This window comes from Sorex fumeus, unplaced genomic scaffold (genome assembly GCF_029834395.1).
Source record: "Sorex fumeus unplaced genomic scaffold, SorFum_2.1 ptg000047l, whole genome shotgun sequence".
NCBI lineage: Eukaryota > Metazoa > Chordata > Mammalia > Eulipotyphla > Soricidae > Sorex > Sorex fumeus.
Genome location: NW_026606104.1, coordinates 11,747,389 through 11,819,477, shown reverse-complemented (window position 1 = coordinate 11,819,477; position 72,089 = coordinate 11,747,389). Strand labels below are relative to the sequence as shown.

The 72,089-nt window shown below is 39.4% G+C and overlaps 1 protein-coding gene and 1 pseudogene across 1 annotated transcript; both read right to left on the bottom strand.

Moving 5' to 3' along the window:
• Window positions 1-17,262: 17,262 nt before the first annotated feature.
• Window positions 17,263-45,235, bottom strand: LOC130031645 (guanylate-binding protein 6-like). The gene is made up of 11 exons (XM_056123056.1): window positions 45,133-45,235; window positions 41,863-42,057; window positions 41,001-41,128; window positions 34,964-35,073; window positions 34,571-34,767; window positions 32,700-32,945; window positions 27,794-28,074; window positions 26,714-26,926; window positions 26,114-26,216; window positions 25,592-25,785; window positions 17,263-18,879 (listed from the first exon to the last, which is right to left on the bottom strand). The coding sequence occupies exons 2-11, from the start codon at window positions 42,050-42,052 to the stop codon at window positions 18,652-18,654; spliced, it is 1,890 nt and encodes a 629-aa protein (XP_055979031.1). The 5' UTR covers window positions 42,053-42,057; window positions 45,133-45,235; the 3' UTR covers window positions 17,263-18,651.
• On the bottom strand, window positions 44,440-71,487 carry LOC130031494 (guanylate-binding protein 6-like; annotated as a pseudogene).
• Between the last annotated feature and the right edge of the window lie 602 nt (window positions 71,488-72,089).

Below are 72,089 nucleotides of genomic sequence, written 5' to 3'. Positions count from 1 at the left end.
GTTGCTTTGTTTGCCAAGGTGTCGAAAATCAGATGGGCCGGACACATAATTTGGAGATGACCGCTGGACTAGAGCTGTTACTGACTGGATACCACGGGACGTCAAAAAACGCCTGGCCGCCCACCTACAAGATGGTCAGACTTCTTCATTAAGACCCTGAATGAACAGTTTCATGCTCTTCATGTTCCTGGAGCGAGCAGGCACCATTTGGCTACACTAGCATGAGACAGGGATGAATGGAGATGTTACTGGCTCCCACTCAAGCAAATCAATGAGCAGCGGGATGACAAGTGATACAAGCGATACAAGATTGAATCACCAAGAGATACAGTTTACAAAGCTTTCTTGTTTGAGTTTCAGTTATGCAGTGATCGAACATCCATTCCTCCACCACTGCAGATTTTTCACCACCAATGTCCACAGCATCCCCCCTCCCCGTCCCAAACCTCCCCCTCCATCTGTGGTAGACAATTTCTTCCATTCTTTTTCTCTACTTTTGGACATTAAGTTTGCAATGCAGATACTGAGAGGCTATCACTTTTGGTCCTTTATCTACTTTCAGCACACATCTCCCATCCTGAACAATCCTTCCAAACACCAGTGACTTAGTGATCCCTTCTATATTCCAGCTGCCTTCTCCCTCAGCTCATGAAGCAGGCTTCAAACTATGGAGCAATACTCTAGACTCTTGTCTCTACTGTCCTTGGGTGTCATTCTCATATTGTGTTATTTTATATTCCACAAATCATTGCAGTCATTCTATGTCTGTCCCTTTCTTTCTGACTCATTTCACTTAGCATGATACTCTTCATGATCATCCACTTATGAGCAAGCTATATACTTTATCTTTTCTAATAGCTGCAAAGTTTCTTTAACCAGTCATCAGTTCTCGGGCACTTGGGTTATTTCCAGATTCTGGCTATTGTGAACAATGCTGTAAAAACATACAGGTACAGATGTCATTTCTATTCTGCTTTTTTGAATCTTTGGGATATATTCCCAGAAGTGGTATTGTTGGGTCATATGGAAGCTCAATGTCTAGTTTTTTAAGGAATCCCCGTGTTATTTTCCAAAATGACTGGAGCTGTCAGCATTCCCAAAACAATAAAAGACAGTCCGTTTCTCCCCACTTCCACACCAGCACTGGTTGTTCTTGTTCTTTTCAATGTGTGCCAGTCTCTGTGGTGTGAGATAATATCTCATTGTTTTGATTTGCATGTCCTTGATGTTTTGTAGTGTAGAGCATTTTTTCATAGAAAAGCACAGTTTTTAAATATAGCTTACAAAATAGAATAAAATTCCGTGGAGTAAGTAATTGTGGTGTGCACACCACTCCCCATTCTCTTCATCTAAAGGAGGATAAAATCCAGTTTCCAATTCCCTTCCTGTATCCAGAGAAAACAGAACAAACTTTACAATAATAATTTGACTTATTTGGGGGTTAGCTCACTAACTCTTTGTAACACTGTACATAGATCCTAAAGAAGAACATAAGAGAGGGACTCAATGAAATGCACTGAATCTCAAATGAAAGTCTCAGAAACAAAAAGTTATTCTTAGTTTGATGTTCTGAAACATATCCCAAGGGATTATTAAACTCAATTTTCTACGTTTAATAATTTGTTTCAGCTGACTCCAGCCCACACTCGAACAAAAGGGAAAATAAGAGAGTGAATGATGGGGTTAAGGGATGGAAAAGAGCAGAAAGTTTTTCAACTTGGGTTTGTTGTTGTTGTTTTTGTTATTTGGCCTTTCTCTGTACTCAGGGATTGCCGCTGGCTCTGCACCCAATGGTCATTCCTGGTGGAGCTCCAAATAGTTAATTTTAACACATAGAAATCAGCAGCACAGGGATTAAACTTGTTTCTACAGATTTATGGCATAATCACTCTAAATCTTTGTTACACAACTAATAGAATGCTTTCTTTTTCCAACCACATACCCCTTGAGATCAGAAGCCCTTTTATGCTCTGGATGGACCCTGTCTTGTTCTATGTGCATTGTAATGAATTCAGCAGAATTGATAGAGCAAAACAGTGATAAAGTTCTCAGTGAGGATGTTCCCATTCCTCTTGGTGCTCATGTACTGCCATGAGGGATCAGTTAAGCAGTGAGTGCCTGTCTGTCATTTTGTAGCTCTTCTTGGTACACAGAAAGAAGCTGAGGTTACCCAGAACTAAGGGCAACCACAGCCTCTACAAGCCAATCAATCAGCTTCCTGTTCTTGCTTCCCTTCCTAGATGTAATGCTGAATCTTAAATTAAACATTGAGATCAGGACAAAGTCTAAGATAAGACAAAGTCCAACCTGCTCCACTGCACTTTCAGTCAACCATCAATTTTCTGTGACCTCTTGTCCTGTGCTTGCTCCTTCCTCCTCTCTCTTTGTCCTTCATGGACTTCAAAAGACTCCACTTAAAAAAGATCAACACTTAAAAAGAAATCATTTGATCACTTGACTTCTCGTTAATCATCGATTTGCTTGAGCAGGCCCCAGTAACATCTCCATTCATCCCTGTCGTGTGCTAATGTAGCCCAATGGCGTCTGTTCATTCTAGGAACACGAAGAGCCTCAAACCAATCGTTGATGATCTTGAAGAAGAAGTCTGACCATCCTGTAAGTGGGCGGCCATGCAGTCTTTTGACGTCCCTTGGAATCTAGTTGGTAACGACTCTAGTCCAGTGGTCGTCTCCAAATCTCATTACGTGTCCAGTCCATCTGATTTTCCACACCTTGGCAAATGAGATAGCTAATTCTTGACCGTTGACGGACGTCAAAACAAAGGATTCTTTCTCTTACTTGAGTGAAATGTGATACTCCAAGCATAGCTCTTTTGATTCCTCTCTTGGAGACCCAAATAGTTCTCATCCTGTTTTCATAGGGCCCAGGTCTCTGAGGCAAAATGTAAAAAAGAAAAGATGGGATAAAACTGAAAGTAATCTGTGGGGCTTTGTTTAGCTACAGCTGCATGCCTTGTATGAGCTCTTATTTCAAATGTTAAGCCCCATGTTTACAAACATTTTGTCTGGTAAACATCACAGTGAAGCCACCACGCTCCAGGATGCTTTAGGAACCCGCACGCCCACTTTGCGGCAGTGCAACACATTATGACACTAAATACCCATCTTGTGGAATTGCCGTACCATATTTGATAGGGTTCAAATATGGTAACACCTACTAGGGTGATTAGAGGTAGCCCCAAAAGCCTCTATCCCTCTCGGAAAGCCTGGCAAGCTATCGAGAGGATTCCACCATCACGGCAGAGCCTCGCAAGCTATTCGTTGTGTATTCAATATGCCAAAACCAGTAATTACAATGGGTCTCATTCCCCTGACCCTGAAGGCTTCACCAATATGGCAGCATTGAGAAGGATGAGAAAGAAGAGGCCAATAAAATCTCAAGGCCGAACTAGGCTGCCACAATGAAGGAATACAAAAATGATCATCTGTACTTTCAATGCACGTACGCTAGCATAAGATGCATCCATCGAGGACCTGATGGTACAAGTGCAAAAGATCAAGTACGACATCATTGGTCTGACCGAGAAAAGAAGGCACCAATCTCATCATGCCATTTTCGACACTGGAGAAGAATTGTTCCTTGGAACATGCGAAAAAAGAGGTGTCAGAGGCGTCGGTATCCTTGTCAACATGAACTTGGCCATGAGCATTTATTCATTCGAATGCCTAACAACCCAAATCGGACGTTTACATTTGAATAGATGTGGCTCACTGCTGGCAGTTTCTATTTTCGTTGTCTATGCACCAACATCTAATTATGATGAAGGAGAAATTGAGAAGTCCAAACGGGATCGGACCACCGTCTCCTTCATGCAAAATTCTACTTCACAGAGTGGATAGAAAGGGCTGCAAAGTTTAAAAGGAGAACTCCCAGAAAGGCCACCAACTGGAAGCTCTTTGGCACTATTGCAGCATCATGGCAAGATGCCATTGTTGACAACATTGACGAGGAATACGATCGACTTGTTCAGCACCTCCATGATTGTGCGAGGAACGCCAAGAGAGAGATAGCCACAAAAAAAGGCCTGTCTTCAAAAACTCTTGAGCTTATTCACCAACCTGGTTTGGCGCATGCCTCAGGCAACCGCAAGTGAACGTCCAAGCTCACAAAGCAGTGCAGAGATGCGATCAAGGAAGACCTCAAAGAGAGAAGAGCAGAAGTGCTGGTAGATGAGGCAGAAGCTGGGAAAAGTATTCGTAACGCCTGCCTGTCCTTTGCCAACTACAAGACCAAGATGACTGCCCTCCAACGTCCTGATGGATCCATCACATCCTCCAGAACGGCAATGGAGAAGATTATCCATGACTTCTACTCAAACGTCTTCAATAGCCATGTCCACTTGCCGACATACCAAATTCCAAAGGATGGATATGTTGTTCCCAATGTGCTCCCTTCCGAAATTTGACATGCCATTTTGTCAGTAAAGAAAAGAACAGTACCTAGCCTAGACAAGGTCAGACCTGAACACCTGAAGGATCTGCCATCAGTACTCATCAATACGCTGGCCTGGCTCTTCATACACTACCTGTCTGAATGCAAAGTTTCATCCCAATTGTAAACCTGCAGGACTGTACTGCTGTACAAGAAGGGAGACATCCACGACATTGGCAACTATCGCCCGATCTGCCTATTGTTTGTCATCTACAAGTTGTTCACTTGAGTCATCCTAAATAGGATTGGCAGAACACTAGATGTAGGACAACCATGCGAGCAAGCTGGGTTCCGCAAAGGATTCAGCACCATCGACCATATCCTCATGATAACCAAGCTCATTGAGGTTTCTAGGGAGTTCAAGAGGCCTCTCTGTCTAATGTTCATTGATTTAAAGAAGGCCTTTGATTCTATTGAGACAGAAACAGTCATTGAAGCCCTAGCCAATCAGGGAATTCAAGCCCAATACATCAAGATCCTCCGTGAGCTGTATTGCGGATTCACTACCAGGATCTCACCATTCTACAAAGAAGTAATCATTGATGTCAAGAGAGGGGTTTGGCAGGGTGATACCATTTCACCGAAACTCTTCAGTGCCACCCTCAAGAACATCATACGATGACTGGAATGGGAAGGAATGGGAGGGAAGATAGATGGTAGGCAACTACACCACCTCTGCTTTGCTGATGACATTATTCTAATAACAGCATACATTAGCCAAGCGGCACAAATGCTGGCTCACTTTGACCATGAGTGTGGAAAGGTCAGACTACAGCTGAATATTCCAAAGACAATGTTTATGAGAAACAGTCTCGTTCCTGACATTCCATTTGCTCTCAACGGAACGACCATCTCCAAATGCAAGAGTTATGTGTATCTAGGTCGAGAAGTCAACATGACAAATGACCTGGCGCCCGAGCTGCGCAGGAGGAAGAGAGCAGCTTGGAACACCTTCAAGAGCGTCAAAGAAATAGTTAAGAGGACAAAGAACCTCCGGCTCCAGGCACATCTCTTTGATTCAACTGTTCTTCCTGCATTAACGTACGTGCCTCAGAGACCTGGGCCCTATGCAAACAGAATGAGAACGCTATTTCGGTCTCCCAAAGAGGAATTGAAAGAGCTATGCTTGGAATGTCACATTTCACTCAAATGAGAGAAAGAATCCGGAGTTCCGACATCCGTCTACGATCAAGAATCAGGGAGGCTGTTTCGTTTGTCAAGGTGTCAAAAATCAGATGGGCTGGTCACGTAATGAGATTTAAAGATGACTGTTGGACTAGAGCTGTTACCAACTGGATTCCATGGGATGTCAAAAGACCGCATGGCCTCCCACCTACCAGATGGTCAGACTTCTTCATCAAGATCATGAACGATCGGTTTGAGGCTCTTCGTGTTCCTAGAGCAAACATACACCATTGGGCTACCCTAGCACGCGACAGGGACAAATGGAGATGTTACTGGCGCCCACTCGAGTAACTCAACAATTAACGGGAAGTCAGGTGATCAAGTGATCAAACAACAAAATTTAATAGAAAAAGTAGTTTTTATTTCTTTTTTAAAACCAGTTTTGGTTCCTCTGTCTTACCTGCTTTCTCTCTCTTTTTTAGTATTTGTTTGTGAATGTTTTAGCAAGATGGAAATTATTAGTGAATGATCTTTTTTTTTTCTTTTTGAGGGAGATCTGGTCGGGGAGAGAAGGCTGGGTGGCCCACACCCAGCGGTGCTCAGGGCTTACTCCTGGCTCTGTGCTCAGAGATCACTTCTGGTAGTCTGTGGGGGGAAAGGGGAGGCACATGGGGTGCCAGGGACCCCATTAGTGAGTTATCTTGACAAGGTTTAGGTGGAGTTATGAGTCAACTCATTATATGGGGGAAAAAAATCAAAACTTATCAAGATGTGGGGGTGGGTCAGGTAGTCAGAGGTGGATTTTGGATTTTGGAGGGGGGGTATTTTGTGGCCACCCCGGTGATACTCTCAAGAATTACTCCTGGGGCCTGAATGATATAGTACAGAAGGTAGGGAATTTGCCCAAAGATCCGAATTTTATTTATTTATTTATTTATTTATTTATTGCTTTTTGGGTCACACCTGACAATGCACGGGGGTTACTCCTGGCTCGTGCACTCCGCAATTACTCCTGGCGGTGCTCAGGGGACCATATTGGATGCTGGGATTTGAACCTGGGTTGGCTGCGTTCAAGGCAAATGCCCTACCCGCTGAGCTTTTGCTCCAGCCCCCAAGACCCAAATTTTGAAAGAAAATCAGTCTCTACATAATTAAAATCTGCACACGTGCCTGAGGAGGTGGTACTGCAGTTAAGGTATTCACTTTTTTTTCTCTTTTTTTGTTATTTTTAATTGAATCACCATGAGATACAGTTATAAGCTTTCATGTCTGAGTTTCAATCATGCAATCATTGAACACCCATTTCTCCTCCAGTGCACATTCCCCACCACTGATGTCCCTAGTATATCCCCATTTCCATCCCTCCTCCTGCCTCCAAGGCAGACAATTTCCCCCATACTCTCTTTCTTCTTTGGGGCATTACAGTTTGCAATGTAGATACTGAGAGGCTATCATATTTGGTCCTTTATCTACTTTCAGCACACATCGCCCATGCCCAACAATTTCTCTAATCACTATTGTCTTTTGATCCATTGTCATTGATCCCTTGTCTATCCCAGCTGCCTTCTCCCCCAGTTCATGAGACAGGCTTCCAACCATGGAACAAAATTCCTGGCCCCTGTATCTACTGTCTTTGCGTATCGGTCTCAAAATATATTATTTTATATTCCACAAATGAGACAGTTTTTTTTTTTTTGCATTTTTGGGTCACACCCGGCAATGCACAGGAGTTACTCCTGGCTCATACACTCAGGCATCACTCCTGGCGGTGCTCAGGGGACCATATGGGATGCTGAGAATTGAACCTGGGTCGGCCCTGTGCAAGGCAAATGCCCTACCTGCTGTGCTATTGCTCCAGCCCCAGATGAGACAGTTTTAAGGCACTTTCATCATTTATTTTTGGTTTGGTTTGGTTTGGTTTGATTTTGGAGCCATATCCATCTGTGCTCAGGGATCACTCCTGGTGTTGCTCAGGGAACCACAAGGGATGCAGGGAGTCGAACCAGGGTGTCGGCTGCATGCTGCATATGATCTCTCTGAGGGACCCCAAGATGCTATCTTTGTATAAGGTCAACCCGTGCATCCCAGGCATCACAAATGATCCCTCTGAGATGCCAAGGCCTGGGAGGTAACTAAGTGCCTCAGTACATGCCTCTGAATCCTGGCTTGCAAGAGCACCCCAATCACCAACAGTTGCGGTGCTGAAGACTGGGAGTACTGCCAGCACTGAGTACAGCCTGGAGTGTACCCATCCTCTGCACTCCCAAGCCCATAACACTGATGGGTGGGTCCCTGGTAAAAAAAATAAAGTGACATTAAGATACAAATTCAATCAATAGCAAAGATTTTTTTTGGGGGGGGTGTTTTTTTCTTTTTGGTCATATCCAGTGATGCTCAGGGTTTCCTCCTGGCTCTGCACTCAGGAATTACTCCTGGCAGTGCTCAGGGGACCCTATTTGACCCAGAGATTGAACCCAGGTTCTGCTATGTGCAAGGCAAATGCCCAACCAACTGTCTTATTGCCCCGGCCCCTGCAGCCAAGATGCTTAATGTTTAACTCCTCGTGCAAACATTATAATATCTTCATAGTCTATATTATACTCTTGTTCAATAATGTTCATCTTTCGTTTTCAAATACACAGCTGACCTTTCTCTAATACATGCTTTCAGAACTCCTTTCACATGTGTTATCATGGTGTCTTTCCAGTAACATTTCGCCACTCTGCTCATTGATAAGTGCACCCCCCACCCCCGGCCCATAGTGATTGCTAAGCATCCAATGTCTGGCCTTCCAGCCTAAAGTCCTTTCTCTCCTAGTAAAGCTTTGGAATGGGTTTGTTTTGTTGGTTTTGATACCGGAACTGGCACTCCTGACTCTGTACTCAGGAATCACTCCTGGTGGTAATTGGAGAACCACAGGGATGAATGCAAGGCAAGCATCTTACTTGCTATACAATATCTCTGACCCCTTCAGTGGTTTTCCCCCACTTTGTTTTACTGAGTATTTCACCCTGCACGGCAATGCCTGGCAAGCTACCCATGACGTATTTGATATGCCAAACTGCCAAACACAGTAACAAGTCTCACAATGGAGACGTTACTGGGCCTGCTTGAGCAAATTGATGAACAGCGGGAGGACAGTGACAGTGACAGTTTGTGAATGTTATATCTTTGATCTGCGGATATTTGTAGGTTTTGTTTTAACACCATAATTTATGATGTTGTTAATGATGAGGGTTCATTCTTACACTATTCCAATTTTATGTCCTCCACCAGAGTTTCTGGTTCCCTACGCTATTGTCTCAGTGTCCCCTCCTGTCAGCCTGCACCCCTAACTCCTGCTTTGTAACTCAATTCTGTAGACCTGTTCTGAGTTTCTGTTGCCTATGGCCATCTGTTATTCCCTTGCTATGTTTCCTAGTATCTCACATATAGAGAAATCTTCCTGCATCTATCCCTTTCCTTCTGGGTAACCATCATGCAACTTGACAATAAATGGTTGAAATTAAAAGATATCATGCTGAGTGGGGTTCATCAAACAGAAAAGAACAGACTCCCTTGTCTTTTTATGCAGTGTAGTATGAGCCAAAAATTTCTATTTTTAAGAAATTTCATTCAACACTATATTATGTTTATTAACATGGAAACATTATTTCCAAATATACATAAACTCTGCTTATTTTCATATTATAAGTCTGGAACAGCTAATTCTGTCAGATGTTAAAGTTAACCATCTCTAACTCACACAAATAATTCAGATAAATACTAATCCTGAAAAGTTTTTATCCTAGAAAACATTCTAAGTGTCAGATGAGTTAAAGCACATTCAGGAAAAAAGATCTATTTCAGGTGAACTGAAATTCCCTGGGATTCAGTCCTTTAACTTCTAAGAAGTTTACACCCAGCAGAAATGTGATATCATTTGCATAGAAAACATAAGGAAGATGACCCTAAGCTCACTGTGCATAATACCTCCAAGCTGAATTGAACACAAATTGAACACAATAATTAGCCAAATAACTGTGGGCACATTTGAATCATGGGATTCCATATAGTAAATAAAGTAAGCAAATGACAGTTAGACCCAATCCATGCACTTAAGGAGCTTGTTTGCAAGCTACTTACTTGGATTCCAATCACCAGCACCACAAAGTCCCCCTATTTCCACCAGACAGAGAGCAAGGAGTAAGTTCTGAGTTCCACCCAGTTTGGTCCAGAAAAACAACAGGACAAAAATAGCTTGAAAAAAATTCTTTACCAATTGCATAAGTGGTTTTGAAAGTGAAACTAGATTGGAGCTTCAAGAATCTTAAACTAGTTCTGGGAAATCAGCTGAATCGTCTTCTGAACTTTTTATTTTGTTGGTCAGGCACCAAAACTGTTCCAGTGACAGCTAAGTGTTTTGCTATTGTGAAATAAATTTCAAAACTCTTCCCTTCACGTCTCCTAACCTACTTCCAGATAAACTATTTTATTGCAGCAGATAAATTTAGAAATTTAAAATTTAATTTGTCATTTTTACAGTTTGATTCTTTAAAAATAAACTATTGTGTGATAAAATGCTGTAAAAATAAGTACTCTAAAATTAACAGTTTTCCTAGGACACTAAAAGTGTCAAAGGGTTTTGTTTTTTAGTTCTTGTGACTTTTATGAATTTTCAATGAATTTATGCACACATGTGTATGTGTAATATATCTATTTTACAAAAGAAAAACTTCTTGAATTAATATTTTCTGTGTAACTTTTATGTAACAAGTATAACAAGCAATCAAACATTTGTTATACACGTACTTGCTGAGCACTGATTGCATCCAAAGCTTTTTTACATATTTGGACTCCACAGTGCAGTTAAGCTATTTACGTTCAATTTTCCAGAAAGGGAAAAACTTGTTCAGAATAAGTGATTAAGAAATGTTCCTGGCCTAAGTATCATGCTAAGCGAAATGAGTCAGAAAGAGAGGGATAGACATAGAAAGATTGCATTCATCTGGGGGATATAAAGTAACAAAGTATGAGATTAATACCCAAGAATAGCTGAGATCAGCACCAGGAGGATTACTCCATAACTTAGAGGCTAGCCGGGTATCCTAGAGGAAAGGGCAGTTCAGATAGAGAAGGGAGCACCAAATAAAGGATGTTTGGAGGATCCTCCCAGGAGGGGAGATGCATGTCGAAAGTAGACTATGGACTGAACATGTTTGCCACTCAATGCCTCTTTTGCAGACCACAACACCCAAACGGAGAGAGAGAACACAGGGGATTGCCCTGCCACAGAGGCAGGGGGGGATGGGGGGATGGGGGTGGGAGGGATATTATCCATGGTGGTGAAAAACGGGCACTGGTGGAGGGATGGGTATCTGATCATTGTATAATTGAAACCCAAGCACAAAAAATTGTAAATCTACAACTGTAAAAAAAATAAAATAAAAAAAAATGAAAAAAAAAAGAAAGAAATGTTCCTGGCCTATGAGGCTACCATAGCATCTGAGCATTTTACAGTTGCAGCAATATACAGTGAGGTTTTATTTGTAAATTTTTATATAGACTATACAGTGGGTAGGGCGTTTGCCTTGCATGAGGCCAACTGGGCTGACCTGAGTTCAATTCCTCTGCCTTCGATTCCTCTGTCCCTCTCGAAGAGCCCTGCAAGCTACCAAGAGGATCTCGCCCACACGGCAAAGCCTGACAAGCTACCAGTGATGAATTGATATGCCAAACACAGTAACAAGTCTCACAATGTTACCGGGCCCGCTCAAGCAAATCGATGAACGATGGGAGGACAGTGACAGTGACAGTGTGCAACACATTTTTATATAAATGTTTGTATATTTTATTTATTTATATATTTTTGTATATTTATTTATTTGCATATTTTATTTTTATAGTATCTTTGGTCAGATGGCTACAAGAGTATTAATATTTATGTTTCTGATCTACAAAGTTACTTCTCAAGACCACCCAACTTTTACACCCAATTGACCAGAATCCTTCTACTACTTTCTGTAACTCCTTTTATTTTATCTACATGGCAATGTACATATACAATTTCTTCATATTTATTTATGAGATTTTTAATATGTAGCTTGTGTTCTTTTATTAACAATTAAGGCTTTCCTCCCATTCTCTCTGGAAATCAATAGTTTTCTCAAGTTGCATAAAGTAGATTTACCATTTGATCTTATATTCTACCCAAATAATATAAAAGCACTAATTCAAAAGGACATATTTTCATTGCACTGTTATATGCAATAGCCCAGATCTGTGCACAACTCAAGAGTCCAGCAACAGATAAATGGATAAAGCAGATATGGTCTCTACACACCATGGTATATTACTCAGTCACAAGAACTTAAACATTCAAAGCAGCATAGAACTAACATAGACGGCAAAAGAGCTCAGAAAAAGTGAAAGTGAGAAATCCTGGATGATGTTTCTCATATATAAGAAACAAAGAAACAATGTAATTCCTAGGAAGTAATAAACCAATAGAATGAGGGTGCAAACACAGGAAGCTAGGCCTGATAAGATCCTCACCTGGCACCACAGACCCAGAGAACCCTGGACACCCCTCTGGAAGAAGCTCCAGCGGAAACAAAAGGCCGGGAAAAAAATTTCCAAGAAGGCCATCTAACACTCCCAACACAACCTCCTTGGTAACCACCCTAGCAATGGACTCTTACCTAGCTAGAAGCCTCACATGGGGCAGCTTGGGAAAAACCCAATAAAAGCCACCTTGAACAAAGGAAGCACATGCACATGCTGCCCATGCCCATCTGCTACTTGTGCCCACTTGGCCAAGCACATGTGACGCCCTGGAGCATGTGGCACCAACACCTCCCTTCTTGAGATGTATACTTTCAAGCTTTCTTATCTACTGCTGAGGTTTGTGGTGAGCGTCTCTCTGCCTTTGGGGAAGCCCAGGTTCTCTCTTAAGTGCATTACTCTCTCCCTTTGTTCTCCCTCTTACCCTCCTTAAAGCCCTTCAAATAAAAATTGTACTTCGTTGCATGTCTACTCCTTAAATTCTTTTCTTAGAGACAGGACAAGAACATGGTGACCCTGATAAGGCCTAGGACTGACTCTGTGCAGTGGCTTATCGCGGACTTTATCAGTTCCAGACTTTCCAGCTGGTTTCAGGTGGCAGAGGTGGATCAGGAAAAAGTGACTATCTCTCTCCTTCCTACCTTACATAAGCCACCCATAGGGACCCAACAATTTCTCTTCCTTTTTATCTACGTCTTCCAAAATTTATTACTTTGAATTTTTTTTCTATAGGTTGCTTACAATTGCATGGTTATATCTCACTACCTTTTGGTTTGAATTTCACTTCAGCAAGTGAAGTGAAATGGTTGTGGTCCACCTATATGCCTTCTTGGAGAAGGGTCTACACTATTTCTCCATCCCCTAGACAACAACTTCTTTTGTAAATTTTTATCAAATCTGAACTATATTATGAATTTATTATAAATTATGTCCACAGTGTCTTTATGTCTACAAATGCCACACACTGCATTTTGTTTGTTGGTTTATTGAGTTCAGAGTTTTTTTTGCACACAAAAAGATGACTTTCAAAAGGTAAATGTAAAAAGTGAAAAATGAACATAACTAATAGCTTGATGAGAGAAACTTTGTATACTTCATATTTTTCCTCTTATCACCTTCATATTCTTCATTCATTTTTGGCATTTTACAGTTCTAGTATCGTTTGTCTTGCTTTAGGTCTCTTTCCAGTTAGATTATCAGGTACTCTGGTTAGCCTCACAAATATACTCTTATCCAGTCTCTCTACTTTGCACATCTTCTCTGCTATGGTTTCTTCCAATAAGCTCTCTGCATATCTTTAAATAAGCTCCAGCCTCATTCTCCTACTTTGCACCTTTTAGGGTGTCTATTATCCTTTTATTGCCTGTTCAGTGACACTGAATAGCTCTCCTAATGTTCCTTCTTTGTTTTGCATCTTATTTCTCATCCTCTTTCTTGTCTTGTCTAGATTTCTCTTAGAGCTCACTGATTAATTTATCTATCAAGTCTCTTCTATTTTCTACAAAACTAGTATGTTCTATACTATGCTTTATGCATTTATTGTCCTCCTTACTTCCTAAATCCCTATTAGATTTCTAATTGTAACTTCAATCTTATCCTTTTGCTGGTTAATTACATTGCTGAAATAATTTAATTGGTTTTCTAAGTTTACTGGAACATGAGTTCTTTTTATAATAGCTCCTTTTTTATGCATTCAGTATAATGCTCTGGAGTTTTCAGTTTCTTTCTGTTATGTCATATTACTTTGAAGTCTCAAGTAATATGAACTCTCATCCCTCCCCTTGTGAGCCTGATCTAAAACTCAGCTGGATATTTCCTTTTCCTACACTTAAATGCTCCCAAAACAGCAACAGCCACAAAGTAATAACAATGCACAGAACTTGGTTTATCTTCCTCAAATAATGTCTACAAATGACCAATAGTAACAGGAAGATAAGATTAAAGAACCAAACATTTGAAAGATATAAACCCAAATCATAGTAAGATCACATTTATGCCTATTAAATGACTACTATTTAATCAAGAATCAATCAGAACTTTCTTGGAAACGTGAATTACCAGAGCATAATGGAGAGAGAAAAAGCTGTTCTAATGCAAACTTGCTTCATTAGGAAATGAAAGCCTCCTCAAAATATCCTAAATCAAACATCTAAGGTTTCTTGAAAAAGGTATATTTTTTAAAACATTTTTTTAACTAAAGGAGCCCAAGTATTTTTTTCCATCAAATACTTACTACTCTCTTGCTATGTTTCATAACATACCAAAAATGACAGGAATTATCCATTCTTTGTCCTTCTCCCTCCTTAGGGATTTTCTTTAATACGTTACCCTAGAGTGCCATTCACATAGCAAGAGACAAGATTTCATCCTTCCTTTATAGTATTACACACTTTTTTATATACCAAAACTGATTTTGTTATTTTATTGATAATTTTAATGTGTGTTTTTCCTTTGCTTAAGATTGGTAGCAGTCCCAATTACACATAAGTTGGAGCCCACTCAAAAGTGGGTGGAAAGCAGGGAAAATAGCTAATTAGAGCTCTTTTCCTTCAGATAGCTCCCAACTTCCAAAAAAACTAAGTTTTCTTCTTTTCTCAGATAGTAATCAATTTTTTTTCTAAATTAGTTTGTTTCCTGCTTTGTTTTTTTTTTTCATGGTTCTCTCTCTCTCTCTCTCTCTCTCTCTCTTTCTTTTAATAGTTTATTTCTTTATTGAATCACTGTGGGAAAAGTTACAGAGCTTTCGGGTTTAGGTCTCAGTCATGTAAGTATCAAACACATTTCCCTTTACCACTACTTATTTTTAACCGTGAACCCCAATAGAACCCCACCTCCCACCCCTCCCAATTCCTGTGAGGCAGATGAGTTCTAGTTAATACTCTATCTACTTTGACTAGATACATTGTTTCGATAGAAGATACACAATTATTGTTTAGAGTTTACGACCCCCCCCAATCAGATATGCTGAAAGAGTGTTGTGAAATGATTTGCTTTCTACAGCTTGGTTTAAGAATAAAATGATGTCGCGGCCGCGTGGTTTTGGATTTCTGCTGTTTCACTTATTAACTCTGGAAGTATTTCTATTAAAAGTTAGATAGTTAAGAGATTGGTTTCTGTGCTCTGGAGTCGTGGCCGTGCCAGAGAGCCGCTCGTGGGGGGCAGCTGGTGACCTCGGTCGGGCGTGAAGGATGGCCCAGAACGCCCCCTTCCCACGAGGCCCCCGCTGCCCCCCCCCCCCGCCCCCGGCTCAAACCTGCTGTCCACAAGGCTCCCGTGCGGCCGCCATCTTTCTTTCCAGAGAGGATCAGGGAGCGGGACAACACCCTTTCCCCTCCGGGCAGGCTTGGTGGCGCGGTTTAACACATAGTCCATTTGCTTTTCTGCTCCAAGCGGCTGGTTCTCTGTGCTAAGTCCTTGTGCCCCCGGGGCCGTGGCCGTGCCGGAGAGCCGCTCGTGGGGGGCAGCTGGTGACCTCGGTCGGGCGTGAAAGATGGCCCAGAACGCCCCCCTTCCCATGAGGCCCCTGCTGCCCCCCACCCCCGGCTCAAACCTGCTGTCCACAAGGCTCCCGTGCGGCCGCCATCTTTCTTCTCTCTCTCTCTCTTTCATTCTTTCTTTCTTTCTTTCTTGAATCACTGTGAGATAAAGTTACAAAACTTTCATGTTTGGGTTTCAGTCATACAATGATTGAACACCCATCCCTCTACCAGTGCACATTCTCCACCACCAATATCCCCAGTATTACCTTCACCCCCTTTCTAAACTTCCCACTACCTCTATGGCAGACAGTTTCCCTCATACTCTCTCTCTCTTTTGGGGCATTATGGTTTGCAATATAGATACTGAGAGGCTATCACGTTTGGTCCTTTATCTACATTCAGCACACATCTCATTCCGAATGATTCCTCCAACCATCACTGACTTAGTGATCCCCTCTCTATTCCAGCTGCCATTTAAAAAAAATTTAATGAAACATAATGAGATAGAATTACAGACTTACACACTTTCGTGATTACATTTCAGTCATACAATGGTTGAGTACCCATCCCTCCACCAGTGCCCATTCTCCACCACTAATGTTCCCACTAATGTATCCCTCTCGCCACCCCCACCCCATCCCCCACTGCCTCTGTGGCAGGCACATTTCCTTTTATTCTCTCTCTCTCTCTCTCTCTCTCTCTCTCTCTCTCTCTCTCTCTCTGTCCTTTTGGGTGTTATGGTTTGCAATTCAGGTAATATGTGATAATCATGTTCGGTCTATAGTCTACTTTCAGCACACATCTCTCCTCCTTTGCTTGGTGGTTCATTCTCTATCTCAGCTACCTTGTCCTCCAGCATGTGAGGCCAGCTTCCAAGCAGTGGATGAACGCTCCTGGCTGGCCCTTATCCCTACTATCCTTGGGTGTTAGTCTCCCATTATGTTACTTTATATTCCACAAATGAGTGCAGTCCTTCTATGTCTGTCCCTCTCCTTATGACTCATTTCACTTAACATGATACTCTTCATGTCTATCCACTTATATAAAATTTCATAACTTCATCTTTTCTAACAGCTGCATAGTATTCCACTCTATAGATAACCAGTCATCTGTTCTTGAGAACTCAGTCCAACTGCCTTCTCCTGCAGCTCATGAGATAGATTTACAACTATGGGGCTATATTCCTGGCCCTTTTGTCTACTGTCCTTGGATGTCAGTCTCAAATTGTGTTATTTTATATTCCAACAATGAGTGCAGTCATTCTATGTCTGTACCTCTCTTTCTGCCTGAGTGCAGTAGTCATATTTTTAAATCATAAGTCTCACCAGAACATCAGTGGACTAATTTCCTCTTCTTGCTTCATAATAATAGCTTTCGTACTCATCTGTTATTAGGTGTTTGTATTGTTTCAATATCTTTGATATTATATTCAGTGCTGCAATGAATGTAGTTGTATATCGAGTGACCTTTAATATTTAAAAATTAAACCAGAATAGACAGAATTGTCTTTTTATCTTTATTTTTGCTCCAAATTTTAATATTCTCTTGCTTATATTTGTTTTTTGAAAAAGGAAATTAAAATGAATCCATAGCCTGTTAACACCATTTGGATATGGTTTTACTGCCAAAGAAGTTTAAAGCAAAACAGGGTTTACTTTAGAAAAATCACAAATAAAAGACTTTATTTTATTCCTAAAGGAACTAGAAAAAGAAGGTAAAAACTAAACCAAAAATCAGATTCCAGAGATTAATCACATTTCCATTTGCATCTCACTCTTATCATTTAATTAAAAAATTATCTGTGTTTCATGTCACTCTTAAATGTGTCTTCTCTATTACAAATACTGTTATACTCTTTTGTACTAAAAAGTCTATCATTAAACATTTAATGTTTCATATTGTTACTGTGTCTGGCATATCGAATACTCTCGGTAGCTTGCCGGGCTATAAGTCATATGACATTTATTTTGCTTATATATTTAAGGGAGTTTTAATATTTGTTTGGGGACCACACTTAGGTGATGCTTGGGAACTTTTACCTATTCTGAGCTTAGAGGTTGCTCTCAGGAGTGCTCAAAATACCATTTATCAAACTTTGACTACCAAGCATGCAAAATATATCATCAGCCCTTAGAGCTTTCTTTCTAGTTTCTGTATTATTATTTTCACACTCTGTTTAATTGTTAACCTCACTCTGAAGAGCCCGATGTTATTTTCCTTCTCCTAGCACAAGTTATAGTACTATACTTCTCACACATGTACTTCAGTACTTTCTTTTTTGTATTTGTTTGTTTTGGGACACACTCCATAATGCCCAGGGATTACTCCTGGCTATGTGCTCAGGGGTCACTCCTGGCAAGCTCAGGGCACCATATGTGGTGCCAGGAATGAAAACCCATTGGCTGCAGGAAAGATATGCACCCTACCCACTGTACCCACTTTGTCCCTACTTTGCTTTTTATGAAATTTTAGCCTCGTTACAATTATACACTTCTTAAATTTTTGATATAAAATGAAAAAGATGAAATATATAATGAATTTTTCACACTATCTCTGTTCTCTCCAGCACAAACCATGATACTAGTTTCTAATGAATTTTTCTAGAAACATTCTAGAACATTTATATAGAATATAAACATAGATATGAATGTAGAATAATAAAAATGCTTATATTTTAACACTGAATACATTACACAAAAACATTTATGCCTCATATTTTGTTATGTTTATTTTGTATTGTTACGTATTCAAATAGACTTGCTTATTTGCTTTTATGTCAGTATATATACGTGCCCAATTTAACAGTTCACACTTCCACTATTTTGTCACTAACAATGATTGTGCATGAACTTCTTGTTTGCATATGTATATGATATATTGATATACATATTATTTTGCATGTATTTCCTAAAGTAAACATTTATAGCAAAGTAAGCACTGATTTATTTGATATCAATATAATCTAGTATACACTAATTATGTTTAAAACTTTACTGAATGAAAGTAGCATCCACATCAAGGAGAGGTCAGAATATTGGGCATTTAAAAAGAACTACTTTCGTTTAAATAGTGAGCTCACACCTTTTACTAAACTATCCGCAATTTTTAACTTAGGAAGAAACACTATTGACACAATCTCCACAGCAACATCCTTTAAGATTTGTAAAATCCAGGAACTATCATCTTCAGTGGCTTTAATCCTATTTTTCAGTTGATTAATTTCTTCATTCATACCTTCAGCTCTTTTCCTAAAACCTTCTTGAAGGATCTCTTCCTGTACCTAAAATTAAAAAAAAAAACAGAAGAAGGAAATTCAAAATTCCTTGTTGGCTCAGAAATATATTTCATATTTAGGAATTTTCTCCAACTACCTATCTTACTCCTATATTTCTTTTCTCTTGCTCAATAACCAAAGAAGACATTTGAAACAAAGGAGATGCCCAGTTTGATCTGAATACTGAGATTCTGCATACTCTTCATCATCTTTACTAATTTCCAATCCTCCATAGTGGGTGATACCACGTCAACCCCTGCGCTCATTGAAAAACTACAGAAATGGTGTGTTAGTAACTTCAGGATACAGTGGAAAGGAGAACACTTTCTGTTTGTCAGTTTCATAAAGGTTGATTAAAAGGGGGCAATTGGTCAAATCAGTTTAGGAACCTCTGCAATTACTCATAATGAGATAAGGTTTCACAAGGATGCTACTTGAATATGTTCAGTACAAAAAGTTTAGGTGAGAGGTAGTCTTGGTATAATAGCACTAATTTTCAGCCCTACATGTGATGGTGCAAATACCCAAATGCAGAAATAATGGAAATTTGTTCACTGTTGTAACATCTGTGATGAATATGTCTGGATATCAATTAAAAAATTCTCCCTATACAGTATGATTATTGGAGTAAAAAATCTAAACTACAGGAAATTAAACAATATAACAATCTGCCATGGTCCTGTGATTTAAGTCTAAACATTTCTGATAGTTTTTATAAGCACAGCTTTACCTCAGGTCTGTAGCTGGGAGCAGACTTTTTAGTAATTGTCAGAGATCTTAGTACAGCAAACCACTGTTGCTTATATTAAACACATATGGTTGTAATCTGTTGTTTAGTAAGGTATTCCTAAATCATTTGAAATCCTCAAAACAACAACAAAAATTATATTTACATTGTTCCCAAGGCTTGAGACAATCATGTGCATTTTGAAGTCTACAGAGTAGAACAAATAGCTTCTTTCTAAATAATAACTTTCTTTCTAAATTTCTAAATTTCTTTCTAAATAATAACTTTCTAATTAATAATTGGAGTTATTAACAGAATTCAGTATTGTAATAAATCTTAAGCAGTAAAAGGGAAAATTATAGCATTAATAACCTGAAGAACCACATTTTGATAGTACTTAGCATTTTTCCCTATTTTAAACAAAAGCCTCTGAAGGTGAGCAGCCAAGCACCCACCCAAACAGAGCCCTGGCAGCCTCTCACTCCCACACTGCATAATCACCATTATGCCTCCAGCCAGATCCATTGTCTTGGGACCAAGGCAAACCCAGAAATTAATCTGCTGAAACTTCTGGTATTCAGATATTTGTGACTGAAATCTCCAGGCTTTCTAGCAGTCAGACTGCGGTACTATCACCCACCTCCTTATATTCTCAGAAGCCCCAACAGTAAAGACTCACCCCAAATGCACAGCCCACTTAAACATTTAACTCTAGCCCTACCACCCAGTAAAAAATTCTGAACTTCCTGGAGCTACATCTTCAAACTCTACAAAACTGATAATCCCTTAGAAGCACTCTAGATTGGATGGGATGTAACATAGAAGACAACTAATCTCCACTAACAAAACAGTAGCAAAGAGTACTTTACCCGAAACAATATCTTAGTGTCCCTCATGCAAGGACTTAATGTCTCCATGGTGAGATATAACAATTTACAGTAATTTTCTTCTAAGGAAATATTTTTTGAACATTCTCTTAGCAATATATTGATAACAAATAATATAAAATAAATAATTGTGGGATTGCTATTGGGGCAGATTTGAGAGGTCTTTGGGAAAATTGGAGACAATGGTTGAGAGAATGTGATAATGATGGTAAGATTGGTGTTAGAATACCGAATGCCTATGACAAATCATCATGAACAACTTTGCAAACCACATGTTTATATAAAGTGTAGTGGATATTTTATGTGAGTAGGCTTTACCTATTTTGTGTAAACTCCAAAAGTATAGTAGCATAAGTAAAGTAAGTAAAGGCCCTCCCGTTGTTCATCGATTTGCTCGAGCGGGCCCAGTAACGTCTCCATTGGAGATTTTGTTATTACTGTGTTTGGCATATCGAATACATCACAGGTGGCTTGCCAGGCTCTGCCGTGTGGGCGAGATACTCTCAGTAGCTTGCTGGGCTCTCCGAGAGGGGCGGAGGAATTGAACTCGGGTGGGCCATGATGGCTGCGTGCAAGGCAAACACCCTACCGCTGTGCTATCGCTCCTTTTAAAGTTTTACTAAAGACAGGTAAGGCATGATTATTACTATAATAATATCGAAATATAAAATAAATTTTAATGTAATGTACTTTGGATTCCAGAGTTGAGAAATTGTATATTATATAATGTATGCATATTATGTAAATGAGAATAAGCATTTTATTATATTGTATTAAGGGGATTATTTTCATTATTTGCATAGGCTAAAATAATATAGTAATTACAAATTGTCTTCTAGTAATTTATTTTCTGATCATTCTATTTGCAATTTCTTAAAGTTTTGTTGGAACGAGTAATATAAAGTAAATTTGTTATGTATCTAAATGGAAGGTTGAATATGGGAGAGAAAATGGGGACATTGGTGGAGAGAAGGTCACACTGATAGTGTTGGAACACTAAGTGTGTGAAACAAATGTGTAATGAACAACTTTGTAAATCACAGTGCCTTTAATAAAAATAGTATTTATTTTTAAAAAGTCTCAGGACATAAGTCTTTCATCAAGCATGATTTTGACCTAGGGGAAATATATAGGATGTTCTGTTCTCTTTAACCTGTCCTCCCCTCATCTGCCAAAGCAAAATAGCACAATGTAGTATAAAAAATAACGTTATGGACAAAAGAGAAAGAAAATAGATAATCATGAGACTCACTAATCATAAGCCTCCACTATATTTATGGAACCTGCCTAGGAACCTCAATATAACATGTCTCAGAAGGTCAGAACACAGTAAGTCATATTAACCAATGATGTACACCAGATCTACACATAAAGTGTCTGTAAAACAAATTTTCCTAGAAACTTCTTGTGACAGTGAAGACAAAATACACACACACACACACACACACACACACACACACACACACACACACACTGAAAAGAAACAAAGAACCATTGTTGGGAGAGCCATGGTGAAGAAGAAACCTTGTTTAGCATTGGTGGGATTGTCATCTGGTTCAGCCTCTAAGGAAAATAGTATGAAAGCTACTTTAAAAAATAAAAATAAAACTTCTACATAACTTTGTGACTACTTTTTAGCATCTAGCCATAAAACACAAAAATATAAATTTGAAAAGATGTGTGCATATCCATGTCCATTGCAGAAGTTAGCACAATAGCTAAGATGTGGAAGCAACTCAAATGCTCAGTGATAGATTAATGAGTAAGGAACTTGTGGTATTTACACACATCGACTACCACTGAGATAAAAGAAAATATAAAGTTTTACAGTTTTTTGCAATTTAGATTTGGGAGAGTATTATATAAATGGAAACAAGTTATTTGGAGAAGAACAAATACCAAATAATCCCACTCACGGTGGTATTAAATATTAAAAATTGTAGGGTGACATTGCTTTGTCCTTCTTCCACAAGAAGCTTAGGTTTATCTGGTTTTCACTCGCCCATGTGCCAGGGCCTGCTAATATCATCTCAGACTCAGTTTATGTTGTTGGTCTCTTCCCTGGTATTGTGACTGAGTTTCTAAATACATCAAATGCTTATATAGCTCAACAATTGCTTCAGCAGCAACAGTCTCTTTTACAAAAGTGCTCTGAACTTGTTTTTATCACTGATCAGATCTCGTTCTGGTCTGTCTGGACCTATGAACCTGGCATAGTTTAAAAAAAAAAAAAGGAGGTATGGTCCATTTGACTCCTTGTCCTTGACACTGTTCTCTTTACAATTTTTGAATTTACCTCGAGGGGAGCCATATACAGCAGCTGAAAAGTATTTTCAGGAAGATGCACAGACTCAGAAAACTACTAATTCTTCTATTTTGATTAAAATTGACAAAGACTGGGCAGCAGGGAGACACCTCATTCGAGGAAAAGGCTATATTTCTCTTTCAACAGATAACCCCACCAATAAACTTTGGGTCCCATTGCATTTCATCAGGAGCCAAATTCATCTGCCTGCTTTAACTTTCAGACCTTCTCAGTCTTACAACTCTCTAAATTCCAGCTCCAAGTCATCACCAAGCTGATTTCACCTAAAATTCACAGGTAAATCAGAGAAGCCAGCATCAGAAGGCCTGCAACAAAGGCTTCTAGTTCCTTTAACATATCATGAGATCAAATTAAGAGCATTCCTTATTCCCTTCTCTTACAGGTTGTGGATTGGGCAACTCCAGAACCCCATATTTTGGATTAACAATTCTTTACTTTAACCCTCTCCTTGGAATTCACAGGTGTCTCAGCTCTCAAAGGAGAAAAGAATGACTTTTAATAGAAACACCTTTTAATTTTTCTCTAGGATAACTGTCGGAGTTCCCCCCTGTCTCTTTCATTACCCACAGGCATGGAGATGTACCAAACCCCGATGGTTGAAGCATCTGATAACTTTAAAAAAGTGTTTTTTCCAAACATAAGCTAGGTTGCACATCTATGACTGCCAGTGAACCTGACCAGAGGATGACTGCATTCCCCTGCTGAAGCACTCCTGACAGAAGTCGTGATGCTCCTTTTCCAGTGCTCCCTGCCTGATCCAATGCTCCCTGAAGTTCATCAGACTACTATAGCTGCTACTCTGGGACTCATTGCTGTGACCACTACTGTTGCTGATGCAGAAACAACTCTTCAAATTGTGATCCACACACTTCATTTCTTCAACATGTGACTAAATGACTCTGATCACTCCTGGACAGTGCAGGAATATCAGACACTTTGCAACAAGCACTGCTCTGGGTTCAGGGGTGGACTGAAGTCCAACAAATGAGACTTTTTTGTTTGTAATTGTTACTCTTTCTATTTCAAATTTTTGTGTTTTTGTAAACAGAAAAGGGGGAGATGTAGGGTGACATTGCTTTGTCCTTCTTCCACAAGAAGCTTAGGTTTATCTGGTTACACCCATCAATCTGGTTACACCCATCACAGTGCTCCTGAGGCACTTCCACTCCATTGTGTTTATCTGTAAACAGTCTTCCCTATGCTCTCCTCCCCACCCAGTTAATCAGCTTTCCCCCTAATCAGACTCTGTTAATTTATAAGGTCAGATTCCCAGAAATCTATGATTTTATATGTATGAGTGAAATATTGCCTTTCTCCTCTCCTTATGCCTTATGAACTGTTTACTTTAAAGCAATATCCTTTTGTATAGATACAGGAAAACCGTTAACATTATGCTTTGTAACTTAGGATTTGATTGGCTTTGAATATTATTCACTCCCGGGCATCTGCTTTCTCGACTTAAGCCTCAGTTGCCCTTAGTTCCTAACACCCCAAAAGCAGGGTCCCGACGAGGGACTGAATGGACCCAGGGCAAGCGGTGAGCTACCCTGGCATCGAAAAGGGCCAGGCCAAAATGCCACGATTCTTAACTATAAGTTAAGAGTTTGATCATAGACAAATGCTGTCATGATCCAAAGTAACGACAAGACTAGGATCCTGCTAGGGGTGGGAAAGACTATCTGGCCTGAGCACTGTAGTCTGAGATCGAGATAGCCCTAGGAGAGCAATTCTATAAGTTTAAGGTATTTCTTACTGTATCCATACAAAATGATTTATATTATATATGCTTATACGCTTGTCAGACAAGGAGAGGAGAGACACACCCTTGGGATTCTGCTCTAGGGTGGGTTCTCCTGCTGAGAAAGGATGTATCTTAGGAGCGGCTTTCCCTGAGGCTAAGATTTCTACCCCTATTGATTGTGACCACGCCTATGTGTAATTATTACCCCAACCCCTCATGTTTTGGAATTTAACTGTACTGTAGGAGTGGGCTAGGGGTTCAGAAAAATGAAGCAGAGGAAGAGAAGCAGGATGAAGGGGAATGGAGAAGGAGAATGAAGGAGTATGGGGGAGGAAGAAGTAGGGAGCAGAGACAGAGTTGGAGAGAGGATCAGAATAAACTGCTACTAAGACCTACCAGCCTGGCCCTTGTTCCTTCCTTCGCCTGACCATCGCCATCGACCTCCCCAGGGTGGGAGAAGAGTGAAACTACCGAACGCGGGCGGCGGGAGAGATAGAGCCACCGCTGCTGGGTGCTGTGCCCCTTTTGTGTGAGTTTACACAAAAAATAAGCAAGAAACCAGATCATATTAAATGACAATATGATGATGACAAACACTTGGTCCTGAATTACAAAATTAAGATTTTCAAACCAGGGGAAAAAGTGAGGAAAAGGAGAGGTGAAGTGTCATACTGGAGGTAATATAAGGACACTGGTGGAAGATCTTGACACTTTTGTAGTGCCCACAATTATAATCACGGTATAAGTCAATAACATAATTGAGGGACAGAAAGATACTATGCAGGAGGTAAGGCACTTGTGTTGCATGGGGCTGATCTAGAATTGGATCCATGACAATATGGTGAGAGGTGTGGACCTACCATCGCCCACAGAAAGAAAAGTAGAAGAAAATGGAATTGCTAAAACTATGTAAACAGATTAATTAAACTATGAAAATAATTAAACAATGGAAGAGAGAAAACTCTTTATCTTGTCTCTGATCCTATCAAGTGTATGTAGAATAGAACAGGCCCAGTTCCAAGGCGAGACAGATTTACCTTCAGTTTATGTTCCAACATTTTGGTATGCTCTTGCAGACTTATTTCTCTTTCTTGAATCAGCTTTTTTTCCAGTTGAGCTATATTTTCCTGTAGACTTTTATTTTCTGCCTCCATCAGTTGCTGCTGCTCCTGTTGTTTCTGTTTTAACAGCTCCTGCTCCTTCTCAATTCTCTCCCTCCTAGTCCGCTCCTCTGCCCCAGGAAGAGAGAAGGAAGAAAATTCAGTGAGGAATCATCCCTAATTCCTGAGTTCAGAAGTCAAACCATAGAGGAGTGAATGCTGGATAATATCTGAATTTCTGCCCCGTCCTGCTATCCCAACCATCAGAGCACATTTGAGAATGTGATGAGAAAGGCCCCCTCTGACAGAGGTACAATCATGAATCTCCTGTGTTCAATTTGGTAGAGTATGTTCCGCACTAGAACAGAAAGTCTCTGCAGAAAGTCTTCTCTAACCAGTATGTCAAAGGGCAATGCAGAAATCTACCCTCCCAATGATGAGCAGAGCCCTGCCCGGTACCTTCTAAGGCTTTTTCTCTTTCAGTGAGGGCTGTGTCTAACTGCAGGATAGATCTCTCCACTGTTTCCTGTGACTTCAAGAAGTTCTGAAAGACCTCATTTGACTGAAAGAAAAAGAAGGTTCAAAGGATTCAAATTGCCACTTATATATTATGTCCATGCACATTTTTTCATGCTTAAAAATTATGCACAACCATCAGAGTGATAGTACAGCAGGTAGGGCATTTACCTTGCACCTGGTTGAACCAGGATCTATCCCCAGCATCCCATATAGTACACTAAGCACCACAAGGAGTAATTCCTGAGTGTAGAGTCAGCACCTCAAGATATAACACCCCCACTCACCACCTCCACCACCATCAACTTATGTAGAGGCTTCTTACAGAGTCCAACCTCATTGATCAAAGTCTTCTACTTTCTGTCTTCCTACCAGTGCTACTTCTTCCTACCTTCTCCCCAGAAAAATGGTGGAACTGAAAAGGTCATGTAATGATATGCCCCCCTCTGCTCTCATATTTGAATTTTATACTATGTTCCTCTTCACTCTATTGGAGAATATAGAGTATTTTCTATTATGTAAAATCTTTAGGTTATTCCTCACCTTCACACCTTTCCTGGACTTCTGCTTATAGTCCTGCTTTATTTTTTCCATTACTTCCATGTAACATTTGTGCCCTCCAGGAACAGAGTAAGCTCCCATTGAAATACTTTCCATCAGGGCCTTTGAAAGCTGCTCAATAATAGCCTGGCAACATTTAACAGATGCCTCTTCATTCTGCAGCAAAAATTCTTCTTTTTTATCTTTTATTATTTTCTGCAAAGGAAATATAAATGATATCATGGGAAGGGACAGTGGCAATAAAAACAAATAACCTGCTAAGAAGATGACTGTAACTGCAGTCTGCTGGTGTAAAGCATTCTGATAGGGAAGGAACTCTAATTAAAAGGGAACCAAATGTTTTCATTGACTCACAATCTTATAAACTATATGAAGGACATTTTTTCTCTTTTTGCATCACACCTGGCAATGCACAGGGGTTACTCTTGGCTCTGCACTCAGGAATTACTCCTGGCGGTGCTCAGGGGACCATATGGGATGCTGGGAATTGAACGCGGGTAGGCCACGTGCAAGGCAAATGCCCTACCCACAGTGCTATCGTTCCAGCCCCTCTATGCAGACTTTGAGAAAGTTTTCCACCTCTCTAGGTCTCTGTTGTTTCAACTGAACTATTGTACTTGCATAATCAAACTTCTATGATCCTTTGCAATTGTAGCATTCAATCTGTTCTTTCAGTAATGATACAACAAACATCACACTAAGAGAAAAATGGTATGGAAGACAGTTTTATAGGATAATTTTTTTTGTTTCCAGAAATGAGTATGTATCCATAGAAAAGTTTATCAGCTCAGGAGTGATTTGTCTTGTTCTGTGCATATCGGGACATTGTCTTATAATTTGCTTCAGAAGGATGTCTAACATGATTTTGCCTCAAAGATCAGAGAAATTTTTAAACAAAGAGCCATATTTTTAGGATAAAAAGAATAAGGAAATTCAGTGTCCTGAAGCTCTGTATTTCAAGAGATCCAAACTGCTTAGCCTGTGACAGAGCTGAAGTCAATAAAGGCACATACATGATTCATCAGTCAAGGGGATGGATGACAAAGGGCAATGCTAAATTACCACCAGCTTCTTCTGAAACTCTTGGTTTTCATCCTTGAAGGAATGCTTCATGAAAATTGCAATGGCCTCCTTCTCACACATTGCATGCATGTCCAGCAGTTCCTGGACCGTTTCTGTTGGAAATTCTACTTTCTGGGTCATTTGCTCACTGTAGTGATCAGATGCCATCTGTACTGCAGCTGAGTTCTCACACTGAGCCAGTGTTATCACTGCGTTCTCCAAACAAGGAACTGCTCCACCGTTGATGGTATCCACGTAGGTCACCACCAGAGTAGACAGACCTAAATAACAAATGAGGCAGGAAATTGAAGAGTTGAGTATCAATCACTCAATGGAATATAATATTCAGAATTGGAATTCAGTGTCTTCAGTTTTAAAAGTAAATGAATAAGTCAGAGAATTTTATAAATATCATATTATTGGTGAATAGGATCCAAGATTTGGAGACTACATCTCTAATCACTTAACACACAAACAGGTATTCTTCATTTATCTTCACTTTGTTTTCATAAGCTGGAAAGATAGCACAGTGGATAGGGCGTTTGCTTTGCACACAGCCAACCTGGGTTAAATTCCTACACCCCTCTCGGAAAGCCCGGCAAGCTACAGAGAGTATCCTACCCTCATGGCAGAGCCTGGCAAGCTACCCGTGGTGTATTTGTATGCCAAAAACAGTAGAAAGTCTCACAATGGAGACGTTACTGGTGCCCACTGGAGCAAATCAATGAACAACAGGACAGTGCTACAGTGCTACAGTGCTTTATTTTCATATTGATATTTCTTGTTGTGGGAAGGGCATTGTGAAGTCCATATTGCTTAAAAAACTACCTTCATCCAAAATACTAAGGTATGTCTAGTAAATCTTTCCCATTAAGAAATTAAAAGCAGGGGGTATGGTGCTGCCAGCAGGTCAATCTTTACCTGTGAGGCGAGTGCATCAGCAGCCTATGGCACCGTCAGACTTTCAAATACCCCAAATTGCTGCTGTGCCTTTTGCCAGACCCCAAAAACTTGGGGCAAAGTTTACTAAGAAAATAAATGGCCAAAAGCTAGGTATGTGGGAGACACACCCACAAACCACCTCTGGTTCACCTATATATATAATTGGAGGCATGGCCTCTCTGGTTCCTGATTGAACTACTTAACGTCTATGATCCCAGAGACTCAGAAACAAATCTCGAACCTAAAGGATTTTGACAGAGATGCATCCTGTTCCTGCAGTAGCTTACGGGTGCTGGGCCACTACAGGTGGGATTAGGTTTCGTGCCTTGGCCTGTTCCCCTTGGTGGCCAGTGACCACCATCCTCCAGAGGCCACTGGACAGTCAGGTTTGGGCCTGCAGTGATGAGACACATGGGGCCTCATCAGATGGGGGTGGAACCAGTCCTTTCCTCACCCATCCCAACAAGACCCCCAAGTTGCTGCCTACAAATGGCCTCTCTGGATACCGATTAAGCTAATTAATGGCCATGATCCCAGAGACTCAGAAACAAATCTCGGAACCCAAAGGATTTTGGCAGAAATGCATCTGGACTGCATACAAGGTGGCCACCACCTCAGAGCCTATTGTAAATCCAGATATGAGCTGGCGGTGACGGGGGGCAACTGCAGAGGCAAAAGGACTTAATCCAGAGTTTAGCAGCTTGCAGCAGAAAAGTGAATGGACCATGCATTAAACTCCAGAGCCATGCCTCCCCGGGAGGGAAGGGTGTTGCTCCCTTCCGCCTTTTTCCTGCCCGGCAGCAAGGTGGCCGACACCTCAGAGCTTATTGGAAAGCCTTTTATGAGCTGGCGGTGATGGGGCAACTGCAGTCTCATGGGGATGGGGTGGTACCGGCTCGCCCTTCACACCCTACCGAGGTCACATGTTGCCCCCCACAAGTGACTCTCCGACATGGCCAAGGCTCCAGAGGCAAAAGGACTTAGTCCAGAGCCCAGTAGCTTGCAGCAAAAAAGTGAATGGACCATGCATTAAACTACGACTCCGACTCCATGCCTCCTCGGGAGGGAAGGGGTGTTGCTCCCTTCTGCCTTTTTCGCTCCCCAGCAGCAAGGTGGCCTGCCTCAGAGCTTATAGGAAAGCCAGGTATGAGCCAGTGGTGATGGGGCAACTGCAGTCTCATGGGAAGGGGGACGGTACCGACTCATCCTTCACACCCTACCGAGGTCACGAGTTGCCCCCTATGAGCGGCTCTCCAGCACAGCCATAACACCAGACACACAGAAACCAATCTCATAATTATCTGGATTTTTGCAGAAATCCAAAATTGCGAGGCCACTATTGTGGCCACATGAGATTATACAATTCTCATAACCAGCTGTAGAAAACAAAGTATTTCACAATGCCTTTTCAGCAATTCTGATTGTTGGGGGGGAAATTCTAAACAATAATGATGCATCTTTTGTCAAAATAATGAATGTAATCAATATAGAGAAGAGTTAAGTGGAAATCATCTGCCTCACAGCCATTGGGAGGGGTGTAAGGGGGTTATATTGGGGGTTTGGTGGTGAAAAATGAGTACTGGTGAAGGGAGAGATGTTTTATCATTGTATGACCGAGACTTAAACCTGAAAGCTTAATAATTTTTCCCACAGTGATTCAATAAATAAATATAAGAAGAATAAATAAAAAGAAATTTAAAAGCAATACATACAAACATAAACAAGATTCATGATAAATTACTTTTATAAAATTCTGAAATTTTATATACATTTCTGAAGAATTGTAGTCTGATAGTTATTTTTGGATTCCTCTATTCTCTCAAAACATCTGCTCTATTCTTGCAAAGAAAACTTTAATGCAGGATCTCCCTTAAGAAACTAGTATATTTTTTTCATATCTGGTTACCAAGTTTATCATTGGTGCAGTTATTTTTGAATAAGTGAAAAATTATAGCTATGTAACAAAGTTTGCCATTTAAAGAGATGTTACTAGCCCCAAAGATGAGATAAATATAAACTATGCATAGCACAGTGGTAGGGCATTTGCCTTGCATGCAGCCGGCCCAGCTGAGCCAGGTTCGATACCTCTGCCCTCTCGGAGAGCCCGGCAAGCTACCGAGAGTATCTCGCCTGCATGGCAAAGCCTGGCAAGCTACCTGTGGTGTATTTGAAATGCCAAACACAGTAACAACAAGTCTCACGATGGAGACGTAACTGGGCCCGCTCGAGCAAATCAATGAACAATGGGAGGACAGTGCTACAGTGCAGTAGGAATCTACATTGATCTATGTAGAATAACATGGGTTTGTCCTTTCTGCCTTGCCACAGGAAGCTTAGGTTTATTGGATAAGTCCCATCACAGTGTTCCCATTCCTTTGTGTTTATTTGTAACTTCTTTCCTTGTGCTTTGTTGACTTGTAAATAATGTTTTTCTCTTCTCCTTAAGTCCTTTGCATAGTTAAGAGAGCAATATCCTTTTTGTATGGACACAAGAAGACAGTTAATGCTATGCTTTTGTAACTTGGGAGTTAATTGACTCCAGATAATATTTACCTTCTGGACATCTGCTCTCTCGATTTAAGCCTCAGTTTCCCTAACTTCCTAGCACCCCCAAAAGCAGGGTCTTGACGAGGGACTGGATGGGCCCAGGGAAAGCCATGAGCTATGTGCTACCCTGTCATCTAGATGGGCCTGGCCAAAGTGCCATAATGCTTAACTATAAGTTAAGAGCCTGGTCATCGACAAATTCTGTCATGATCCAAAATGTAATAACTAGATTCGGATGCTGCTAGGGCTACGAATGATTGATCTGGCCTGAGCACTGTAGTCTGAGTCTGTGGCAAGATGTTCCCAAGAGAGCTGCCCCACAAGTCTCAGTGTATTTCTTAGTGTGTCCATACAAAAATAACTAATATTAAGATGTTAATTAAGTTATTGGGCTAAGGAGAAGAGGAACACTCCTAGGTGGTTTTTCGACCCTAAGTCTGATGGGCAGTCAAGAAGGGTTTTCTTATGTTAATGTTGCAACCAGACTGGGTGTAGCATCTGCCCAGAGAGCTAGGAGTTGGAGAGAAATGAGAGTTGGAGGAGTTGGGAGAGAGAGCAGAGAGCAAGATGGAGTGCAGAGAGATGAGCGGGAGAGACAGGTGGAGACAGGAATGAGGTGCAGCGTGAGACTAGAATGGGAGGCTCAGAGAGACTGGGGCAGGCACGTGGGGAGAATGGAATAAAGGGCAACTCATCAACCAACCAAGTTGGCCCTCATTTCCTCCTCCGTCTGCCCCATGGCCACGGTCTGCCCTGGCTGAGGGTGACCACCCAACCCAGGAGGCCAGGGAGTGAGCCATCAGGGCCTCCCCTGGCCACCTGGAGATTTACAGATTCGTATTTCCATATGAATATTTGGATATTTCTATAGAATAAAAATGCTCTAACTACATTACGAAGCATGTTCTCCACATCTTGTATCCTACACATAGGAAAAAATGAGACTCACGTCTGTTCTTGGGCACTCAGGTTTTTTTTCCAGATTCTGGCTATTGTAAAGAGTGCTGCAATGAACAAACAAGTGCAGATGTCACTTCAACTATACTTTTTTGCCTCTCTGGAATATATTCCCAGGAGTGGTATTGCTGGATCAAATGGGAGCTCAATTTCTAATTTTTTGAGGATAGTCCATACTGTGAGAGTAGACTATAGACCGAACATGATTGCTACTCAATGTCTCTTTTGCAAACCACAGCACTCAAAAGGAGAGAGATAACAAAAGGTAGGGTGGGATGGGGGGGTGGGGGGCAGGAGGGATACTGGGATCAGTGGTGGTGTAGAATGGGCACTGGTGGAGGGTTGGGTATTCGATCATTGTATAACTGAAACCCAAGCACAAAAATTTGTAAGTCTACAACTGTACCTCATGGTGTTTCACTAATAAAAATTTAAATTAAAAAAAAAAAAGGAGACTCACGTTTCCCGGTGACAATGACTCCCTCTTTGAGCGTCTTAACTCTTGCATTGGTGAATATATAGAAACAAAATTTTTTTGTTTGTTCCAGAAACTGGGGATCTAGTTGGTTTTCAGGCACATTCTCAATATTGGCTAGAAGATTTTTGTCATGTATTGGTCGATCAAAGACAAAACACTTTCGTTCTGGAAAGAAATTTCTAATAGACTCTCTGGAATTATTGGATGCTTCAATTTGGGAATTTTTGCCTAAAGAAGAAGGATTAAAAATATTTCAGTAAGAATAGTGTAGGGGCATGTGGGCTGAAAATAGTGCAGTGATTTTTTTTTTGTATCTTGCCATCTCTATGTTTATAACTCCTTGAACATAGACATCCAACATTTCTTTATACACATAATACTTACCAGCAAAAAACTACAAAAAGAAATTGGGGAGATATCTGATTCCAGTAAAATAAAACTAAGATTGGCATTCCAAACCTCAACATGGTAGGTTAGTTTGTCAAGTACATGCTGAAAATTTGATTTGACCAATGGCTTAAAGAAATAAAAAGTCAAAAGTAACTTTTAGTCTAATTGATTCTATGAGAATTAATTTGGTCCCAAAAATAAGAACACAAGTGATGGATACTGTAGCAATATTCTGAATATTAGTAAAAACATACTAGTTATTTCAGAAAAATTAGTTTGATGCGAAAACAAATAAATAGAATGTAATTTTTCAGAAAATCTCCATAAGGATAAATGTCTCCAAAATGTCACTTTACCTCTATGAGGTAAAGAAATAGAGGTCACTTGACAGTGTTGCTCTTCTGTTAATTGATTTTAATAAATGTCTTGAGAAAAAGGATAAATAAAACTGTTAAAACAATATACAGAAATCAGAATTGAAATAAAGGCTTGATGAAATATAACCCATTAAATAAAGGAATTTATTAATTTAATAATTGGGCTACTTATTTTATTCTAGTTTTATGTGGCTTTAAATGTATTAATAAATTCATTGCATTAAATATTTCAATAGAACCTAAGTATATTTCTTATCTGTTAAGAACAGCATTGCTCAATATTTGTGAAAAGAAGCACATGACACTGCAAATATAAGGATGGGCAATGGTACAGGAGGTAGGGTGCAAGCCTTGCATGCATTCTGCTTGGGTTTGATACCTGCCATCCCACATGGATTCTTGAACCCAATAGGAATGATCTATCAGTGCAGAGCTAGGAGTAAGCTGAGAGCACCACTGGGTGTGGCCCAAAAACCAAAAAGAAAAAGTATAAGGAATACTATATTATCAGAAATATTAAAAATATATATCTTGCATATATTTTTACAGTATAAACTTATTTTGAAAATGATTCCATGTCAACATTAAAATTTTATTTTTATCATTGAGAAAAATATGTGTACAAACTTTTTTGACTTGGAGGTTTATTTTAATGCCTGACAATATTTTGGTCAGTGTTCTTCCTCAAGAAAGGCAGGTAAAAAAGTGTTAGGTCTTTAGAAACATTAGTACTCATTGTTAGCAAAATATCAAATTTTAAAGTGTATAAAACACTAGTTTTTAGTTGTCTTAAACTTTATAATTTTATCTGTTTTGCCTTTGGGGGAAGGCCTGGGGGTTGGTTTGAACCACACTTGGCAGTGCTCAGAAATCACTCCTGATAGGGTTTGGAGGACCATATGAAATGCATGAAATTAAACCCAAGATGATCTATTTTGTTCTCTTCCATGAACTTAGTCCATGTCCCTAGAGTTTCTTCATAAAATTCAATCTAGTCTCAAATATAAACGCTAATCCAGAAAAGACAGAGTTAAGTAGCTCCCACACTCTATTGAGCCATCCAATTCCCAAGCCATGAACTCTTACTTTTACTCAGTTTCAAGGCATTTTCCAGGTACTCATCTTCTGTGACAAGGTGACCATCTATTTTCAGCTCCAGTGTGAAATCACGGACAGTCCAGATAAAGTCTGGAAAGAAACCCACAAATTCTGCAGAATCTTTTACTCCATCAGGGCAAGGAGAAGACCTTGTCTTAATGAATTCTGTGAGCTCTGTCACATAACTAGGACTTAGTTCAGGAAAAGAAAATTGCATCTACAACCCACACGTTTTTCTAATAAAAAAAGATTATCAATGTTCCTTTGGCCAGAGTCCCCTCTTACCACCTTTCTTGTCCCAGGGACAAGGAAGGACAAACTGATTCTGTCTCCATTCAAACAACACAAGGACACTTGGGGGTTTGGTTTTTGGAAGGATACTGCAGCTGCTCCAGGGCCTGGTGATTGATTGTGCCAATGCTATTGTAGACAAAGCTGCTGCACAGAAGTATAGCCAAGGAAAAGATCCACGAGTCGTTCTTAGGGTCACTCTGGGATAGAAGTTTGAAAAAAAGGGTAGCAACTTACTTTTTTGGAAACTGAATCACATTATCAACCATTCATTCATTTATTTATACTTGAATTAACCCACTCTTCATGCAAATAAATAGGTGTGAAGAGAAACATAAATGAAGGTATCAAACGCAATAAGTATAAGAAATGTCCTGTCATTTTAATACTTTCATAAATAAACTACTTTAAACATCATAAATTTTTCTTTTTTCAATTGGATAGAAATGTAATAGGGCCGGAGAAACAGTATAGTAGGTAGGGAAATTTTCTTATATATGGTTGACCCAGGTTTGATCCTTTGCATTCCATATGGTCTCCTAAGCCTGCTAGGTGTGATCCCTGTGCACAGAGGCAGGGAGTATGCTATACACATTGCCTAAAACCAAAATAACAAACAAGCACAAATCATAATATACATATAGAAAAGAATATATATGGTGTATAATTAGTTATTTAAGAATGAGTCTCAGAACATCCTCATTGTACACATATTTAGTTACCATCATGTATGTAAAATATACCAAAGAAGGCAAAACTAGATATTCAATTTATATTAAACATATATATGTGTGTGTGTGTATATATATACATATATTTTTTTTCCAGGAGAGTACGTGATGTTTCCCAGGGATTTTAGACTCCAGATAGTGAAGATAAAATAACATTTTCAAGAAATCGATGTCAAAGCAATTACTAGAATCCATAAGATATTGATAAGACAAATATCCACAAAAAAATGACAATTTCAATAATGATTTTCCCATAGGAATGGATACAAGCTGCAGGACCTCTAACTTTAAAATAAATTAAAATGGAGTCTGGAGAGAGAGCACAATGGATGAGACACTTGCCTTCCATGCAGCCAACCTGGGTTTAATCCCCATCATGGCATAGGGTCTCCCCCAAGACCCTCCGTGAGTGATTCCTGAGTGCAGAACCATGAACAAGCCTTGAGCACAACTGGTATAATCTAAGAGTTTTATAAAAATTAATTTAAATGTCATCAATAAGAACAATTCTTGACCTGAGATTACAGGGATAAACTACATGGCTTTCCTTATATGACCTTGGCTTAATCTCTGGAACTGTGCGTCTGGCTCTACCCCTGGTATTACCTGGTATGAGGTTCTCAGGGAAGATTAGGTGAACAACTGGGGTCCAAGGATAAGTCCCTGAGACTTGATTCAAGGGAAGAGCTGTAGGTGGCCCCTTCCCTGACAGGGCCCTCTTCATTTCCCATCAATGACTCCTCCCTCCCTCCTCAGACAGCCAGCTGCAACACCCAGCTGCTTTGTCTAACTTCTGGGACCATTGAGCAAGCTAATTTCCAGGCAGCCAGGGAGAGTGAAGATCCAGAATACTGGTTTTGGGATTGTGTGGGAGTCTCCCCCAAAAGGTGTTCATCTATTGTTATTCCTTTACTCTTAAGGTATATAAACCTAAGCCTGATTGCAATAAAGTGAGTCTTCTCTCTGTAGAGGCTCCCAAAGCTGTTGGTTATCTTTGTTTTGTCTTTGTATTATTATTTCATACAGCTCAGCATAATCATCCTCCTGTCCTTCTTCCCTGTCCTGTGAGTAATAGGTAGGCTGGGTGGACTGCCATGTCCGGCTCTCTTACTGGATCCCCGGACCCAACTAGTCAGAACAACAACGCAGTGTAGTTCTAAAGATTCCTGGAACTGCCAAGTGCTGAACTGAAGGCACTCAAGCACATTCGGGGTGGTCCTCAACATCACAGAGTTTGAACAGCACCATCTCATTAGTCCCTCAATCCTTTGCATAGGAGGTAAAGGACCTGTACAAAGAAAACTACAAAACGCTACTTCAGGAAATAAAAGAGGACATGAGAAAAAGGAAAGATATCCCCTGCTCATGGGTCGGGAGAGTTAACATTGTCAAAATGGCAATACTTCCCAAAGCATTGTACAAATTCAATATAATCCCTATAAGGATACCCATGACAGTCTTCAAAGAAATGGAGCAAACACTCCTGAGATTCATAGAACAATAAGCCCCCACGAATAGCTAAAGCAATTCTTGGGAAAAAGAAAATGGGAGGAATCAACCTCCCGAACTTCAAACTCTACTACAAAGCAGTAATAATTAAAACAGCATGGTACTGGAACAAAGGCAGAGCTGCAGACCAATGGAACAGGGTTGAATACACTGACATCTCCCCTCAATCATATGATCATCTAATCGTTGATAAAGGTGCAAGAAATGTGAAGTGGATTAAGGAAAGCCTCTTTAACAAATGGTGCTGGCAAAACTGTATGGCTACATGCAAAAAAATGGGCTCAGAACTCTACCTAACACCATGTACAAAAGTAAGACCAAAATGGATTAAAGACCTCAACATCAGACCAGAAACCATAACATACACTGAAGACAAAGTTGGCAAAACCCTCCATGACATTGAAGCTAATGGTATCCTCAAAAATGTCACACCACTGGCCGAGCAAGTGAAAACAGAGATAGATAAATGGGACTATCTTAAACTAAGAAGCTTCTGCACCTCCAAAGAAACAGTGACCAAAATACAAAGACAGTCTACAGAATGGGAAAGGATATTCGCGAATACACATCTGACAAGGAGTTGATATCAAGGATATATAAAATACTGGTTGAACTTCACAAGAAGAAAACATCCAACCCCATAAAAAATGGGGCAATGAAATGAACAGAAACTTTCTCAAAGAAGAAATCTGAATGGCAAAAAAGCACATGAGAAAATTCTCTACATCATTAATAATCAGGGAGATGCAGATCAAAACCACAATGAGATACCATCTCACACCTCAGAGACTGGCCCACATCCAAAAGAACAAAAGCAACCATTGCTGGCACGGATGTAGAGAGAAAGGGACACTCCTTCACTGTTAATGGGAATGCCAACTGGTTCAGCCCTTTTGGAAAACAGTATGGGCCATTCTCAAGAAATTAGAAATTGAGCTCCCATTTGACCCAGCAATACCACTCCTGGGAATATATCCCAGAGAGGCAAAAATGTATAGTCGAAGTGACATCTACACTTGTTTGTTCATTGCAGCACTCTTTACAATAGCCAGAATGTGGAAAAAACCTGAATGCCCAAGAACAGATGACTGGTTAAAGAAACTTTGGTACATCTACACAATGGAGTACTATGTAGCTGTTAGAAAAGATGAAGTCATGAATTTTACATACAAGTGGTACAACATGGAAAGTATCATGCTAAGCGAAATGAGTCAGAAAGAGAGGGATAGACAGAAAAATATTGCATTCATCTGGGGGACATAAAGTAACAAAATAGGAGATTAATACCCAAGAATAGCCGAGATCAGTACCATGAGGATTACTCCATGGCTTAGAGGCCAGCCGGACACTCTAGGGGAAAGGGCAGCTCAGATAGAGAAGGAAGCACCAAATAAAGGGTGTTTGGAGGATCCTCCCAGGAGGGGAGATACATGTTGAAAGTAGACTATGGACTGACCATGATTGCCACTCAATTCCTCTTTTGCATACCACAACACCCAAAAGGAGAGAGAAACAAAAGGGAATACCCTGCCACAGAGGCAGGGTGGGATGGTGGGGATGAAAAAAATAAAGGACACCAATTAGTTGATAATCACTCAAAGGGTCCCCTGCTTTTCCTGAGCATTGCTTCGGAGAACCAAATAGACAGACAAATAAAATAAAGCAGATCTCTAAGAGTTTGAAAAAGAATATCTGAGGTTAAATTTTTTTTAATTTTTATTTTTTGCTTTTTGGGCTGGAGTGATAACACAGCAGGTAGGATATTTGCCTTGCATGGCACCGACCCAGGTTCTATTCCTCTGTCCCTCTCAGAGAGCCCGGCAAGCTACCAAGAGTATCATGTCCTCATAGCAAAGCCTGGAAAGCTACCCATGATGTATTCGATATGCCAAAAAAAGTAACAACAAATCTCACAACGGAGATGTTACTGGTGCCTGCTCGAGCAAATTGATGAACCATGGGATGACAGAGCTACAGTGCTACAGTGCTTTCTGGGTCACACTGGCAATGCTCAGGGGTTACTCCTGTCTCTGTACTCAGGAATTACTCATGGCACTACTCAGTGGACCATATGGCATGGCAGAGACTGGCCGCATGCAAAGCAAACATTCTACCCATTGTGCTATCACTCCATCCCTAGTTATTTAAAGTCTTGAGCAGAGTGTTCAAGAATGAGTAGGTGGTAGATGGAAAGAAATGAAGGTGATGCAGCAGATACAAAGATCAACAGAAACAAAATTAAAAATGTTAACACATGGGGAAATTTACAATAAAAGTTATTAAATTTGATTTGAGCAGAGGAAAGGTACTGAAGTGAAAGTTGGATATTGAAAACTAGCCTAAATTGTTCAAATCAAATTTGTTTGTATAAATAATAACTTAATCCAGAAATCTATTATATGTATAATGTGAACAGTGCCTTAGACAAATAAACAAGTAAAATTTATGTCTATAAGATTCTATGTGAGAAGCTGTGAGGGGTTAAAAATGGGGACAGTCTATTCATTAGTTATCTGTTCTACTAGTTATCACTTGATATAGGAAATAGAATTATAAGAAACTAAATTATTCAGTCAAAATCGCTGTTAGTGTTTGATATATGACTTTAATATATATAATTTCTAAATTTTGTACAGAAATGTAAAAAAAATGAAGTTTCAAATACTATTTTTATGTCTCAAAGTTAAAAAGAATACAAATGAATCATTTCATCTTGAATAAAAAGCTAAATTGACAACTGTCCATTATAACAATTGTAATACAAACTATGATTTTATAAAACCAACACTTCCAAATAGGACTCAAAAATCTTTGAGAATTCCCCATGAGTTCATAAGAAACATAAGCACAACCCATAACACCCACCCTAAAATTCACATTTTATCTCATAAATAGTAGGTGAATAAGAAATCTTTCTCCACCTGTAGTCTGACCTACTCTTTCCTTCCTTCCAAGCACTCTTATGCTCTCTGTCCATGGTGGAAACTCTGTCTGTATGACCACCTTTTAGACATAAAGTGCTTCTTCTTCCAGGTGTTAGAGTGCTACTGGGAGTCAGCCCACAGAAGTTGTTATTCTTAACTATGAAGGCATCCATCAGTGAGTTATCAGAACTTTTCTCATCTCAGGATAACTCAAATAGTACATTTCGGTCAGAAAGTTACCACAACATTGACAAAAGTAGGGTTGAATAGCCAGTAGAACTTCCTCTTACCAATTGCCCCCTTTTTCATTAACATTTCATTAATTCTGATTACATGCATCTAAGATAGAGAAACTGTGCTTCAGGAAAGGAATTTGATTTGGGTTATTCTGTACGTATGTATCTATCTATCGTACTATCTATCTATCTATAGATAGATTCAAAGCCCAGAATTCCAATGTTCATCACTGTCACTGTCACTGTCACTTTCCTCCCGTTGTTCATCGATTTGCTCAAGCAGGCCCAGTAACGTCTCCACTGTAACAATTGTTACTGTGTTTGGCATATCGAATACATCACAGGTAGCTTGCCAGGCTTTGCCCTGCAGGCGAGATACTCTTGGTAGCTTTCCGGGCCCTACGAGAGGGGCAGAGGAATCAAACTCGGGTCGGCCATGTTGGCCACTTGCAAGGCAAACCCTACCTGCTGTGCTGTCGCTCCAGCCCAATTATTATCACTGACCAAATTTAATAAATATTTCATTCATTTTCAATGAAAAATAATTTTGAACTTACTATAACAACTTATCTTGTCTTCCCTAGAAGAGAGATTCAACTTAACCAAAATTTATTTTTTATAATAGCTGAGTTTCAGAAGTCTAAAGATAGATCACAGCATTAAATTAAGAATCCTGAAGTGATAATAATAAAAATGAAAAGAAAATATCTGTGACTTTCTGCCATACCTTTTCCACATCTCCCAAGCCTTCAGTGTCCAGTAGGATGAGAACTTGATTGGGTTTTAAGGGGTGGGGAAGGCACCACATCCAGATACCCTTGGTTTTAGATTGCACTGTTGAGCCTAGAGGAAAACCTACAAGGTGAGAGGTAAAAGTAAAACATGGTAACAGCAAATCATCTATGTAACCAGAGAACACCAAAACATTAGCTTAGAATTCTATATAAATACCTCAGCATGCTGGATGGTGTTTTCTTGATTTACTCAAAAACGAACATCATTATGCAAGTTATTTTCCCAAGAGAAAAGTTTAACTTTGAGGATGATGCTAGACAAGAACTCACACTAAAGCCAAAATGTATCAATGATCAGACAAAATGTAAGATGGTGATAACCATTACAAGAGTATACTAAATGAATGGTGTGTATTAAAGCCAATGAAAGACAGACTAAAGAGAGCATCTGGAATGAAAAAAGAGAAAAGGAAGTTTACATCACATATGTATTGGTGGGAGTATTTCACAAAAAGGGAGAATACGTTTTAAGAGAAGGCATATGTATGTATATTGCTATGCTTATATATACATATGCATACAATTGGAAGAGCTTGGAGCCTGAGCAGGTGGAGGTTGAAATTTCAGTAATTGAGGAGACATTTTCCTTGTTGAGAGTAAAGCTAAAGTGGGTAAGAAATTATGTTCAATTAAACATTGAAAATTGTAGTTGAAATGTTCTTATTGGGAGGAACAAGTTTCTTCTTTTATGTGACAAAGGATGAAAATGTAAAAGTATACATATATATGTTTGTATGTATATATACATATATATGAAAAAGAAGCAATTATTTCATAACTCAGTATACTACTCACCATGGTTTTTTCCTGCAAGACAGTTCATCAGATAGGATTTGCCTGTACGATATGGCCCTACAATGGCCACCACCACCACTGGCTGAGAAATCTTCTGTAGAATCTCTAGAGCTTCCCGGTTCACTGACAATTTTTCATTCTTGTTTTCCACCAGACAAATGGGGGTCATCATGTTGGGTCCAGATGCCATGAAAACTGTAAAACAAGAAAAGCCTCCAGTAGATCAAAGAGTAAAATGGAATTCTCTGTATTTTGTTATCGAATGACACATCGTTACGACTAGGTCAGAATTTCTTTCAGATAAAATATAAACTTAACTTTACAGATTGTAAGAGGAATTTTAAATCATTCCTCCCCAATTTGATGGTGTTTGTAATGCTGTAGTTATGTTTACACCCCAAAGCCACCATCCAGTTATACATTTTACTCCAGATATAAAAACCCCTTAAAAATTCTGGGCTTTCTGGAGTGAATGTGGTTGCACAACATCTCAATCTCTACAACATTAATAAAGCAGTAGTAGCACACCAGACTGAGTGGGATGTACCATAGAAGACAATCAATCTCGATTAACAAAACATAAATATAAAAAGCTTCACCTGTAATTTCTTAATATTCTCTCATAGAAGAATTTAATGGATCCATGGTGAGATATAACAATTTACACTAATTTTCTTCCAAGGAAAATTTTTGAATCATTCTGTTAGCAAAATTATTGATAACAAGTAATATAAAATAAAGTATTGAAGGCCTGCTATGAGGGCAAGTTTAAGGGGCAGTTGGAAAAATTGGAGACAATGATGGAGGGCAGGCATAATTGTAATGGAATTGATGCTGGAATATTGAATTCTTGTAACAAACTGTCACGAACTACTTTGTTTATATAACCACAGTGTTCATGTAAAGTTCTGGGGAAATTTTTGCATATATAGTTTTGACTCTTTCATGTAAATTATAAAATATATTAATATAGAATTTCTTTAAAAGTTTTATTATCACAGGTGAGGCATGATTATTACCACAATGAGATCCAAGTATAAGATAAACTTTAATGTAATGTATTTTAGATTCTAGAATTGAAAATTTATATATATAAATAAGAATAGGCATTTTATTATATTGCATTAAATGGTGTTAATTTTCTTATTTACATAGGTCTAAATCATATAGTTATCACAAACTGTCTTTTACTCATTTATTTTCTGATCATTATGTTCACTATTTCTTAAAATTTTGTTGGGATAAGCAGTAAACGATATAAAGTAAATTTGTTATGTGCCTAAGGGGGAATTTTGGAATTAGCATGGAAACTGGGGATATTGGTGGAGGGAAGGTCACACCAATGGTGTTGGAACACAAAATGTCTAAAATGACTGTATGATGAACTACTTTGTAAATCACGGTGACTTTAATAAAAATTAATTTTAAAAAATTAATTTTAATCAATGAATTTTCTCCAATATTATTGGTAAAATTCAATTAATAGTTATTATACATTGAAGTCTTATAACTTACTGCATCCTTTGATAGATATACAAATTACTAGACTCACTGATACTTATAAGGGCCTGCAGGATGTGAATGATTATGAACATTCTTCTTAAAATGACTTGAGAAGGACAGTAGATACAAAGGCCAGGAGGATTGCCCCATAGCTGGAAGCCTGCCTCATGAGCAGAGGGGAGAAGGCAGATGGAATAGAGAAGGGATCACTAAGAAAATGATGACTGGAGGAATCAGTCAGGATGGGAGATTTATGCCAAAAGTAGATAATGGACCAAACACGATGACCTCTCAGTGTCTGTATTGCAAACCATTATGCCCAAAAGTAGAGAGAGTATGGGGAACATTGTCTGCAATGGAGGCAGGAGGAGGGTGGGGAAGGGGGGTATACTGGGAGATTGGTGGTGGGGACTGTGCACTGGTGGAGGGATGGGTATGCAATCATTGTGTGATTGTAACCCAAACATGAAAGCTTGTAACTTTCTCATGGTGATTCAATAAAATTTTAAAAATTAAAATAAAAAATAAATAAAAAAATAAAATGACTCGTGAATAAGTCATTGAGTCTAGATTTAATACTAGACAATGGGGGATATGTCAGAATACGAATTTCTAAACTCCTTTTTCCCTAAGCCAATACAAAAAACAAATAAAATATGTCTAGGACAAACTTTGAATGGCACTCCAAAGACATTCAAATATCAGAAGCAAACAAGAAAAGTACAATTTTAATATCACATACAAAAAAGAATAAAATTCGGTGGAGCAAGTGATTGTGGTGCTCACACCACTCCCCATTGTTTTCATGTAAAGAAGGATGAAACCCAGTTTCTAATTCCTTTCTCGTATTCAGAGAAAACAGAAAAGTCTTTACAACAATATTGTGACTTATTTGGGAGCTACCTCAGTAACTCTTTGTACTACTGTACATAAATCCTAAAGAACAGCATATGAGAGGGATACAATAAAATACACTGAATTTCAAATGAAAGTCTCACACAAAAAAGAACTAGCTTTTTAGTTTGATGTTCTGAGACTCATCCCAAAGAATTATTCAACTCAAATTTTCTATGTTTAATAATTTGTTTCAACTGACTCCAGTCCACACTAAAGCAAAACAGAAAATAAGAGAGTGAGTCATGGGGGTGAGGGATGGAGACGGGCAGTGAGCTTTCTGACTAGGGTTTTTTGTTTTTGTTGTTGCTTTGGGGCTATACTAGTTGTACTCAGGATTTACTCCAATTTCTGCACTCATGGGCCATATCTGGTGAGCTCCAACTAATTATTTTTAACAAGTAGAAATCAGCAACACAGGGGCTAAACTTGTTTCTACAGATTTATCCATTCTCACTTAAATCTTTCTTAAACAACTAATAGAATGTTTTCTTTATCCATGTAGATATCTCATGAGCCCTTCAATGCTCTGGATGAACCTTGTCTTGTTCTATGCGCATCCCAATGAGTTCAGAAGAACTGATAAAGCAAAGCAGCTAAGGGTCTTCCCACTCCTCTAAGTGCTCAGAGGAGCCATGAGAGAGCAGTGGACCCCATTTGAGCACTAAGTGCCTGTCTGTCACTTTGTAGCTGTTCCTTGTACATAGGTAGAAGCTGAGATTACCCAGAACTAAGCACAGCCACAGCCTCCACTAGCTGAACAATCAGCTTCCTGCCTTGCTTCCTTTCCTAGGTCTAATGCTGAATCTGAAATTAAACCTTGAGTTTAATTTTAAGCCCAATTAAGGTCCAAGGTAAGAGAAAATGTCTTACCTGCTCCACTGCACAAGAACTTTCTGTGGTCTCGTGTCCAGTGCTTTGCTTCTTCTCCCTTTTCTCTTTTCCTCCTTCAGGGTTTAAAGCAAACTGGGGTTGATCATTACACTGAAAAAAAGAGTAGAACAAAACTGAAAGTAAAAGTAATTTGTGGGTGTACTTTTTTCTTTTTTTTATTTTTAAGCTGCAGCAGTATATCTTGTACCAGATTTTATTTCTAATGTGAAGCTCCATGTTCGCTAAGATTTAGTTTGGTAAACAGCAAAGTTTAACAGAAGCAGCAGTTTCTGTTCCTTTTTTGAAACCAGTTTTGGTCCTCTGTCTTGTCTGCTTTCTCTTTTTTTATGTTTGTGAATTTTATTATATGTTTATATTTATTATATGATCTATGGATGTTTTTAGGGTTTGTTTCAGCAACATAATTTATGATACTGTTAATGACAGGGGTTTCATTCATATATTACTCTAACACCACATCCTCCACCGGAGTGTCTGGATCCTTCCACCATTTTCTCAGGGTGCCCTACTTGGTAAACTCAGTTCTGTAGACCAGTTCTGAGTTCCTGTTGCCTTGTGGCCATCTGTTATTCCCTTACTATGTTTCTAATTTCCCACATATAGAGAAATCTTCCTCCATCTATCCCTTTCCTTCTGGGTAACTATCATGAAATGTGCCAGTGAATGGATGGAACTAGAAGATATCATGCTAAGTGAGGTCCATCAAAGAGAGAACGACAGAATCTCTTATCTTTTTATGCAGTGCATATGAGCCAAAATTTTTTACATTTAAGAAACTTCATTCAACACTATATTCTGCTCATTAACATGGAAACATTATTTTCAAACAAACATAAACTTGTTATCATGTTCTAAGTCTGGCACTATTAATGCCACCAGATGTTAAAGTTAACCATCTCTAACTCACACAAATAATTCAGATAAATACCAATCCTGAAAAGTTTTTATCCCAGAAAACATTCTAAGTGTGAGATGCGTTAATGCACATTCAAGAGAACTAGTTGATCCATTTAAGGTGAACTGTAACTCCTAAATTTACACCCAAAGGAAATGTGAAATCATGTGCATAGAAAGCATAAGGAAAATGACCCTAAGATCACTGTCTATAGATCCAAGCTGAATTGAACACCAAGTCTTTACCGAATAATTAGCAAAATAGCTGTGGCACAGTTGAATCATGGGGTGCTGATAGTAAATAAAGTAAGCAAATGACAGCTAGACCCAATCCATGAAACTTAAGGAGCTTGTTTACAATCTACTGACTCAGATCCAATCACCTACACCACAAATGGTCCCCCTAGTTCCACCAGGAGTCATCCCTGAGCAGAGAGCAAGGAGTAAGCGCTGAGCTCCACCCAGGTTGGCACAGAAAAACAACAGGACAAACATAGCTTGAAAAAAATTCTTTACTAATTGCATAAGTGGTTTTGAAAGTGAAAGTAGATTGGGGTTTCAAAAAATTTAAACTCATTCTGGGAAAACAGCTGACTGTTCTTCTAAATTTTTTTTGATTTGGTCAGGCACCAAAAATACTCCAGGGACAAGAGAATGTTAAAGGGACCATGAAATGAATTTAAAAGCTCTTTCCTTCAAGCCTCCACACATACTTCCAGATAAACTATTTTATTGCATGCAAATAAATTTAGAAATTTAATTTATCACTTATAGAGTTTGAATGGCTAAAAATACTTTTGATTGTTGTGTGATAAAATGCTGTAAGTATAAATACTCTAAAATCACCAGTTTTTCTAGGACACTAAAAGTATCAAAGGGTTCTTTGTTTAGTTCTTGTATCTTTTATGAATTTTCAACAAAAATATGCATGCACATTTGTATATATATCCCGCAGAAGAAAAAATTCCTTGAATTAATATTTTCTATGTAACTTTTGTGTATCAAGCTTTGCAAGCAATCAAACATTTGTTAGACAAGTTCTTGCTTAGCACTAATTCCATCCAAAGCTTTTTAACATATTTGGACTCCACAGTGCAGTTAAGCTATTCACGTTGAGTTATCCAGAGAGGGAAACTTGTTTAGAATAAATGATTCAGTAATTTTATTGGCCTCCGAGGCTAGCATGATATCTGAGCATTTTATATACTTGCAGAAATATGAAATGATGTCTTATTTCTGTATTTTCATAGTAGCTTTGGCAACAAGGCTACAACAGCGTTAGTATTTATGTTTCTGATGTACAAAGTTACACCTCCTCAACACCACCCAGCTGTCCTCAACCCTTCTACCACTTTGTGTCTCCTTTTATTTTATCCACATAGCAATGTAAATATATAATTTCTTTATCTATATTTATGAAAATTTTTAAATATATAGCTTATATTCTTTAATTAACAACCAAGGCATTCTTTTCATTCTCTTTGGACATCAATGCAGAGTTTTCTCAAACTGCAAAAGCAAAAAGTAGATTTACTATTTAATCTTACATTTCTTGCCAAATCATATAAAAGCACTAATTGAAAAGGACATATTTTCATTGCACTGTTACATGCAATAGCCAATAGCTGTGCAAAACTCAATATTCCAGCAACAGATAAGTGGATAAAACAGATGTGGTCTCTCTACACCATGGTATATTACTCAGTCACGAGAAATCAATAAACATCACAGCAACATGGAGGGAACTTACACAGACTATGCATAATACTTCAGAAAGAGGGAAAGAAATTCTGGATGATATTTCTCATATATGAGAAACAAAGACAATGGAATTCCTAGGAAGTAATAAACCAATAGGACCAAAGCTGCAAACATAGGAACCAAGGCTGTATAAGACCCTCACCTGGCACCAGCAACAGACACAGAGAAAATTGGAACCGCCTCTGGAAGAAGCTCAATCAGGAACAAAAGGCCACGAAAAATATTCCCAAGAAGGCCGTCTTCCACTCCCAACACAACCCCCTTGGCAACCACTCTAGCAAAGGACCCTCACCTAGCTCGAAGCCTCACACGGGGAAGCTTGAGAAACCCTATAAAAGCCACCTTGAACAAAGGAAGCACATGCACATGCTGCCCAAGCCTATATGCTACTTGTGCCCACTTGGCCAAGCATATGTGGCACCATCATCTCCCCTCTTGAGATCTGTACTTCCATACTTTCCTATCCAATGCCGGGGTGTATGTAGATTCTTCCTGCCTGAGGGAAAGCCCATATTCTCTCTTTTTGTTCTCTCTTCCCTTTCTGAAAGTTCTTCCCATTCTTAAAGCTCTCCAAATAACAATTGTTGTACTTCACTGCTCATCTACTCCTGAGGTTCTTTTCTGTAAGGAGGGACAAGAACCTAGTAACCCTGGTAAGGCCTAGGACTGATTCTGTGCAGGGGCTCATCACAGACTTTACAAGTTCTAGCGTTCCAGTTGGTCGTTGGTGGCAGAAGTGGACTGGGATAAAAATGACCATCTCTCTACTAGAACAAAGGCAGAACTGCAGACCAATGGAACAGGGTTGAATACACTGACATCTCTCCTCAATCATATGCTCATCTAATCTTTGATAAAGGTGCAAGTAATGTGAAGTGGAGTAAGGAAAGCCTCTTTAATAAATTGTGTTGGCATCACTGGACGGCTACATGCAAAAAAATAGGCTCAGAACTCTGCCTAACACCATGTACAAAAGTAAGATCAAAATGGATTAAAGACCTCAACATCAGACCAGAAACCATAAGGTACATTGAAGATAAAGTTGGCAAAACCCTCCATGACATTGAAGCTAATGGTATCTTCAAAGATGCCACGCCACTGGCCGAGCAAGTGAAAACAGAGATAGATAAATGGGACTATCTTAAACTAAGAAGCTTCTGCACCTCCAAAGAAACAGTGACCAAAATACAAAGACAGTCTACAGAATGGGAAAGGATATTCACCGAATACACATCTGACAAGGGGTTGATATCCAGGATATACAAAATACTGGTTAAACGCCACAAGAAGAAAACATCCAACCCCATCCAAAAATGGGGCAATGAAATGAACAGAAACTTTCTCAAAGAAGAAATCCGAATGGCAAAAAAGCACATGAGAAAATGCTCTACATCATTAATCATCAGGGAGATGCAGATCAAAACCACAATGAGATACCATCTCACACCTCAGAGACTGGCCCAAATTCAAAAGAACAAAAGCAACCGATGCTGGCGTGGATGTGGCGAGAAAGGGACACTCCTTCACTGTTGGTGGGAATGTCCACTGGTTCAGCCCTTCTGGAAAACAGTATGGACGATTCTCAAAAAATTAGAAATTGAGCTCCCATTTGACCCAGCAATACCACTCCTGGGAATATATCCCAGAGAGGCAAAAATGTATAGTCGAAGTGACATCTGCACTTGTTTGTTCATTGCAGCCCTCTTTACAATAGCCAGAAACTGGAAGAAACCTGAATGCCCAAGAACAGATGACTGGTTAAAGAAACTTTGGTACATCTACACAATGGAGTACTATGTAGCTCTTAGAAAAGATGAAGTCATGAAATTTACATACAAGTGGTACAATATGGAAAGTATCATGCTAAGCGAAATGAGTCAGAAAGAGAGGGATAGACATAGAAAGATTGCATTCATCTGGGGGATATAAAGTAACAAAGTATGAGATTAATACCCAAGAATAGCTGAGATCAGCACCAGGAGGATTACTCCATAACTTAGAGGCCAGCCGGGTATCCTAGAGGAAAGGGCTATTCAGATAGAGAAGGGAGCACCAAATAAAGGATGTTTGGAGGATCCTCCCAGGAGGGGAGATGCATGTCGAAAGTAGACTATGGACTGAACATGTTTGCCACTCAATGCCTCTTTTGCAGACCACAACACCCAAAAGGAGAGAGAGAACACAGGGGATTGCCCTGCCACAGAGACGGGGGGATGGGGGGATGGGGGTGGGAGGGATATTATCCATGGTGGTGGAAAATGGGCACTGGTGGAGGGATGGGTATCTGATCATTGTATAATTGAAACCAAAGCACAAAAAATTGTAAATCTACAACTTTAAAAAAAATAAAATAAAATAAAGGGGGAAAAAAAATCAAAGTAACTAGAATATGAGAAATAAATTTTTGTAAAAAAAAAAAAAAAAAAAAAAATGACCATCTCTCTCCTCTCTGCCTTACATAAGAGACCATGGACCCACCGAATTCAGTTTCTTGTTATCTACATCTGCCAAAACTTATGCTTTCCACTTTTTTTGGCTATAGGTCACTCACAATTGTGAGGTAATATCTCACTGTACTTTGGTTTGAATTTCACTAACAGTAAGTGGTACTGAAGACTTTTTCATTTGGTTATGGGCCACCTACATGCCTTCGTGGAAAAGGGTCTACACTATTTCTCCAGGCCCTAAACAATGATTTCTTTAGTAAACTTAATCAAATCTGAACTATATTATGGATCTGCTATGAAATACATTCAGAGTGTGTATTTTGTTTGTTGGTGTGAAGTTTAATAAGTTCATCAGGTTGTTCTGAATGCAAATAGATGACTTTCAAAAGGTAAATGTAAAAAAGTGAAAAATGAATACAATTGGTAGTCTGATGAGACAATCTTTCTATACTTCATATTCTTCTCCCTTCACTGTATCACTGTCATCCCATTCATCATCGATTTGCTCAAGGGGGCTTGGTAACATCTCCATTCATCCTAGCCCTGAGATTTTAGCAGCCTCTCTTTACTTGTCTTTTCCAACAGTGCCACATTGGAGGCTCTTTCAGGGTCAGGGGAATCATTGTTACTGTTTTTGGCATATCTAATACTCCACAGGAGCTTTCCAGGCTCTGCCATGCGGTCAGGATACTCTTGGTAGCTTGCCAGGTTCTCCAAGTGGGAGAATTAGACAATCAGCTGTCGAGAGGCCTTGAATGCAGCCACACACTTCCAGGAGCTCTATTTTATAGTCTCTGGATCTTGACCCTTGAGGGATTACACGGCCCGGAGGCAGTTTGTGGGTGTGACTGCCTACCTACTGGAAGATGGGTGATGTGGGTGGAGGAGGCCCAGTCCTAACTGAGCAGGTTTTGGCTGTAGCTGGTTCCAGAGAGGTCTTCAGCTGCCAGGGTTCTGCTCAGGGCAGGGAGAGAAACTCAACCCGCCCACCTCCAAGGGGCCCTGGTGAAGACAGCCTGATTCGCGGGCTTTATCACCTTTATATTCTTCATCGTTCTTTGGCATTTGACAGTTCTACTATAATGTGTCTTCTGTTGGTCTCTTTCCATTTAGATTATCTGGTACTCTGGTTAGCCTCACAAAGGTACTCTTCTTCAGCCTCTCTACTTTGGACATCTTCTCTGCTATTGTTTCTCCCAATAAGATCTCTGCTTATCTTTGAATAAACTTCAGTCTGATCCTCCACTTTGCACATTTTAGGGCATCTATTTTACTTTTATTGCCTGTTCAATGTAGTTTAATAGCTCTCTTAATGTCTCTTCTCTGTTTTACATATGATTTCTCATCCTCTTCCTTGTAAATCTTTTCTAGAGTCCACTTTAAGCTCACTGATTAATTTATCTACCAAGTCTTTTATATTTTGTATACAACTAGTATGTTCTAGACTATGCTTGATGCATCTTTTGTGCTTCTCCCTTCCTAATTCCATATTAGGTTTCTAATTGTAGCTTGAACTTTGTCCTTCTGCCTGTTAATTATATTGCTGAAATAATTTAGTTGCTTTTCTAGTTTACTGGAATGAATCTTTTCTTTAAAATAACTACTTTTATTGTATACCCATTCATTCAGTCATAATGTCTTAGAGTTGTCAGTTTCTTTCTCTTATGCCATATTCCTTTGAAGTTTCAAGTAATATGAAGTCTTATCCCTACTCTTGTGAGCTTGGATCTAATACTCAGCTAGATATTGCCTTTTTGCACACTTAAATGCTCCCAAAGCATTAACAATATCAAAGTAACAACCTTGGACAAGACTGTCTTATCTTCCTCAAATAATACCTAGAAATGACCAATAGTAACAGGGAGACATGACTAAACAAGTGATCATTTCAACGATATAAATCCAAATTATAGTAAGATCACTTTTATGCCTATTAAATGACAATTTAGTCAAGAAGCAATTTAAAAAATCTTGGAAATGTGAATTACCAGAGCATAATGGACAGAAAAAAAGCTGTTCTAATGCAAATATACTTCCTTAGTAAATGAGAGCCTCCTCAAAATAACCTAACCACATATCTTAGGTTACTTGAAAAAGTATATTTTAAAAAAACATTTTGGGGAAGTAAAAGAATCCCAAGTATTGTTTCCATCGAATGCTTTTCATTCTCTTTTTTTTTGTAGTTTTTTTAAAAAAATTTATTTATTTTATTGTATCACCGTAAGAACAGTTACAAAGCTTTCAGGTTTATGTCTCGGTCATACAATGATGAAACACCAATCCCTTCCCCAGTGCACATTTTCCACCACCAAGAACCCCAGTATACCCTCCATCCTACCCCTCCCCCTTCCAGTGTGGCAGATGATTTCCACTTCACTCCCCCTCTTAATTTAATTTAATTTAATTTAATTAATTTAATTACATTAAATAATTTCAACAGAATACCTACCATTATTATTTGGAATTTTTCCCCAAGATTCAGAACTGTCAAGAAGTCATCACTAGATAATTTGTTTTCTATTGCTGATAATGAAGAGCATATGATGGATTTTGGATATATGATATTTTAGTAATTAAGTCCAGAGGAATTTCTGCCAGAAGCCTCTGGGTTCCAGGATTGGTTTGTGTGCCTCTGGGATTATGGCAATTCAGAAGCTGGAGGAGCCGTTTGCAGGTGGCAACTCAGGTTCTTGTTGGAGCAGGGAGAAGGATGGTTCCAGCCCTCATCCTGTGAGGCTCTGTGTGTCTCATCACTGCAGACTGGTATCTCCCAGTCCAATAGGCTCTGAGAGATGGCAGTCACCATGCCACTGAGGAAAAGAAAGAGGAAGGGACAACGTCCTTTTCCCCCTTGAGCGGCATGGGGCCGTAACTTAATTCACAGTCTAGAAGCATGGGTCACAATGAGATATAGTTACAAAGCATTCATGTTTGACATACAGCTATACAATGATCAATCACCCATCCCTCCACCAGTGCAAACTTTGCACCACCAATATTCCCATTACCCCCTCTATTTCCATCTCAGTCCTTACCCTGCCTCAATAGCAGACAATTGCTCAGATATTCTTTCTATAGTTTTGGGCATTCTATTTTGCTTGAATATTCCCACCACCATTCAAGTCTGCCTTCTAGGGGCAGATGTCAGATCATCTATTTTCCATTGCTCACTTTGTATATCAGGAAAGGTCATGCGACTGCATAAGTGACCACACAGTTCAGAGGAATAGTCCTGGGACCCACATACTGGAGTCATGATTGTAGAAGCTCATGGTTGCCGGGATTCCATCTGGAGAAGGCGGGGAGACTGCACCTGCTCCATCTGGGGCACCTTGATGATATCAGCTCAGTTTGGGGTCCAGAGAATTCTCTGGTGTTTTAGTGCCCAACGGGATTCTTCACTGCTGAGTGTGGCAAGATGGCGCCATGGGTGGGTTAAGGGTGTGACTTCTGGAATCAGGGGCAGACTGGGAGCAGGGATGGAACTGCCGAGGTCCAGTGTTCCCAAGCAGTTTGGAGGAATAGTCCTAGGACCCACATACCGGAGCCATGCTTGTTGAAGCTCATGGTCTCTGGGATTCCATCTGGAGAAGGCAGGGAGACTGCACCTGCTCCATCTGGGGCACCCTGGTGATATTGGCTTGGTTTGGGGTCCAGAGCATTCTTAGGTGTTGTGGTGCCCACCCGCCGGGATTATTCAATGCTGAGTGCAGCAAGCCACTTTCCATTCTTTTGCTAAGCTTCATAAGGTACAAAAAATGATAGAAATCATCCTTCCTCATAACAAACAATGCAAAATATATTATTTCAGTTCTGCTTTGGGGCATGTTTTGGGGTAAGGGATGGAAACATCTGAAATATGGTGGTAGGAGGGGGTAATTGTGGTGAGATTGGTGTTTGATTATTAAATGCAATCAAATACTGTGAACTACTTTATAGCACTGTAGCACTGTCCTCCTGTTGTTCAACAATTTCCTCTAGTGGGCCCAGTAATGTCTCCTTTGTGAAACTTGTTGTTACTGTGTTTGGCATATTGAATATGTCATGTGGGGAGCTTGCCAGGCTTTGCCATGCGGTCAAGATACTCTCGGTAGCTTGCCAGGCTCTCCAAGAGGGGTGGAGGAATCAAACTTGGGTCGGCAGGGTTGGCCACATGCAAGGCAAACATCCTACCTGTTGTTCTATTACTCCAGCCCTCTACTTTGTAAAATAAAAAAAATTAAAAAGAAATCTTCCATTACTTGTGCTTCTCCCTCTGACTTACTTTCCTTAATACATTTCCCTCGAGCTCCACCCACGTATCAAGAAGCAACATTTCATCTTTACTGTGTAGTATTCCATTCTTTTATATACCACAACTGATTTTGTTATTTTATTTATAACTTTAACGTATGTTTTTTCTTTATTGAAGATAGGGAGCAGTTCCAATTACATGTTACTTGGAGGTCACACAAATGTGGGTGGGAGGTTAGGAAAAATAGCTAACTAGAAGTCTCTCTGTTAAATTTTCCTCCAGATAGCTCTTAACTTCTGAAAAAAAATTAAGTTTTCTTCTTCTTCCACATAGTAGTCATATTTTTAGATTCATAAGTCTTATAACCAGAACATTGTAACACTGTCTGTAGCACTGTCCTCCCATTGTTCATAGATTTGCTCAAGTGGGTACAAGTAACATCTCCATTGTGAGACTTGTTGTTACTGTTTTTGGCATATCAAATATACCACGGGGAGCTTGCCAGGCTCTGCCTTGCAGGCGGCATACTTACAGTAGCTTGTTAGGCTCTAAAAGAGGAACGGAGTAATTGAATCTGGATCAGCTGCATACAAGTCAAAAGCTCTACCCGCTGTGCTATCGCTCCAGCCCAACCAGAACATTCATGGACTAATTTTCTTTTCCTGCATCATAATAACAGCTTTTGTACTCATCTGTTATTCGGCTTATGGATTGTTTACAGATCTTGGATATTATACTTAGTGCTTCAATGATTATAGTTGTATACAGAGTAACCCTTAACATATAAAAATTAAATAAGAATACACAAGAATTGTCTCTTTTTTTGACCTTTATTTTCACTCCAAATTTTATTATTCTCTTGCTTTTGTTTTGAAAAAAATGGAAATTAAAATGAATCCATAATCTGTTAACACCACTGGGGTACAACAAAAGTGTAACTATAAAGAAATTTATAGAAAACATGGTCTACTAGAGAAGAATCTACCTTACTCTATTCCTAAAGAGCTATAAAAAGAAAGTAAAAACTAAACCAAAAGCCAGGTGTCAGAAAATAATCACGTTGCCATTTGTATTTTCACTCTGATTTTTTCTTTTTACTTTTGGGTCACACCCAGCGATGCTCAGGGGTCACTCCTGGCTCTGCACTCAGGAATTGCTCCTGGCGGTGTTCGGGGGACCATATGGGATGCCGGGATCGAACCCTGGTCAGCCATGTGCAAGGTAAACACCCTACCCGCTGTGCTATTACTCCGGCCCCTCACTCTGCTGTCAATGTTTAACTAAAAATTATCATTGTGTTTCATGTTACACTTAAAAGTGTCTTCCCTAGTACAATTACCTGCATTCTCTCATATACTAAAAAAGTTTATAGTTAAACGTTTCATATTTCATTTTGATCCATATGAAATTTATTTTGTTTACATATTTAAAAGAATTCCAATAGTTTGCTTTGGGCCACACTTGGGCAATACTTGGGAACTTTTACCTGTTCTAAGCTTTGGGATTGCTCTCTTCAAATATATAGAAGTACTCAAAATACCATTAATCAAACCCTGATCACCAGCATGCAAAATATGTCCAGGTCTTAGAGCTATCTTTCCCATCTCTGTATAATTATTTCCACACTCTGCTCAATATTTAACCCCACTCTGTTATCATTTGTAGAAACAATGAACATACTCATTTCCTAATAGCCAATGTTTCTTTCTTTTCTTAGCACAAGTATTAGTACCATGCAAGTATTAGTATCATGTAGGTCGCTCTTTTTTTTTGTTTGTTTTTATATACTGGTTTGGGGACACACCTCATAGTGCTCAGCAATAACTCTTGGCTTTGTGCTCAGGGCGCACACCTGGCTAGCTCAGCACCCCATATGTGGTGCCAGGCATCAAACTCCAAATGGCTGCATGCTAGACAAGTGCCCTATTCATTGTACTATAACTCTGGTCCTACTTTGCTCTTTTACAAAATTTTAACCTCTTGCTCTCTGCAAAGAAAGATGGCGGCCGCACGGGAGCCTTGAGGACACAGGTTTGAGCCGGGGGCGGGGGCCGGCAGGGGCCTCATGGGAAGGGGGGCGTTCTGGGCCGTCCTTCACGCCCAACCAAGGTCACCAGCTGCCCCCCACGAGCGGCTCTCCGGCACGGCCACGACTCCAGAGCGCAGAAACCAATCTCTTAACTATCTAACTTTTAATAGAAATACTTCCAGGGTTAATAAGTAAAACAGCAGAAATCCAAAACCATAGCGGCCGCAAGACATCATTTTATTCTTAAACCAAGCTGTAGAAAGCAAATCATTTCACAACGCTGTTCCAGCATATCTGATTTGGGGGGGGGGTCATAAACTCTAAACAATAATTGTGCATCTTCTATCGAAACAATGAATCTAGTCAAAGTAGATAGAGTATTAACTAGAACTCATCTGCCACACAGGAATTGGGAGGGGTGGGAGGTGGGGTTCTATTGGGGTTCACGGTTAAAAATAAGTATTGGTAAAGGGAAATGTGTTTGATACTTACATGACTGAGACCTAAACCCGAAAGCTCTGTAACTTTTCCCACAGTGATTCAATAAAGAAATAAATTATTAAAAAAAAATTTTAACCTCTTTACAGTTATAAATTGTCTAAAGTTTTTACATAAAATTCCAAAGTTGAAATATGTAGTAAAAAGCATGTGAATCTTTCATGCTGATGTCTCCTTTATCTTCAACATAAACCATAATGCTAGGTTCTGATGAATCTTTCTAGAAATATTCCCTATATTCAAAGATATGCTTATACATTTTAACAATGAACACAACATACAAAAATAATGACTCACATTTATTTTATTAGTGTTTATATTGTTATATATTCAAACAAGTATACTTGCTTATTTGTGGCCTCACAGTTTGCCGGAATATCTACAATTTACCAGTTCATATAAGTAGACATTGAAATTGTTTCCAATAGTTAGTCATTAACAATAATACCACATGGCCTTCTTGTTTACATATGTGTGTGATATATTGATATACATATGATTTTGCCCATATTTCCAAAAGTATTTATATCAAATTGAAAATTAATTTATTTGATCTAATAAGCAATGGGTATCAGTATAATCTATCACACACTATGTTTAAAACTTTGCTGAATGAAAATAAATATCATATGTATCAAGAGAGGCCAGAGCGTTTACTTTATGCTGCAATTTTCTGTAAAGGAAAACTACTTTTTTAGTAATAGTAACTTCATATCTTTTAGAAAACTTTTTTTTTTGCTTCTTGGGTCATACCCAGTGATACACAGGGGTTACTCCTGACTCTGCACTCAGGAATTACTCCTGGCAGTGCTCAGGGGAACCATATGGGATGCTGGGGATTGAATCTGGTTCGGCCACATGCAAGGCAAATGACCTACTCACTGTGCTATTGCTGCAACTCCTTTAGAAAACGTTTTACAACTCTTGTTATCAACAAGTTACCAGCAATGCTTCAAAGAAATTTAGGAATCCAGGAAATATCATCAGTGGCTTTAATCATCTTTTTCAACTGATTAATTTCTGCATTCATAGCTTCAGCCCTTTTGCTAAAACCTTCATTAAGTTTCTCTTTATGGACCTAAAATCAAAATAAAGTAAGAAAATTTAAATTCAAAATTCCATATTTTCTGAGAAATGTATTTCTTATTTAGCGGTGTTGTCCAACTACCTATCTTACTCCTAAAATTCCTCTCTTTTGCTGAATTGTGAAAGGAGACATATGAAACAGAGAAAATACCCAATTGGATCTGAATCCTGAGAATCCACTAACTATTCATCATCTTTATTAATGTTCCATCTTGCACAATGGGTGATCCCATCCCATTCCCTGGGCTCATTAAAAAATCACAGGAATAGGCATAGTGGTAGCTCAGGCTACAATGGCAGGGGTGGTGGGTGGGTGACACTTTCTGTTTGCCAGCTTGATAAAGGTTGATTACCAGGGGGACATTGAGTAATTATTTTTTCTGAAAAGGGCCAATTGCTCGAAACAGTTTAGAAACTTCTACAAATACTCATAACCAATTAAGGCTTAACTAGGATGCTCAACTGACAGAAGGACAAATTGATCATATATACTCCAGTGAAAAAGGTCATGTGAGAGGTAGCATTATTATGACAGCAATAATTCTTAGTCCTAGGTGATGGCACAAACACTCAAATATAGAAATGATGGAAATTAACTCACTGTTGTAGACTCTGTAATGAATATGTCTAGATGGGCAACGAAAGGATTCTCCCCATGTCACATGATTATTTTGAGTAGATCATTTAAAGAACAGGAAATGGAACAAGATTAGAAACTGTCATGGTCGCCCACTCTAGCCATGACACTGGACCCAGCCCCAGGCTGTTTCAATTGGGGCACCCCAGAGGGGAGCAGGTGGGAACCCTCCCCGCCTGAAGGAACCCAGCCCTGGCAGGCTTAAAAATCCACAACCCAATGGCCACATGCTCAAGGCCACTCCCCAAACTCGAAGGCCAAGCCTCATTCATGAGTGAATCTTTTCCTGGACACATCATAAGACACTACCTACATATTCTCCAAGAGTACCATACCACATTTGATTGGGTTCAAATAGTAGGCAACCAATCATAGAGGGAAATATACATAGGTATGCATATTTTTTTCAGATATATATACTAAAGTTCACATCACTCAACCTTTAACAATATGTTCATGATATCCTAAAGAAGGTCTTAATGGCCCCTGCCAAAATACAACGATATTCACGCTATTTTCTCTTTGGAGACTTTTTGTAGCATTTGTAGCAGTCTTCCATAACAAACAATAAAAAATATATTATTTTGGTTGTGCTTTGGAACGGGGTTTGGGGCTTGGGGTGGAAACATCCCAAATATAGTGGTGGGAAGGTGAAATGGTGGTGGGATTGGTGTTTGAATATTAAATGTAATCAAATATTGTGAACTACTTTACAACATAAATTTTTTAAAAAAATTAAAAAAATAAAAAACAGAAAAAAGAGACTGTCATAGTTCTGTGATTTAAGTCTGGACATTTTTAATAGTTTGGTTAAGCACAGATTTACATCAGGGTCTATAACTGGAATCAGACTATTAAATAATTGGCAGAGATCTTAGTGGAGCAAACTATCTGTTGCTCATATTAAACACATATGATTGTAATCTGTTCACTTGGGCATCTCTAAATCACTTGAAATCCTCAAAAACAATAAAAGTTCCTATTTATGTTGTTCTAAGACTTGAGGGAACCATGCCCATTTCAAACTCTACAGAGAAAAATACAGACTTCTTTTTAAAAAAGAAAGTAATTATTCAAAGGATTCAGTATTTTAATAAATCATAAGTAGTTTAAAGTCAAAAGTATAGCATGAATAACCCCAAGAACTACAAATTGTTAGTATTGAACATTTCCCCCTGTTTAAAACAAATCTGAGGACTGACCAGCCCAGGACCCACCCAAACAGAGCACGGCAGCCTCTTGCTCCCACACTACAAAATCACCACCATGCCTCTAACCAGACTCTTCTGTCTCTGGACAGAGCCTCGCCCATTTAAGTAACCTGCTGAGACTATGGGTATACAGGTCTTTGTGACTAAAATATTTCAGCTTTAAGGATTCTGGAGGGAGTTCCCCTACCCACCTCCTTATACTTTCAGAACCCCCCTGCCAAGTGATGTCCATATCCCAAAGCCACTCCCCATTTAAAAATTTAACTCCAGGCTGCCATCCTCCAGAGGCCATTGGACAGTCAGGTTTGGTTCCACAGTGACGAGACACGTGGGGCCTCATGGGATGGGGGTAGAGCCAGCACTTTCCTTCCCACCCCAATGAGACCCCAGTCATGGCCCACTAACGGCCTCTCTGGCTCCTGATCAAGCTGCTTAACAGCCATGATCCCAGAGACTCAGAAACAAATCTTGGAACCCAGTGGCTTTTGGCAGAAATGCATCCGGTCCCCGCAGTAGGTTACAGTCACCGGGCCACCCAAGGTGGGAAAGGGTGTTGTCCCTCCACCTGCTCCCCCTAGGTGGTTCAGTGGCTGCCATCCTCCAGAGGCAATTGGGCAGTCAGGTTTGGGCCAGCAGTGACAAGACACGTGGGGCCTCACAGGATGGGGGTGGAGCTGGCCCTTTCCTCTCTTTCCCAATGAGACCCCGAGTAGCCACCCATGAACGGCCTTTCTGGCTCCTGATCAAGCTGTTTAATGACCATGATCCCAGAGACTCAGGAACAAATTCGAAACCAAGCAGGTTTTGGCAGAAATCCTTCCAGACTAAGTGTTAAAATTTCGAAATTTAAAAATATTGCGGCCACTACTGCAGCCACGCAACATCATGTGTTATTCATAACCCGCAATAGAAAGCTAATTGTCTACTGTTGCCTTTTCAGCAGATCTGAGTGTTGGGGTAAAATCCCAAATAATGATGGTGGGTCTGATGCCAAAATATTGAATGTAATCAAAGTAGAGAGAGAGTAATGTGGAAATCATCTGCCCACAGGTAGAAAGAAGGAGGGTGTGGGATGGGGTATACTGGGGTTTTTGGTGGTGGAGAATGGGCACTGGTGAAGGTATGGGTGTTTCATTGTATGACTGAGACTTAAACCCAAAAGCTTTGTAATTGTTCTCATGGTGATTCAATAAATAAAGTTATAAAAAACGAAAAAAATATAGTGACTATAAAAACTTAAAAAAAAAATTTAACTCCAGCTGTAGCACCCTGTTAAAAATTCTCACTTCCTGGAGCAACATCTCCAAACTTTACAACACAGATAATCCAGAAGTAGCACTCTAGATTAGAAGGTATCTAACACACAATGCAACCCATCTTGACTAATCAAACAGTAACACAGAATACTTATTGTGTAACAATATCTTAGTAACCCCTCATACAAGAACTTAATGTCTCTATGGTTAGATCCAACGATTGACATAATGATCATTCTGTTAGCAATTTATTGGTAAGAAGAAAATATAAAATAAACTATTGTGGGCCTGTTATTGGGGCAGGGTTGAGGGTCATTGGGAAAATTGGGACAACTGTGGAGGGAAGGTGATAATGATGGCAAGATTGGTGTTAGAATATTGAATGCCTATAAAGAATCATCATAAACAACTTTGCCAACCATGTGTTTATATAAAATGTAGAAGATATTTTATAAAGTAGATCTTACCTACATCATGTGAACTCCAAAAATATATTAGCACTGTATTTTTGGAAAAGTTTTATTAAAGACAAGTAAGGTATAATTATTTTCATAATAAGATCCAAATACAAAATAAAATTTAATGTAACTGCTTTAGATTCCAGAGTTAAGAATGTTCATATTGGGGCTGGAGTGATAGCACAGCAGGTAAGGCGTTTGCCTTGCATGCGGCCGACCTGGGTTTGATCCCTGGGATCCCATATGGTTCCCCAAGCACCAACAGGAATAATTTTTGAGTGCAGAGGCAGGAATAACCCCTGAGCATCGCTAGGTGTGACCCAAAAAGAAAAAAAAAGAACATTCATATTATGTAACCAATTCAGAAGATCTAAATGAGAATAAATAATTCATTATACTGTTTTAAAAAGATTTGTTTTCCCTCCACCTGCTCCCCCTAGGTGGCTTGGTGACTGCCATTCTCCAGAGACAATTGGACAGTAGGTTTTGGCCCTCAGTGACGAGACATGTGGGGCCTCACGGGATGGGGGTGGACCCCGAGTTGTCGCCCACGAATGGCTCCTGATCTCTCTGGCTCCTGATCAAGCTGCTTAACAACAATGATCCAAGAGACTCAGAAACAAATCTTGAAACCCAGCGGCTTTTGGCAGAAATGCGTCCGGACCCCACGGTAGGTTACTGTTGCTGGGCCACCCCATGGGGGAAAGGGTGCTGTCCCTCCACCTGCTCTCCTTTGGCGGCTCAGTAGCCACCATCCGCCAGAGGCCATTGGGCAGTCAGGTTTGGGCCTGCAGTGATGAGACACACAGGGCCTCACAGGATGGGGGTGGAGCCGGCCCTTTCCTCCAGCTCAATTAGACCCCGTGTTGGTGCTCATGAACGGCCTTTCTGGCTCATGATCAAACTGCTTAATGGCCATGATCCCAGAGACTGAGGAACAAATCTCGGAGCCCAGAAGGTTTTGGCAGAAATCCCTCCAGATTTAAGTGTTAAAATTTTGAAATTTAAAAATTGCATGGCCTCTAATGGAGCCATGCAACATCATATGTTATTCATAAATAGCAATAGAAAATAAATTGTCTACTGTTACCTTTTCAGCAGATCTGAGTGTTGGGGTAAAATCCCAAATAATGATGGTGGGTCTGGTGTCAAAATATTGACTGTAATCAAAGTAGAAAGAGAGTAATGTGGAAATCATCTGCCCCACAGGTAGGGGGAGGGTGTGGGATGGGGGCATACTGGGGTTTTTGGTGGTGGAGAATGGCACTGGTGAAGGTATGGGTGTTTCACTGTATGACCAAGACTTAAACCCGAAAGCTTTGTAACTGCTCTCACGGTGATTAAATAAATAAAATTATAAAAAATGAAAATAAAAGTAAGGTGAAGTTCATGCCCAATTCAATCAGCTAATCAGTGCCTGAATAAATAGCAGTACTCCTACATAATAAATAAATAAATAAAATTTAAAAATAAATAAAATGATAAGTTTTCATTATGGATTTTTTTTTCTTTTTTTATGGGCCGAAGCAATAGCATAGCGGGTAGGGCATTTGCCTTGCATATGACTGACTGGGTTTGATTCCTTCGCCCCTCTCGGAGAGCCTAGCAAGCTACTGAGAGTATCCCGATCGCACAGCAGAGCCTGGCAAGCTACCCGTGGCATATTCAATATGCCAAAAACAGTAACAAGTCTCAAAATGGAGACGTTACTGGTGCCCGCTCCAGCAAATCAATGAAAAATGTGAGGACAGTGCTACAGTGCTTTTTGTTTCACAACTGGTGACTTCAAGGGTTACTCTTGGCTCTGCACTCAGGGATTACCCCTGGTAGTCCTTGGGGGACCATATGAGATGCTGGAGAACAAAGTGGGCTCTTCTGGTGCAGGGCAAATGCCCCACTGGCTACTATTGTTCCAGACCCTATTCTTATTATTTAATAGGTTAAAATCTTATAGTAATCACAAATTGGCTCTTAGTGATTTATTTTCTGATCATTCTATTTGCAATTTCTAAAAGTTTTGTTGGAACAAGTAGTATAGAGTAGATTTTTTATGTTCATAAGGGAGAAGGTTCAGGATGGGAGGGAAAATGGGGACTTTGGTGAAGGGAAGTTTACATGGGTGGTATTGGAACACCAAATGCTTCAAACAACTGTGCAATGAACAAACTTGTAAGTCACAGTACATCTAATAAAAACAATTTTTTAATTCCCCTGGACTTAAAAAATTGCTTTCATCAAGCATGATTCTGATCTAGCAGAAATTTATAGAATGTTCTTCTCTCCTTACCCTGTCCTACCCTCACCTGCCAAGTAAAATAGAACAATGTAGTATAAAGAGTAACTTCATGGATAAAAGAGGGACAAAAAATGTATAATCATGAGACACTAATCATAATTTTCCATTAGATTTATGGGACCTGCCTGGGGACCACAACATAGTATGTCTCTGAAGACCAGAGCACAATAATTCGTATTAAACAATGATGTCCACCAAGCTTCCACATGAAGTGTTTGTAAAGCAAATTTATCTACAATTTTCCTAGATAAAATTTCTCTTTTGATGGTGAATACAATAATATATATAGTATGTATATACATACAAATGCATATATATGAATGTATATACATATACATATACACACATAAATATGTATTGCAAAGAACCACTTTTGGAAAGGACATGTTGAAAATGAACCCTATTTAAGATTGGTGGGAATGTCTTCTGGTTCAGCTTCTAAGTAAAACAGTTTGAAAGGAGCCTTTATTTATTTATTTTATGTAGGAGTACTGCTATTTATTCAGCCACTATTGAATTGGCCATGAACTCCACCTTACTTTTTTTTCATTTCTTATAATTTTATTTATTGAATCACCGTGAGAGCGGTTACAAATCTTTTGGGTTTAAGTCTCGGTCATACAATGAAACACCCATAATTTCACCAGTGCCCATTCTCCACCACCAAAACCCCACTATACCCCCATCCCACTCCCTCCCCCTACCTGTGGGGTAGATGATTTCCACATTACTCTCTCTCTCTATTTTGATTACATTCAATATTTTGACAACAGACCCACCATTATTATTTGGAATTTTACCCCAACACTCAGATCTGCTGAAAAGGCAACAGTAGACAATTTGTTTTCTATTGCTGGTTATGAATAACATATGATTTTTGCATGGCTGCAGTAGTGGCCGTGCAATTTTTAAATTCTAAAATTTTAACACTTAAATCTGGAGGGATTTCTGCCAAAAGCCACTGGGTTCCGAGATTTGTTTCTGAGTTTCTGGGATCATGGCCGTTAAGCTGCCTGATCAGGAGCCAGAGAGACTGTTCGTGGACGGCGACTCGGGGTCTTGTTGGGACAAAGAGGAAAGGGCTGGATCCACCCTATCCCTTGAGGCCCTGTGTGTCTCATCACTGCAGGCCCAAACTTGACTGACTAATGGCCTCTGGCAGATGGCGGCCACTCAGCTGCCAAGGGGGAGCAGGTGGAGGGACAGCACCCTTTCGTCCCTGGGGAGGCCCAGCGACAGTAACCTACTGTGGGGTCCGGATGCATTTCTGCAAAAAGCCGCTGGGTTTCAAGATTTGTTTCTGAGTCTCTGGGATCATGGCCGTTAAGCAGCTTGATCAGGGGCCAGGCAGGCCATACATGGGTGACGACTCAGGGTCTTATTGGGATAGGGAGGAAAGGGCCGGCTCCACCCCCATCTCGTGAGGCCCTGCATGTCTCATCACTGCAGGCCCAAATCTGACTGTCTAATGGCCACCTAGCCGCCAAGGGGGAGCAGGCAGAGAGACAGCACCCTTTTCTTCATGGGGTGGCCCAATGACAATAACCTACTGCAGGGTTGGATGCACCTCTGCCAAAAGCCGCTAGGTTTCAAGATTTGTTTCTGCATCTCTGGGATCATGGCCTTTAAGCAGCTTGATCAGGAGCCAGGGAGGCCTTTTGTGGGGAAAGTATCCTTTTCAAAAAATAAGAATAGAGATTTCATATGACTTTGTGACCTCACTTTCTGGCAACTTGAACAAGAACATAAAAACATTACTTCCAAAAGATGTGAGCATACCTATGCCCACTGCAGCACTTAGAATAATAGCTAGGAATATGTGAAGCAACTCAAATCTACACAATGGAAAATAATGCCCCCTCCTTCTATTCCTACCATCAGAGCACATTTGAGAATGTGACGAGAAAGGCCCCCTCTGACAGAGGTGCAATTTCGACTCTTCTGAGTTCAAAATTTAGCATAGTGTTTTCTTCACTAGAATAGAAAGTCTCTGCCAAAAGTCTTTTCTAACCAGTTTGTCTAAAGGCACTGCAGAAACCTACCATCCCCAAGGTGTGCCGTGCCCTGCCTGGTACCTGCTAAAGCTTTTTCCTCTTCAGTGAGGGTTGTGTCTAACTGCAGGATGGTTTTCTCCACTGCTTCCTGTGACTGCAAGAAGTTCTGTAAGACCTCATTTGACTGAAATAAAAAGGAGCAAAGGATTCAGATTGCCACTTACATATTACGTCCATGTACATATTTCTTATGTTTAAAAATTATGTACAGTGGCCAGAGTGATGGTACGGCAGTAGGGTATTTACCTTGCACATGGCCAAACCAGGTTTGATCCCCAGCATCCTATATGATACCCCAAGAACCATCAGGAGTAATTCCTGTGTGTAGAGCCAGGAGTAATTCCAGAGCACCACGAGGTGGACTATCACACTCCCCCCCACACCAACCAAATTATGTACAGTCTTCTTATAAAGTCCATCCTCCTTGATCAACGTCTTCTGCTTCCAGTTTTTTTTACCAGTGCTACTTCTTTCTACCATATACTCAGAAAAAAAGTGGTACTGAAGAGGAAATGTCATTATATCCATCCCCGCCTCCACGCTCTCATGTTTGAAATTTATACTGTGCTCCTATTCACTCTATTTTGTAGAATCTTTACACTTTGCTAATTCCTCACCTTCACTCCTTTCCTGGACGTCTACTTATAGTCCTGCTTAATTCTTCCATTATTTCCATATAGTGCTTGTGCCATCCAGGAACAGAGAAAGCTCCTGCTGAAATACTTCCCATCAGAATCTTTGAAAGCTGCTCAATAATAGCCTGGCAGCATTTAACAGTTGCCTTTTTATTCTTCAGCAAAACTTCTTCCATTTTTATCCGTTAGGATCTCCTGCAAATACAGAAGATGTCATGAGAAAGGACACTAGCAATAAAAGTAAAAAAAAAAAAACCTACAGGAAGATGGGACTAACCACAGTCTGCTGGAGTAAAGCATTCTTATAGGGAAGGAACTCTAATAAAAAGGGAACCAAAAGTTTTCATTGACTCACAACTTTATAAATTCTTTACTGGACTTTGAAGAACTTTTTTACCTCTCTAGGTCTCGATTGCTTCAACTGAAATATTGCACTTGCATTGTCATACTTCTGTGACCCTTTGCAATTGCAGCATTCAAGCTGTTGTATCAATAATGATAGAAAGCACACAAAGAGAAAAATAGTATGGGAGAAAGTTTATAAAGTTTTTTTTTCCAGGAATGAGTATATCCAGAGGAAAATGTATTAGCTCAGGAATGACTTTTCTTGTTCTGTGCAAACTGGGACATTGTCTAATAATTTCCTTCAGTAGGATGTTTAACATGATTTTGCTACAAAGATCAGAGAAATTTTTAAACAAAGAGCCATATTTTACTAGAAAAAGAACAATGCAATGGAGTACCCTGAAGTTCTGTTTTTCAAGAGTTCCAAATTGCTTAGGCCTGTGACAGAGCTGAGGTCAATAAAGGCACATATACGTTTCATTAGTCAAGGGGATGGATGACAAAGAGCTATGCAAATTTGCCATCAGCTCCTTATGAAACTCTTCATTCTGCACCTTGAGGGAATGCTTCAAAAAATTGCAATGGTTTCCTTCTCACAAGCTGCATGCATGTCCAGAAGCTCCTGGACTATCTCTGTTGGAAATTTTACTTTCTGGATTATTTTTTCACTGTAGTGATCAGTTGTCATCTGCACTGCCACTAAGTTCTCAACCTGAGTTAGTGTTGTCACTCATTCTCCAAACAAGGAACTGCTACACTGCTGATGGTATCCACATAGGTTACCACCATAGTAGACAGACCTAAATAAGAAAATTAGGCAGGAAATTGAAGAGATGTATATCAAGTTATCACTCAATAGGATATAAGATTCAGAATTGGAATTCAGAGGATTCAGTCCTAAAAATTAGTGAATAAGCCAGGGAGTTTTACAAATGTCATTATCATTACCATACAAATACTGGCTCTGTAGCACTGTAGCACTGTCCTCCCCTTGTTCATCGATTTGTTCAAGTGGGCCCAGTAACAAAGTCTCAAGATGGAATCTCACAAATACCAGATTATCATTAAATAGGATCTAACATTTGGAGACTCCATTTCTAATCGTGTAACATACAAACAGGTCTTCTAATTTATCTTCACTTTTCTTTTAAAAAATTACCCTTATCCAAAATACTAAGGTAAATCACTAAGAAATTAAAAGCAAAATATACAAAATATTTATGATAAAATAATTTTATATAAATTCTGAAATTTAATTTTTAAATTTATTTATTTATTTATTTATTTTGCTTTTTGGGTGACACCCAGTGATGCACAGGGCTTACTCCTGGCTCTGTACTCAGGAATTACTCCTGGCAGTGCTACGGGGACCATATGGAATTCTGGGACTCGAACCCTGGTTGGCTTCATGCAAGGCAAACACCTTACCTGCTGTGCTATCACTCCAGCCCCCAAATTTTGAAATTTAAAATATATTTTGGAGAATTGTAGCTTAATAGTAATTTGTTGATTCTTCCATTCTTTCAAAACATTGCACTCTTCCATATGTTCCATATGTTGGACCTCGTATATACACAGATGAAAAAAAGGAGACTCATGTTCCTGGTGACAATGATCCCTCCTTCAAGTGTCTTGATTTTTGCATTGGTGAATATATAAGAACAAAATTTTTTATTTATTCCAGAAACTGGGGGTCTAGTTGTTTTTCAGGCACATTTTCAATATTGGCTAGAAGAGCTCTGTGATGTAGTGGCCAATGAAAGATGAAACACTTCTGTTTGGGAAAGAAATGTCTAATACACTCTCTAGCAGCATTGGATCTTTCAATTTGGGGGTTTCCTTCTGAAGAAGAAGGATTAGACATATTTCAGTGAGAATAGTCTAGGGGAAATTGAGCTCACAATTTTAATGCAGTGATTTTTTTCTATGCTTATAACTTCTTGAACATAGACAGTCAATATTTCTTTTTACAGATCACGCGTGCCAGTTAAATAAATATAAAAGGAAATTTGGGGAGATATCTGATTCAGGTAAAGGAAATCTAGGGTTGGCATTCCAAACCTCAACATGGAAAGTTAGTTTGTTTATTAGATGCTGAAAAACCAATGGCTTAAAGAAATGACTGTAGTCGGATGCAACTTTCAGTCTAATTTATTCTGTGAGAATTAAGATTTTTGTCTCAAAAACAAGAACACAAATGAAGACTACTGAAGCAATTTTCTGAATATTAGTACAAACATACTAGCTATTTCACAAAAAATGGTTTGATGCTGAAAACCAATATATACAATATTATTTTTCAGCAAACTCTCCTGAAGAATAAATGTCACTAAAATATCCCTTTACTTCTGTGAGATAAATAAATAGAGTTGACTTCACAGTATTGCTCTTCTGTTAATTGATTTCAATTAATGCCTTCATAAAAAGCATAAATATTACCATTGAAATAATATGAAGAAAACAGATTTAATATTAAGGTTTAATGAGATGTACCTTCCTGCAACTACAATTCATTTAAAAAAAAAGGACATTTCTAAATTTAATAATGGGTTCTTTATTTTATCCAAAATAATTTAATGCAGCATTAAACATTTTAATAAGTTTATTAAATTCACTACTTATTTAATAGAACTTTCTTAAATAAGTATATTTATTATCTGTTAAGTATAGCACTGTAGTACTGTAGCACTGTCCTCCCATTGTTCATCGATTTGCTCGAGTGGGCACCAGTAATGTCTCCACTGTGAGATTTGTTTTTACTGTTTTTGGCATATAGAATATGCCCTGGGGAGCTTGCCAGGCTCTGCCATGCGAGCAGGATGCTCTCGATAGCTTGCCGGGCTCTCTGAGAGGGATGCAGGAATCAAACTCAGGACGACTATGTGCAAGGCAAACGCCCTACCTGCTGTGCTATCACTCCAGTATTGTTCAATATTTGTGAAGAGAAGAAGAGAAGTACATGGCACTGAAAATGTAAGGATGGGCCAGAGCAAGTAGGATGCATGCTTTGCCCACAGTCTGCTCAAGTTTGATCCCTGCCATCCCATATTGTCTCCTAAACCTGACAGGAGTGATCTATGAGTGCAGAGACTGTAGTAAGCCCTGAGAACCACTAGGTGTGACTCAAAAAAGTATAAGGAATATAATAATTATCAGAGACATTAAATATATCGCTCCAGCCCTAAGGGGCTGGAGCAATAGCACAGCGGGTAATGCGTTCGCTTTACACGCGGCCAACATGGCCGACCCGAGTTCGATTCCTCCGCCCTCTCGGAGAGCCCGGCAAGCTACCGAGAGTATTCGATATGCCAGACACAGTAACAACAAAGTCTCCAATAGAGATGTTACTGGGCCCGCTCGAGCAAATCGACGATCAACGGGAGGGCCTTTTATTAAATATATACATCATTAGGTATAACTTTTTTACAGTGTAAAGTTATTTTTTAAATGATACCATATCAACATTAAAATCTTATTTTTATCCTTGAGAAAAATATGTGTGCAATCTTTTTGGACTTGAAATGTATTTTAATGTCTGATAAGATTTTAGTCAGTGTTTTTACTCAAGAAAGGCAGAAAACAAAAGTGTTAGTTCTTTAAAAGCATTAGTACACATTGCTCTCTAAATATCAAACTTTAAAGTGTGTAAGAAATAGATAAGCTTTGAAATATATTAATGTGTATAATTTTATTTTTCTTTATTTTTTTGGAGGAGGCTGACTTGGACCACCTGGAATCATTTAGGGCTTACTCCTGGCTCTGTGCTCATAGAACACTCCTGATGGGATACAGACATCCATTATGAGATTCATGGAATTGAACTCACGTTGATCTATTTTGTTCTCTTACATGAACTTTAACTCCAGTCCCTAGAACTTCTTCACAAAATTCAACTTAGTCTCAAATATCAATGCAAATCCAGAAAAGACAGAGTTAATATTTGTGCAGACTCTATCAGGCCATCCACTCTATCGGGCCATCCACTTCCCAAGCCATGAAATCATACTTAGAATCACTTTCAAGGTATTCTCCAGATACTCATCTTCTGTGACAAAGTGACCATCTATTTTCAGCTCCAGAGTGAAATCACAAACAGTCCAGATAAAGTCTGGAAAGAAACCCACAAATTCTGCAGAATCTTTTTACTCCATCAGGACAAGGAGAAGACTTTGTCTCAATGAGTTCTGTGAGCTCTGTCACATAACTAGGATTAGTTCCTGAAAACAAAATTGCATCAACAACCCACACATTTTTCTAACAAAAAAGATTATCAACACTCCTTTGGCCAAAGTCCCCTCTCACCACCTTTCTTGTCCCAGGGACAAGGAAGGACAAACTGATTCTGTCTCCATTCAAACAACACAAGGACACTTGGGGGTTTGGTTTTTGGAAGAATACTGCAGCTGCTCCAGGGCCTGGTGATTGATTGTGCCCATGCTGTTGTAGACAAAGCTGCTGCACAGAAGTGTAGCCAAGGAAAAGATGCACGAGTCATTCTTAGAGTCTGGGATATAAATTTTAAAAAGAAGGGTAGCAACTTACTTTTTGGAAATTGAATCAAACCATCAACCACTCATTCTTTTATTTATACGTGAATTAACCCACTCTTCAAGCAAATAAATAGGTGTGAAGACAAACATAAATGAATATATCCATTGACAAGTATAAGAAATAACTTGTGGTTTTAATAATTCATAAATAAACTATTCTAAACAACATAATTTTTCTTGTTTTCAATTGGGTAGAAATGTAATTGAGCTGGAGAGACAGTAAAGCAGGTAGGGAAATTTTCTTATATATGGTTGACCCAGGTTTGATCCTTGGCATTCCATATGGTCTCCTAAGCCTGCTAGGTGTGATCCCTGCACACAGAAGCAAGGAGTAAGCCATGCGCACTGCCTAAAACCAAAATAACAAACAAACACAAAACCATAATTTATATAGAGAAAAACTCAATATGCTGTATAATTAATTATTTAAGAATGAGTCACAAAAAATCCCCATTGTACACATATTTAGTAACCATTGTCTATGTAAAATATAACAAGGAAGACAAAACTACATGTTCAACTTCATGGTCACAGTCCTCCCGTTG

Bases quoted from the DNA above. Each gene is read 5' to 3' on its own strand.
- LOC130031645 (XM_056123056.1), bottom strand. From the start codon at position 42,052: ATGGCATCTGGACCCAACATGATGACCCCCATTTGTCTGGTGGAAAAC. The intron at 41,129-41,862 runs GTGAGTAGTATA...CTCACCTTGTAG, and splicing joins TCTTGCAGGAAAAAACCATG to GTTTTCCTCTAGGCTCAACA. The intron at 35,074-41,000 runs GTATGGCAGAAA...CTTCTATCCCAG, and splicing joins GCTTGGGAGATGTGGAAAAG to AGTGACCCTAAGAACGACTC.